We start from the raw sequence: 58,695 nt of genomic DNA, 5'->3' as shown, positions 1-58,695 counted from the left end.
TTTTAAAAAAAGATATTAGAATTTATACTAAAATTCTATTAAATTTTTTTTTGAAAAATTCTATTTTTAGCTATCGAGAACTGGTGTGCATTTTTAAAAAAATATTATTAGAAGGAAAATGAATAACATATAGATAGATAGAAGCAATGTTGATACTCTTAGTTTTAAAACTAATAATGATTCATGTGTGATGCCTGTTTTTAAGAACTTTATGGTTTATACTTTTAGTTTTTACGTTTCCAAGGTTTAGTTTTGTGTGAAGTTTTCAAAATTCAATTTTATATATTTATTATTGAAAATCATGCTAATGAAGTATACTAAAATAAATTCTACCACTCTATCCTTTAATATATGATATAGTGAAATCTCTTTCTAAGAAAAAAGAACTTCAAAATTAGTAATATACTTCAAATGTAACACCAACTACACCAGTATTTTGTTGACATAAAATTGACTTATTCGACTTTAAAGTTCTCAAGTTGATCTCTTCCACGTATAGTAGATTTATTTTGCAAAAGTAAAGATATGAAGAAAAATCTTTATTTTTCTAACTTCTTGCATGAATAAACACTTTCACTCTATATTGTGTTACACCAAAGTAATCAAAAGACACTAAATTTGAAAAGATGTGTCCCATGAATTGAAGAACGTAACCTAATAACTACTTGGACTCAAAAATATCTATCAAAATGACCTAATAATAATAGATATGTTTACTCATTTGAAAATAATAAAATATTTATTTAATAATTTAAGTTTATTTTTTATTTTTGTTATAACTTTTTTAAAAATATCTAACAAAATGAAAATTTATGTAAAATTAAGATTTTGATGTATCTATCGATATCGATATTTTAAACTTTGGTTAAAACATAAAATTCCACAAAATCTAAAAGATTTCAAAAATAAAAATTTATTCTTAAAACATACTAAAACAATAATTAGTCAAACAAACAAAATCTTGATAGATCTATCAAATTATCGTGGTGTGTTAATATTCAAATACATTTTTTATTTGACAATTAATTGTATGTTAATTACAACAATAACAATAGAGATTGGTTGTGTTCATAATAACATTAAATAAATTTAAGACTATGATTTTAACTTAAAATTTACGTTTTTTTATTTTGGTTGATAAGAAAATTTGTAAAAATATATTGTTCAATAAAAGTATTTTTAACTCTTGTTAAGTTCAAGGATAGTTACGAAACTTTTTTCATTTATTGATGTATATTTTTTAATAATTTTAAACCATTCTTAGAAGCTTTTAAAAGTTAAGTGAAAGTTTTGAAATGGATATTTTTTATCCCAGATACTTTTTTTTTTTTTGTAATATAACCTTGAAAATGATTTTCTCTCAAAATATTGTTTTTGGTTTAGGAATCTTATTCTATTTTATTCTATTTATTTTTAATGTTTAAATTTATTTTTCTTAAAATAATTTCAATAAAAGTAAAAGTCAATTACATAGTTTACTATGATATGTATCTTTACTAATATAGCAAAAAAAATTACTTTCTTTTTGTGTCTATTTGCTTCTAATATCTATCACAAATTAAAATTAGAGTAAAATTTGTTATATTTATAAAATAAGTGGGCAATTTGCTATATTATTTTAAAACTAACTTTTATTATTTAATTATTATTTATTTTGTGATTGTGTATAATATTATATTATGAACTATGGTAGCCAATTGTGTTTGTGTTACTAATTTTGCAATATCGTGTTTCACGTGATCTTGTTATTACAAATTATGTAATGGAGAGATCATGGAGATGCACAAATTAATTATTAGCTTGTCATATTCAACTTATTATAAAATTAGGAAAGAGAAATTTATAAATCAACAGCTCTTCATTATGAAATAAAAATAAAAATAAAAATAAAAATAAAATAATGAATTAAAATAAAGAAAGCTTTATTATCCTTTTCAAAATAATCATAAAAAGACACAAAAATTATAGATGCATTATAAAACTAGGAAAGAGATTTTAAAACTGTGGGCTGGCTGGTGATCTTTATTTGAAATATAAAGTATAAGAAACACCATGTGGATGCTGTTCCTATTACGGCTTCCCTCATCCATCCACCTCGTGAACTACAAATCACAAAGCCTATTTTAGATTTTATACACATTTTCATTTGTTACTTATCACTAATTTGCAATCAATTTTAGTGTAGTTATTATGGAGTTCCATTCATGTATCAAATAAATACGTTTGTTTAAGAGTAATTGTGACGAGTAGCCTTTTTACAAGAATTAATTAATGATACACCAAACTTTAAAACAAAATAGCAAATAAAGTAAATTTTCTTCAATATTCTGATTATTTTTTCTTTATTCCAAAAATAGCCTTCATTTCAAATGAAAAAAATCAACTAACATCATATGTTCTAGAGTCCCTTTTCTATTAGCAATGGGAATTTTGAAATCAGAGATAATAGGTGAGGTATTTTGAACATTCGAAATGTTGGGAATAAAAGCAGAATTAAGAATGATTACCTAAAACTTCATCATTGAGAATTGAGGAAAGGACTTACAACATCATTTATCAGGGTTTCAAATTTGTTTGGTGTAGGATAAACTCTCTTGTCTTGGTTCCTTTGATTATCTGCTCTTCTAGTATAAAACTTTAACTCAAGAATTTGATCTGTAGGGCTAGTTTGCAGTACTATTTCTCCCCTCTGAATGAGAAATCTCTATACTAGACTTTGAAAGACTTTGGATGGACATGTCAAGATGACTATCAGAAGAAAGTATTTCAGACATTTTCCAAATATTATCTTCTACATTTAACTTCTCCCCCTCAAGAGAATTTGCTGTTTTTCTAAAAAAGACACGTCCATACTCACATGAATTTTTTTTTCTGCAGGATCAGAACATTTGTATGCTTTTTTTTCAAAATTTTAACCCAAAAAAATGCAGTTCATAGCTCTATATGATCAAGTCTTGATAGGGAAAAAAAATAGGTATATATGTGAACATATGCAGTACAACGCCAAAAAAAACCTTTAAGGGTAAATCAGAGTATATGCGACAAGTTGGAAAACTAGTTTTAAGACAATGAAGAGAGGGGTTCTAGAATTTAAGATTTTGGTAGGCACATCCTCTTTTATCAAATAGGTAGCCGTGAGAAAAGCTACCCCCATAAAAATACTTAGGAACATGCAAAGAAAATATTATGGCATGTGAAACCACAAGTAAGTTAAATGTCTATTTTTCTGTTCAATAATTCTTTTTTGTTGGGGGTATCATGACAAGTAGAGTGACGTAAAATGCCCTTTTCTTATAAGAAAATCATTCAAATAGGGCATTGAAATATTGTCATAGTGTAAAATGTTGAGTTTGGTTAGAAATTGAGTTCCAATCATATCATAACATTTTGTAAAAAGATCTTTAAAAAGATTTAGTTGTCACTAATTAATACTAAGATAGATGTAGCGATCATCAATAAAAGTAACAAAATGATACGCTTGTACAAATACAAGTTGTTATGGTCTTTTAATTTAGGTAGAACAATGGAGTCAAAACACAAGATAATGTGTTAAAACACATAGCTTCTATTGCAAATTCGTAAATATAAGAGAATACAATTTGCATAAGTTTCACGCCTGTGTTTGTCCTGGTTTTCAGTGTTTTATCGTAGGATTATAGAGAAAAGGAGAGACAACGAATACCAGAGGAGCACGTTCAAAAGCTAGCTATGCGATAGGAACCCTGTCTGGCGATTAAAATCTCTTAAGTGAGAAACCACATCATCATGAGATAAGGGTTCACTAGCAGACAAGAATAGTAGTTGGAGTTGATGTGACTTGACAAGTTTGCAATCAGCACGTCATAAAAAACTTTTTTTTTTATGGTATTGGTCATCAAGAAATGAGACTTTGATGTATTTTGTCCATAAGAAAACTAGTTTACTTGATGGCCAAAACAAGTCATAAAAAACCTATTCTTTTTTTCTATATTACTTCTCCTTCTCCTTTTTATTTTCCTCACACCCACCTTAGCTATGTGCTAATTAGCATCTTCCCTCTTCAATGGTTCTTGTACTAAAAGAATTGTAATGTTGAAATCCAAATTTATAAACAATGCATGGGTGAAGATTTGAACCTGAGACCTCTTGTCCACGTGTACATAGATAAGTTAAGCTCATGTTTTTCAGTTTCTACAACTTCTACAAATTTTAAAAACCCTAAATTACAAACTTTCAATCCAACCCATTAAAGTTGAACACAATAACTAATTTGATTTTCATAAAGTCACTTATTTCAATCTAATTATAATTACAACCGTTATCTTTTAAAAAAGTAATGTTGTATTATTGATAAATAGAAAGTAATAATTAAAAGAAAATAGTAGAGATTTAAGAATATTTTGGATGAATATTGTGTTTTCTGAGCGCATTATGAGGGTCCGAATTTCGTGCTTCGTGCAAAATAGTTTTTCTGGATGGACAATGCTCATCAAGATATCATTTTTTTTATGGGTCTTGCTCATGATCTTATAATGAATCCAAAACTATAAATTTTTTTCTTGATGGACAATGCCCATCAAGATATCATTTTTCTTGATGGACCTTGTCGATGATATTTTTTTTGTCTTTGTCCATTAAGAAACCCTAGACCTATCAAGAAACCCAAAACAAATATATTAATTTTTTTTATGATGGTCATTGCAAATCAAGAAAATTCATCACTTGATGGGCCTCGTCCATCAAGAAAACCAAACTAACTTGATGGCTATTGTCAGTCAACTAATATATTATCATTGATGTTTATTGTCTATCGAGAAATAATTTTCCTGACGTTTATAGATCATCAACAAAACTAAGAAAACTTTGTCCATCAAGGAAATCAAGAATCTACATTTTTTTTTACGTTTTTTCGTATTTCTTCAATAAAAGAAGGAGATTTTTCTTGACGTACATGACCGTCAAGATAAACGTTGTATTAAAAAAATATATTTTTCTGGATGGTTTTTTGTCATGACCATCAAGAAATCAAAATTTGTATGCGTCAAGAAAGACCAAATTTAGTACGGACTTGGAACCGTAACTTAACTGTTTTAGTAAGTCTGAAAAGAATCCAAAGCTTCAAACAAAATCTTCAAATATTAGAAACAATTACAAAGCAATTAAAATTAGTCATAACTCCAACAGAAACCTGTCCAGTGTGTGTTTTCAAAGATCAAATGATCAGTTAAGACTTATTGAACCACTGGGATACAATCTATTTTGACTTGAGATACATAAACATAAATTGAAAAAGTTATACGAATGGTATAATATAGAAAAATATACAAGAAAAAAATATTTAGTTAGTGTTTGTAGCTCTCAAAAGATGAATCATGAACGCCCAAAAAAAAACATCAAAGTGTGAAACTCATAAACTTATCAATCCACATTAGACCAAAGTCATAAACATAAAGAGAGCAAACATGAACAAAAATAACTCTAACAGAAATTATATAACAAATAAATAGAAAGCAGTAACAACACAATGGAAACCATAAACAATAACTAAGTTATTAAAATGAAGTGCATATATATGTTCAGAAATATTATAAGATTCATACAATTGCAATTGGACAAAATTACACCAAAATCATTCGTCCATTGAAGTGTTTGAACTTCACACATGTATGAGGAAGTTGCTCTTAACGAGTAAGAAGCAGTCCTCCCATATATTAGATAAACCTCTCTCTCATGCTACTCTTTGGTCCATATATTGACCAGATAACTCTAGTGTTTGAGGAATGCTTTACTCTTTGGTCCATATATTGACCAGATAACTCTAGTGTTTGAGGAATTTCTTGAACCAATGAGCTGAGCTTTTAGGGTATCTTTTAAATCCATCTTTGTAATCAACAAAGTTGATGCCAAATCTTACTGTATAGCCACTTGACCATTCAAAGTTGTCCAACAATGACCATGCAAAATACCCCTTTACTCTCACACCATCCCTATAAGAATTTGTAAAGATATATTCCATTGTTAGAGAAGAAAGTAAAGATAATAGAAGCTATGACAGAAAAAAAAAAAAGGAAATAAAGAAAGAAAGAAAGAAAGATCGAGGGTTGTATTGAAAGGCTCACTCAATTGCTTTTTTTAGGAAAGAGAGATGAGCTTTATAGTAATCAATTCTGAAGTTGTCCACAAGTGCTTCCTTTAAAGGGAGAGAGGCATTGTTAAACTCATCAACACCTACAAACATAACGAAACATAGACAAGGTAAGATCAACGATCAATCTAAAAGGTTAAACTATAGGTTATGGTAATTTAATTATAACATTACATTAACATTTTTTCTCATTTTTTATGAATTGTGAGTTTGAAAATTCATAGAAGGTTAAAAAATTTGCAAATTTAGTTTTTGTACTCCGAACAAAGTTATAATTTAATCTCTATAGTTTATAATTAGCATTAAACCCCTATGATATGATATCACAATCTTCGTAAGTAAATTTTTTATCAAATAATACGATCAATTTATGCTGTTTTATCAAATCACGAAAGAACATTTTAACTGTTAAAACCCTAGCTAAGAAACTAAATTTTAAGTTTCTTCGAACAGCAGAACCAAAGTTGTAATTTAAGCTTTATAGATTGTTTAAAAAGTGGAAATTCAGTCTTAACTAAAACAAGAAATGACATCACACACTACCTATTCTGATACCAATACTATTCAACTAGAGTAAGTGCAAGCAGTTTACTTTTGGAAGGAAAAGGTAGATGAGTAGTTGAAACAATAAAGTAATGCTAGAATAAACAAAATCAAATCATCGTAGTATGAACTCATAAATAACATACCATTTTCTGTAATATAGATGAGGGGATCATTGTACTTTCCTTTGATATACAAAAGTACATCACGAATGCCCCTAGGGTAAACTGCAAGCCATGGGGAAGCTGCCTTCGGACCGATGGGAACGCCATTACGCTCGGTTGAGAGAGCAGCACGAGCATCAGAGAAGTAGGTCATGTGGTTGGCGTTGGGAGGTGGCGTATATGATGCGTAATTGGCAGTGTAGTAGTTGAATCCAAGAAAATCAAAGGACCCTTTCACTAACTCAGATTGCTCTTTTGTGAAGGTTGGAAGTCTCTTTCTAACAAGGGATTGCATGCTCTTTGGATATTCTCCAAATGTTAATGGATCCATGAACCTACGTTTTCCAGAGCAATTTTTTTCATAATCTATATAATATGTATGTACATAAGTTAGAACAATGTGTTTTTCCATGTGTGGACTTATTTTCTCTCCCTATTCTTACATAATGGTTTTGTATTCCAAAATTAAACATCTGAATTCATAAAAATATTTTAATTAATTTACAAAAACTTGTTTTATTTTTAAAATTATCATCCATAAAAATATATAATAAATTTAGGGAGTAAAACAAAGTAGTCCTTATACATTCTCCAAAACTTAAAACCAAATACAACTTAATTAATTACATTACGGTCAACGATTATGAGCCACTTGAGTTTTGAAAATAAATCAATTAGTTTTATGATTGAATGATAGAAGAAGATAAACTATTATCTATATTTAAACTATATAAATTATAATAAACTGTATCTAAATTTTGAAATAATCAAATTTAAAAATGATTATGTTAGTGCTTTATTCCACCAACCTTTTAAGAGAAAGTAAAGAAAAGTAATCATAAAAAAAAAAAAGCAAATAGTTGAAAGATAAATCAAATTCACATACAAAAAAAAGTGAAAGTCAAAATGATTATATTTCCATGTATTGGTGCCATATGATAACATCCCAAATGCCAAACCAAATTATGGCAACACAATCATGTCATTTTTAATGTCATAAATTGAACAATATATGCAGATTGTAGTCTAGGTAGGTTTAATGATTTAATTTATAGATCAATTATTTTAAATGATAAAATTTTTAAAAATATCTATAAATATAGCAAAATATCATCATCTATATGTGATAGACATAGATATATCATGATAGACTATTATATGTATCTATCATGATACATATAATATACAGATAATAGTCTACCTTGATCTATCACATAGTTGATCATAGATAATATGTGGTATATTTTGCTTTCAATATTTTGGTTCATTTAATTACTAGATTTTAAAATAGCCATAATTTATATTTAGTAATTAGTTTTAAGGTTATCAACAAAATAAACTAAAATTTTTACGAAATATAGATAATGGCATACTTCCATCATAATCTATTAATGTCGTTCATATAATAGACACTGATAGAAGTCTATCATTGTCTGCCGATGTCTATCATTGACCGTTTTTTAATTTATAATAACTTTCATTTTTATCCTTAAAAAGACTTTAAATAATAATTAATTAAAAAATATTTAAGAGCATTTTTAAAAATAGCAAAATAAATTAAAATATTTACAAACAATAGCAAAATTTTAGATTTTATCACTATAACATATCAATGACTATCGGGGATAGAATTTGCTATAAGATGTAAATATTATATAAAATTTTCTATTTTTAAAAATTCCTCCCATATTTACAAGTGATTGAACATTTAAATTTAACAATGCATGACTATATCACATTCTCCTACATTTGATTAAATATTTCTAAATACTTTTTTAAGAATTTTTTCATTCATGATCAATATCATTAATTTTAATGAAAAAAACAACAAAAATATTAACTAATTAAAAAATAGAATTTTTTTCACATATAAAAAAAATTAACAAACTACTAGCACTCTACCAAACAAAATCCACCAAATTCATTACATTTTATTTTTTTATACAATTCTACTTTTTTTCTTTTTGACAATTTTTCAAAAAATATTTATTTATTAATATTTTAAGTGATTAAATAATTAAATTTAGACTATATTACTTGTTCATTTACCTTTCACTAAAAAGCTACGTAGATTTAGTTTCTATATACAAAATTGGTTTCAAATCAAATACATCTAATTACATATATTAATTATCTCAAACATTTATAACTTACACATTTGATCCATACTATTCTAATTGTATTTTAAATAGGTTTATTTTTCTACTAAAATCATTTTTGTTTTTGGGGTCATTGTATATGGAAGGTAACAATTTTAACGATGATAGTTGTGTATATAACAATATTTTAAAATAATTGTAAATATAGCCAAACTTATTAGTGATATACTCGGCTTCGGCTACAGTTAATAAAGCTCCTATATAGTGATAATATTTTTGGTATATCTAAGAGAAGAAGAAAGAAATTAAGAACTTACCAACCAAACATGAAATCAAGAGCTCTATATGCAGCATTCCGCTCTCTTCTTCCATTTGAAACAGGAACAAACCAATGAGATACCAATGTTATTCCTATCAAACCCTTTTGAGATTTCTGCAAATAATAATTTCAAACCTCATCTCAATTTCATAGTTACATAATTTTGATTTATAAATAAATATGACTACAAACAATAATAATTTTGGAATGATTACAAACAAAATCTATTTTATGGTTTAATTTTACACTTTATTAACTGCATCTTCTTTCATATTATAAAATTTGATTTTAACAGTTTTGGAATCACTGTCACGCATGTTGTTTTATTTATTACGAAGATACAAACCTGATATTTATCTCTATAGAGTTTGACTGCAGCAGCATGAGCAAGAATCTGATAATGAGAAGCAATATATGGCTCAGTAGCAGCGTTGCCACCACTACAGTTGAGGTTCTGCCAGTCAGAGCATCTATTTGGAGCAAAAGAGCCTTGTGCATAACCTCCCATGCTATATGTCCATGGTTCGTTCAATGTGATCCAATGCTTTACTCTATCTCCAAAAGTTTTGAAGCAAAGTTCGGCGTAGTCTTGAAAATCATTTCTTCATGAATTCAACCAATTAATTTTTCATTAGAGTTTATTTTTAACATTCTCTCCATCTAAACAAAATAAAATATGCTTTTAATATAATTGGTTTCTACCATTGTAATAATATCAAATAAATATTAATATAATCCACTCCAAGTCATTCACATGTGGGAATAAGCGTAAAGAAAATTTAAAAAAAAAATGCTTTACTTACACAATATGAGGACTCAAGAAACCACCATATTTATCTTCTAAGGCTTGGGGAAGATCCCAATGGAAGAGTGTAATAAATGGCTTTATTCCTACATTTCAATGTATGGATACAATAAATAAAATAACAAAACTTATATGTTCTTGGCAAAATGAAATAATCATAAAAGAGTTATGTGAGCATTAAAACTACCTTAAAAAAATTAATCCTCAATCGATTTTGTTTAAACAGAAAAGAAATATTTTGAACAAAGAAAAAGAAGAAGAATTTCTTTAGCTTAACTAGTTTTTATACGAAGCTAAATAGCATATATATATTTATAAGTGTTGTGGATGTTAAATTACAAAAGGTTGAAAAATATCTCACCATCTTTTTAAAGATATAAAAAGAGTTAATAAGATAGAATAATAATAGTAATTGCAAACCATTTTAATCACAATTTGTAAAGATATGTAATAAAACAAATAAATGATATGATGTATATATAATTGGCTATGTTAATATACAATAAATAAAGAAATGAATAAGTTATTTATGTATTCATGTACTAATTTACCTTTAGCTACTAACTCATTGATAAGGTTGTTGTAGTATTCAATTCCATTTTGGTTCACTCCTCCACTGAGTTCTCCATCTGCCAAAACAAAGGAGTTTGGGAGTGAGATTGAGCTCTTTGGATTGGACATTAAATATAAAACGAACCAACATATTTTTTATAGATTAATTATCATCGTTCACTGATATATGTGTTGATAGAAACTAATAAATGTCTATTAATGTCTATCATTGTGTTTCACTGATAGACTACAAAAGTTTGCCATATTTGTAAGTATTTTTCAGTAATTTAAAAGTTTAAAACAATTTTTCTAATAAATGTCGAAATTGTTTTTTACTTAAATACCTTAGATCAAATTTGAAAGTATTTGTATTTAGTTGCTAAATTGACCTAAAAGCAGAAAAGATAGACGAAGGTAAATGTATTAAAGTATTCATTTGAGAGGTTGAGAGGCTTTTACGGAAAAATAATTTTTTTCTCTCGTGGAATGTTGAATTTGATTGTGTGAATTTCAAAATATTATACTTTTATTTTAAGTTTTGAATTTGATTTTAATTTTGTTGTTATTTTAAATGTTAGGTTTTTGTTTCAAGTTTTGAGTTTAGTTTCAATATTATTATGAGATTTTAAAATGTTACAAATCTTTTGATAAAAGTTGTAAATTCACTTTAAAAACTATCAAAAGTTAAGTTGTCAAATACTTTAATTCTTTTTAAATGAATTATTTTTAAATTAAACACTTGAGAATATATACCAAACACATCTTTAAATTTTGAAATTGACTTTTCACCAAATTCATATCACTTCCTATATTCATTAGTGTTAATAACCACTAATGAACTAGCAACCGTTACCGTTAATTAAGTTTCACTAGTTTTTGTCACTGCTAAAACTAATTTTATATTTTTAGTTCATAATTATTCTAAATTAATTAACGGACATCAACCCTAAAAACATAAGTAAATAATGATATTTTAGAGAAATTTTAAATTTTAAAAATGAAAATTGTAAAAGAAAAGTCAAATAAAATTATAACATTTTCAAGTTTAGAAACTAAATTAATTACTCACTCAAACTCTAACAGGGTTAGGGTTAGTTGTGGGTATTTTTTCAATAAATTAGTACTATGGTTTTTACAATACCTTTTCAGCTTGGTAAACTATTCAAAATATTTTGTAATTTAAGAGAACCAAATACTAACTTTATACATATTTCAGACATTACAGGTTACTTTGGCAATATTTTATTTTATGCTACTATTAATTAAAATTATTGAAGTTAAAGTTTCAAAATTTTGACTAAAAAATATTTAAAAAGAAAAGAAAAGAAAAATAGAAACTTACTTGGCAGAATTCTTGACCAAGAAATTGAAAATCTATAAGCATCAAAATTCATATCTTTCATAATCCCAACATCTTCCTGTTTCATCACATCAAGATATAGTTAATAGAAAAGTCAAATTATTCTGCCTTAATTGTATAAATAGCAAAAAGAAGCAAAAAAAAAACCTATTTAAAATGTATAGAAAAGAAAACAAAGAACTCAATTAGGCTATGAACTAAAAGATTTCCAATAAATGAAAAAATCAAACTATAAATAATGAGTAAATTAAATTAACAAATTAATTATTTGAGATTTATTGTATGAATTATTAATAATATCACACCCACTCCAATTACCTTATAGCGATGGTAAGCATCATTAGCTTTATCTCCATTGCTCCCATCTTGAATCTTGCCTGCCATTCATCCCAATATTATTATATTTATTCTTACAAAGTTTTATCCCATAATGATTTAATTTATAGAAATATTTTTAAACTATAGTCAATTTTTTAAAAAATATATTATAAACAATTTTATCATTTACCATCATTCATCTAATTTTATATCATTTTTATTTTGGAATAAAATCTTAGTATATTCTTCATAGTTGATAATAATTTTGGTTAATTATATAGATTAAAAATAAATAAAATATTGTAGGTTAATTATTTTTTATGGTTAAATATTATTGAAAGTATTTACATAGATATTTAAAGATTATTATCCTTCATTATTAAGTATAAATATTTATGACAAATAAAATAATTATTTTAAATCCATAAAATCCTTTTTTTATTAAACAATGATTATAAATTTCAATCTACTAAGCTATTTAGAAAAGAAAAATAGTGGTAAACAGCCAACAAGAAAAGCATAATGATTTATTTAAAAAGACAGTAAAGGAAATCCATTAATATCTTTTCAATAACTACTTTTTTTTTTTACCTTTTCCTTTTTGAAACTTATTAACAATGGGTTAGAGTTATATTGAATATAAAATTCATTTAAGAAATAGATTTATAAATTGGAAAAAATAAAATGGTTATTCTCATTTTACAACAAAACTTGTATACAAGTTTAGTAAAAAAGATTCCGTTCACACTATATTAAATATAACAAATTATTCATGGATTGTGTAACGAATCCGAAACCTCTTGTCTACATAAATAGATAGCGTCAGTTTAGTTATTAATTTCTTTTTTACTATATATAAAAGCAAATTCTAATTATTTTATAATTTAAAATAGTACTATTTGTTAGAAAAGAAAATAAACAAACATGAAAGTTTAAGAAGACAAGATAGGATTCAAATCAATCATAATCAGAAACTAAAAAAAAAAGAAATAATAATTAATGAAATAAGATTATGTAAACAATCATTTCATGATCCAAATGTGCTTTTTTAAATTAGCTTAAAATGGTCAACTTTAACAATTTACTATTATTACATTTTACACCTTTTTTTTTTTTTTGTCTTTAGAACAATGTTTCAAATTTGTATATATTTATATTAAGAAAATTAAATAAGAATATTATAGAATAATACATTTTCAGACTTTGTCTTATCTTATGTGGACACCCTGTTTTCAAACTAATTTTAAATTTTGAACCTTTTTAAAAATATATTATTATATAATATAAACCTCTTAAAAATTATTAATCTCTTTAATAAAGACATATCAAGATACCATTAATAAATAAATAAATATGCTCAGACATTTCAAGATATTTGAATAATTTCTTAACCACTAACTTTTTAGGGAAAATATTATATTATTATCAATAAGCTAGAAACTAATTCTTTTTTTAAAACTTTTACTCTATATTTAGCTACAATCATCAATTTTGTAAAAGTCATTTGCATAGCACCTTGAAAAAACAAAGTGTATATATATAAACATAGAATCTTCTGGGAAAAAAAAAATCAAACTTTAATGGTTTATCATATTACTTTTCTAAAAAAAGAAAAAGTTTAACCATCAATCCCGTGATGGCTACAAAAGTAGTTCTACGAGATGATATACCTATTTATCTCTTAATAAACGATTGAAATATCAACGTTTGAGTAAGAAATCGACAAATTACAATCGTTATACTTATCATAAAAAAAATAAAAAAAAGAAGCTTAAGAGAGAATGATTACGAATAATGTTCATAAATACTACTGAATTTGTTCTACATTGACAAGATAAGAGGACGATGACCCGGTCGATCCTTATCCCAAACATATATATATAGAAAGTATGTAAAAATTAGGAAGAGTGGAGAAAGGTTAAACCTGGATATTTGTGTGTGAAGGTATCCCAAATACTAGGTCGTCGACCATCTTTATTTGCAGCTCCTTCGTACTAAATAACAAACCAAAAACAGCAAATTAAAGAACTGATAATTCCAAACAAATGGTTAGAAATTAAAAAAAAAAAAAAAAATTTATAAAGTTCAAACGTACTTGGTAAGATGATGAAGCAGACCCAAAAACAAAGCCTTGTGGGAAACTATTTCTATTCAAATTGGAGTCGACACCATAGCTATTGTTTCCACTTACAACACCAACAAGAATAAAAGCAAGCTTTACCACAAGATATCCTTTCAAATCCATGACTTTTCTTCCTCTTCTACACATAAAACCCACCACAATAAGTGCTTTATTTATAACAATTATTGGTGAAAGAAAACGAATTACCAAAAAGCCACCAAAAAGGGCGAAGAAAATAACAAAAAAACAAACAAAAGAAAACAATAAACTAGTTGTATTGTGAAGAAAACTAGTTTATTGTGCAAAGTAGGAAAGAAATTGAAAGGATGGAATTACTTGTGAATGCAAACAAGAAAAATGTGAAGTTTTTTTGGAATTATTTGCTGTTGGTTGATCATTAGGATAATTTTTTTTTTTTTTTTTTGTAAAATATTGTTAGTAATTCTACTTTCTTAATTTTGGGTGGATAGTTGAAGGTATATATTAGGGATGGAGTTACAAATATATGAATTAGATTAAAGATATTTATATGCATATCCTAATGTTAAAAAAATTATAAATATATAGCAACATTTGTCGTAATTTATCAATGATAGAAGTTTGATAAATCATTAAAGTCTTTCAGCAATAGAAGTCTATCACTAACATATATTTTACCATATTTATAATTTTATTAGAATGTTGTTATACATTTAATATAATTATTATCCCTAAAATTGCTACACGTTATAATTATTTTATAATTATTAAATTTATCAAGTCCATAAATGAGTGAAACTGTTGTATGATATTTAAAATTTTCTTTACTCATTAGCTTTAGTTTTTGAGTTAATTGGTGTTATAAAATTGTACTCAAAGTTTATAACAAAGGGACATTGATCTAATAAAATAAAACTAAAATCTGATCGAGAATTGTAAACTCAGAAAAGGAAACATCTCAAGAAAGTATGTTGAAAATTAAAGATGTTCGACTGTTAAAGATGTTCGACTGTTGTTCTACAGGGATGAGCTCCTTGGGGATTTCCTGATTAGGTGGGAAATTGGACTCGAGAAATTTATCGGTGAGCCAAGTGGGGAGCATTCCCGATTAGCCTTTATTCATTTAATTAGTGTAATTCTTTTAGTAAAATTGCATCAAATGACAAAATTATTTAGAAAAAAATAGCTTATGATTCCTATTTTTTATATATTCTGAATATAAAAAAATAATTAGTAATATCAAACAACTGTCAGATAGTAATCATAGAGTTATCGTCTTTTAAATTTGTTACTTATGTAATTTAAAAATATAGTGACATGAATCATATTATTAAATTATTTTTTTTTTGCTATTTTTGCAAGAGTCATATTATTTAATGTTATGTTATTATTTTTATTATATAAATAATACATATATTAAAAATTCTAAGTTTGATTATTTATTGGTCAAGATAATGAATATATTGAAATTAAAATTTTAAATTTAGATTATATACGTGAATAATTTGATTTATATTTATTTCTTTCTACTAAAAAGTTTAGTCTTCCTTGGCCAAACAATTAGTAATTTATCTTTAAATACAAACTATAATGTAAATGGGTCTTTTAAAAAATAAAACAAACTCACAAAATATTTACACGTCATAAAACAATTTCAAAAACAAAAAATACTCATAGACCCACAATGAGAAATACCAAAAATGTCTCGTGATTAATTGACATCAACACGTGTAATATGTTTGAGAAACTATCGTTTAGACTTGGCTATACACGTTTGTTTAGATTTGATTAATTTTTTTTTAAAGAATTTTTGATACACGATCGTTTAGATTTAATTATTCTTTTAGTACACGATTGTTTAAATTTAATCGTTTAAATTTGGCTGGAAAGATTTTTTTACGATCATTTAGATTTGGCACAAAATCGTTCAGATTTGACACAAAATCGTTTAGATTTGACACAAAATCGTTTAGATTTGACACACAATTAGATTTGATCGTTTAAATTTGAGTAGTCAAATCTAAATCATTTTTTCAAGATTTTTTTGTACACGATATTTATATATTTATATTTAGAAAATATTGATTAAATTCATTTTTTTCTTGGATCAAATCTCGGACTCCCAAAGATATTGATCTCTTAGCTCAAGAAATCTATACAATCGAACTCCCAAATTTTCTAAAATTTTCTAGATTCTGTTGTAGGATTTTATTTAAAGAAAACGATTAAGTTACCAAAAAAGATTGATTTAGGAAACATTACGAAACGATAGATAAAATTTGGAAAGTTTTGAAAATCATAACAAAATTTAAAACATTATAGACAAATTTGTTAAATGATTAAAAAATATTTTTATTTTAAGACAAAAAAAAATTTAAATTGAAAAGATTTTAAAACATTAAAAATTTTAAATACAAACAGTTAGCTTTGATTGTTATGATAGTAACGTGAATAAATAAAAGAAAGGAAACATGATAACAAATAAATAAAATAAGGAAGGAATAAATAAATAAATAAGAAATGGTAGAGGTGTGATGGCAGCATAAAAGAAATAAAAATAATAATCATAATACAAATAATAATAATGTTAATAATAATAAGAACAACAACAAGTAAAAAGAAAAAAAGAACCACAACAGTAATAAAATAAAATATGATGATAATAAAAAAATGATGATAATAATAATAGTATAACGACAATAATGATGAAATTTTCTCTATCCTCATTATTTCCCTCCGTATTTTAAAGAAAAGAAAATAAAAGTTAAGAGTTGGGATTTAGAAAAAAAAATACCGATAAATAAAAATACCAATATTTTTCTTATTTCGTTTTCTTTCTCCCTATTTGTTTAGAGAGAAGAAAAAAGACTAAAGGAATTTTTTTAAAATGATGATAAAAGAAAAAGAATACTAAAATATTCCATACACTTTCTTTTCTTTCTTTTTATCTTTTAAAATGAGAAGAAAAGAAAAATAAGGATTCGAATTCGAAAGAAGTTATGAGGTGCAGATCATTGGGGATTAAATCTCTATCAAATGCAACCTCCAACTAAATTTTTTTCAACCGTGGAATTTGATTTGCTTAAGATAAAGTAAACAAAAAAAAAGTAGAAACGATAAAGTAACGAAAAGAAATAAGAAAAAAACTCACATTTTGCTGAATTTTTTCGCAGAATAATAAAAGTTTTGCTAAGCACTCTCTCTAAAATGTCTTTTTTTACCTAAGGAATTTTCTTCTCCCAAAGTATTCTTTGCTTAACAAACTCTCATCATTTTCCAAATGACAAATGTCCCTATTTATAAACCGACAAATTAAAAAAAATAATAAGAATAAAATCAAAATTTGATATTACGCTAATAAAACAAATTTTCATTTTTCTAAAATAAATTAAGTGAGATATTTTGAGATTACGTGAAAAATAAAATTTTTAAATTATATGAATATTAAAAGATTTTTTTGTTTAAATTTGATTTTCTTTTTTTCTCAAAGATTTTATTGATTTGATTTTTTTCGAGTAGAAATAAGTTTTTAAAAAATATTTATTTACAGAGAAATAATTTCTTTCATATTAAAAGATTTTATTTAAAATAAATAGATTTATTTTTATTTTTTAAAACAATAAAAATTAGACACCATGTCATATACTAAAATTTTACATTTTTAAAATAAATAAATAAAAAGTTTAACCATAATTACTAATATTAGTATTTTAAAAAAGATTTATGTAAAGGTAGATGGCTACCCTCCAAATTTAAATTTGATACATTAATGATGCGATAAAAAAGCAAGTATTTTGAATTTTTGGCCTAAATTTTATTTAAAATTAAGACATGCATTTTCCTAGTTTTATTCCAAATTCAATTCTATGTTCTAGTTCTCAAATTAAATTAAATTAAGGATAAGATTTCAAGTTAAAACTTGGTCATCTTTCAAAATAAATTAAATTGAGAATAAATCACAAATTTATCTCAAATTTAAAATTTGGTCACATTCCATTTTCTATTTCCAAATGAAATTAAATTGTGATAAAAACCTCAAATTCATCTTACTTTTAAATTTTTGCCACATTCCAAATTTTAAATTTGCCTTCAATCCAAAATCATCTTCCAATCTTGTTCCAAATTCACGTCAAACGTCAATTTACCAAATTGTTGAATGAGATATTTTGGATCAGCAACAAATTGTCACACCATTTATCAAATTGATGACGAAATTACAAATAGTTGAATTTGGGACCAATTAAAAGTTAACATCATGTATCACAAATGAAATTGAAGACATAAGTTAGCAAATCTGGATAGCGCCACATGTTTTCATCATGACCATTGGATTCAATGAATTAATTTAGTCCAATTGGACATTATATTTTCGAGCTAAGGTCCATTTGAGCCCAAAATTTGACTCAATTTAGTCCAAATATTAAATAAGGCCTAAGTCCAATTTATTGGGTCCAATAGCCAGACTGAAGCCTACAAAGCCGATCAGATAACTATAAAAGTAAAGAAACTCAATTCATTCATACGAGTTTTTAGAAAATTTCAGACTCCACAAAGCTAAGAGCGTATTCTCTCAACCATTAAAAGACTTCCTAGATTATGAAGCAAAACCACATTAAGCATATGCATTCAACCAAGAAAGAATTAGAAGAGCAACTTCTAGAGATCGAATCACACTCATATCAAACATACATGTGCACAAGTTGAAAACCACCAGACACGCCTTTTCAAAAACCTTTCCAAACTATCAAACATCTATAAATTGTGACTAAAGTTAATCATGAACAAACTAATAATAAATGGAAATGCTTATTAGCTTGATATATAACATAACGATCAATACATTTTCAGTGTAAATGCATAATAAAAAATTTATTGAAATTTTGAGTATAAGTACGTAGTTCCATCTATATATTGGAAATCTTTGCATAATTAAGATATTATATAGTTGATTTTGCAGAACAAATTTAATTTTCCTCTTTATGTTTAGAGACAAATAGAGTTTAAAATATGAATTTGGATCATCCTCCACGACATCGAAGGATTGGAGAGCAGCCTCTATCATATGGGATCGGAGAATCCGCACGTTCATCTTTATAACAACTTTTAGGTGGAGAAGGTTGTAGGCAAAGATCAGAAAAGTTAAGAAACTTTCCCTCTGCTGCAACTTCATGGCTCATCACCAACATGCTAAGTAAAGCAAAACATATCAACCATGACTTCATCTTCCTTGTCTCTTTATTTCTCAAGCTCTTCTTCGTTGCTTTTGATTGTGTCTTATTGATTTCTCTTTTAGCTTTTTCCTTCTCATTTATAAGTTTCATAATGATTGAGTTACTTTGAATGAAGCTAGCAAGAAATTACCTATATTAGATAGATGGTTAAGTTGGTATTTGTTATTTGTTGTAGTTTACAAGTCAAGTTGTTTTTCAATAATAGCAACTAAACAATCATAATTTGATTTTCTACCGTGAATATAAATCTAGGAAAGATATATTTTAATTAGGTTTAACTTTAGACTATACATTGAATCTATTTGATTGGATTTATTTTCGATAATGCCTAATGTGCTACTTAATTTCACTCTAAATCAATGGATGTTGTGTTTAGTTTCAAGTTCTAGAATTTCGTATTTGTGAATGTTAAATTAATTCTATCATGCAATAAAATTGTTATTGGGACATTGTTCAATAATTTATTGTTGAATGCATGTATTGTTCATTATAAATTATAATTAAGTCCAATAAACTAAGGTTACTTGACTATAGTATAAATTCTAATCGATTAGGGTCGATTTAATAAATAATGTTTAAATCGACCCAAACCATTAATGAGTAATTGGCCATTGGTCGGTCAGTTTTTTCGGTTTGTCGGTTCGGTCAGTCACTTTAACTATGACACCGTGACTACATTCAATCTTACGCGATAAGATGTCATGCAACAAAAGTAGCTTATGTGACGAGACATCTATGCAAAAGGAGGAACTACTATGCTTTGTTAGCTTACTTCACAAGAAAGTAATGACGTCGCTCTTTTGGAAGGAAGTCAATGATTGGTTTGACTTTGCCGCACAATAAAAAAAAATAAGTTTATCGTAGTGATATGTGACATTTTGACGTTGGACCATTTTCATGGTCGGACAGATGTAATCATTTCGACAAGAGAATTAAGTATCAGTGGAGAGACCTATAAATAGGTGAAGTTCAGTCATTTTAAAGGCGTTGGGAGAAACGACCTTTGTACGAATCAATAATCCAACTGATGTGGAGAAATGGTTGAGCCTAAAGAGAAGTGCCTTGGAGTGATTGATTTCCCGAAAGAAAGAAAGTTAAAACTAGAAACGTGTTTGTTGCAATATTGTGCTGAAGATTAGTGGGTCCTTCACATGGCGGGAACGGATGAAGAATGTGTTGTCGCATGGGAAAAGTTCTTTAAGACCTTTAAGGGAAAGTTTTACCCCCGCTCCTTTTGTGACAAGAAATGAAAAGAACTCCTGAACCTAGTTGACCTGACTATAACGGAATACGAAAAACAGTTTACTGAGTTGGGTAAGTATTGCTTTGTAACTTATGAGGCAGACAAGTGCAAGCGGTTTGAGGAGGGCTTGTGAATTGAGATTAGAGCACCCGTGAAAACCAACATGCACTGGTTTGACTTTTCTACTTTAGTTGAGCTACCATGAGAGCTGATGGATGCACGACAGATGATAAAAAAAAAAAAAAAAAAGATTTGTAAGGGAGGGCCCCTACAATTAGAGTCCCAATGGCACGTGAGGAGACGTGAGACGCAGAGAGAATAGGTGTCACACGCCAAGTGTTTAGCAGCGAGGGAATTTCAGAACATGCTCTTATGCTTCATCGGAGACTAGATCGAACTACATGGGAAATTTTTTAAAACAAAATAAAAGTCAAGGGAGAGGCAACGTCCCAATATGGTCAAAAGGTGTCCCTCGTGGCAAGCAAACCGCTGGGATAAATTTTAACATCAAAGGAAGAATTGACTTCCAAAAAGATTTGCTTTAAGTATGGCCAACCAAGACATTTTTCAAAAAAATTGTCATAATTTAGGGATTTAGAACACCTAATTAGTGGTGTCCTAAACTGTTAATTAATCTTAATGCCTGAGTGGAGCTAGAGCAGGTCCGAGTGGAGCTAAAGGACCCGAGAAACCCACGTCCCTTACATCATGCATGAAAAAACTAGAGGACCAGTTAGAGGAATTGATGGGGAGGTGTTATATTCGGCCTAGTACCTAAACGTGGAGAGCTCATGTCCTGTTTGTGAAGAAGGAGGATGGGTTAATAAGACTATGCATTGACTACCGACAATTGAACAAGGTAACGATTAAGAATAAATACCATTTGCCATGAATAGATGATGTATTTGATCATTTGAGGGGGGCCCTCCGTGTTTTTCAAGATAGATTTGTGTTCAGGCTACAACCAACTATGAATTAACGAGTCAGACGTGCCTAAGACAGTTTTCAAAAGGCGTTATGGCCATTATGAGTTCTTAGTAATGGCTTTTGGGTTGATCATTGCCCAGTACGTCGCTTTCACGATTTAATGAACAAAGTGTTTCGACAATATTTGGATTTGTTTGTTATTGTCCTTATCGACGACATTTTAGTTTACTCCCCCAATGCAGCAAGACATGTCACACCCCACCCAGAGCACCTCCTCACTAGTCCGATGTTGGAATTTATATCTTAAAACTCTTAGTTTGCAATCACATTTCATTTAATAAAGTCGTTATTGAGACATTGAATACTATAATTTTAAATAAAATAAACTAAGGTCCCAAGGATATTATGAGTAAACTTGAACTTTATGTAGAGACATAAACATGGATGAAGTTCAAGTTTATAGTCTAAATAGTCTATAGTATATGAAGAAAAGTTGAGTGCCTTATTTAGAGAAACTATGGATGCGACCAGCTTTGTAGTTAGTACAAACGTGGTGATTCTGAATTATTTATGTAGAAACATGAAAGTGAGAGCATCATATATAAAGAGTTTACATAAGATTGAACCATGAAATAGTCATTTTTACATTATAACGTCGTTTACTGTTTAAAATGGACTATTTCAATTTAGCCTAACTATTACCCCAAATAATAAGAGATATAACAACGTTTTTAGGGGTCATTTTGAAAAATGGCAAAACCACATTTTCTTTTGAATTTAGCAAATAACATTTTTTGCACGTACATGGTATTTTATAAAATACCAAAATACTCACATTTCCCAACTATAATGATTTTGTTTCTACATTGTAATTAATACATTTAGCAACCCATATCATAACTTTTTTATTAATATCTGAGGATCAAATAACACTCATTGGTTGAATCATAAAAATAAACAAATTATTATTTTGAATTAAAATTTTCGTATGCTCTTTTTGTTTAAAATCATATTTCTTTTTAAATTATGAAATTATAAATGTGAAATCACAATTTTTTTTAATGATTTTGTAGGTAAAAAAATTAGAGAGGCTTTAATTTTCCTTGCTTTACACATTTTATTACTTCTATGTATACTTAACAAATTTCAACAATATTTACATTGTTTTAACAAATTCAGAGTATAAAAAAATTCAATGAAGAAAATAAGCATGAGCAAGATTCCCATGATTACATTAAGAAAAAAAACACTTAATATTACATGATTTAAACATAAAGAGCATAGATGTATATGTACATGTCAACCACGAAGTTGGTGATTCAAGTTTCCTCCAACTTATGTTATGTGTACTAAAAAAAAATCTATAAATGAAGAAATATACACAAGCATACTTCTACATAAAAAAAATAAACAACAAAATTAAAAAAAAAAAAAAAAAAAGAAGAAGAAGAAGAACAAAATTAGAAGAGAACAGAAAATTAGTATAACTTGATTTCGTTTTCACCTTTGGACATTTTGTTGTGACTTGTGAACATGAATGAAAAAAATTATATACTTATAACCAAAGATTTGTAAAGTAAGAATTTGAAAGCTTGAAATAGATAGAAAATGTAAATGGTTGAGAGATAGATGATTAAAGGAGAGTGAAAAGTGAATGAATTTGGATAAATTTAAATGCATAGTTAATTGGAGTGAAAATTTTCAAATTTTGAAAAAAGTTACAATAAAAATATGAAAAGTTAAAAAAAAAAATATTTCCACTAAAGCAATCATTAAAAATTAAATATATGTGAATCACAAAATTGCCACTAAAGCAAAACTAAAAAAGTTAAAAAATTTCTCGACTTCCATTCTTTTATATATACTATAGATTAGGATAAGTAGTTTGTATATACATGTCGAGATCTAATAGATCTAATAGAGTATTTGAAATATAAAAGGAATCAATTATTGGTTTGGTTTATATCATTATTTAAAACTTGCTTAAACTTGCATGCATTTGCATGTACTTGAAGGTCACACAATATCTTATTAAATTCATATCATTCAGCTTTGACTATGACCAAGAAAATATCAATAAATTAAACTAAAAGAGAAGTGTGAAAGTTGATAGAAGAAAACGAACTTATAATATAAAAGTCTTTTTTTGTAATTGAAAATTAGAAATTAAAAATAAAATCTCTTGGAAAAAGTTAAAAGGAAGAAAACGAGAATTAAAGACTACCAAACAATCGGCCGACTTATACGTTTTGTTAAATACAAACATCAGGAAAGAAGGGTCTTATTTTTAATTGTAGAAAACATTAATTTAATTTCATCTTTTCAATTTTAGAAGTTTCATATTGTTTAATTTTAGTAAATTTTAAAACTTTACCTTCCAAACAAGTTGATTAACTACTACTAGTGGTATCAATCGAGATGATCCAATAGGTTAATATATTTTCAAAGCTTATAGTAGAGATCGTAAGAATAACAAAAAGTTCTTTTTAGAAAATGAATAATAGCTAGACTTTTGACTAAATTTAAAATTTATTAAAAGTATAGAGACTAGACATGGACGAATGAAAGTATATAGTTTTAATCTTTTATTTTATTGTTGTTTATAGTACGATAAATTGGTTAGGAGTGGTCATTCAACCTCCAAAAATCGACCCATTTCTTTAAACTGAAAACTCAATGAAACTGAAAAAGATGCCATCGTTTAAAGAATTTGAAACCGAACCCCAAACCGTTTTTAACTTATATACATTTATTTATATTATTTATATATTTAAAAAAGAGTTTAAAACCTAACCGTTTTTAATTTAAACTACAAAACTGAATTTAAAACCAAATCAAACGTGATTATTTTTTTTAAAATATCAAAATAGAATTTGAAATCGAACTAAACCCTTTTCACCCTTAACTTCTACCCTTAGTAAAGGTTGTTGTCAAGGGAAAAAAATTAATAGATAATCAACGTAGAGATTTATGCCAACATAAATAAAATAAATATGGAAAATACATATTTAACTCAGATTTGAAGCTCGAGATAACATATTCAAGGCATTTCAATAGTTGTCGAATTCAAACTACCAGTCGCTAACACATAAAATTGTTAGTTGGCCTGTTTTTTTTTCTAATCCAACAAACATGTAGAGAATTTGAACGAATGATCTTAAAGAAGTATTAAATTATGCGTGTGTTAGCTATTAGCTAACTACTTTAGAATATAAAGTATTACATGATGAAGGGTGTAGAGATATGGTTTGACTACTTTACTGATTGATAATGGGTGAGTTCATTGATCATTGTCATGGGTCATCTTGGATTTAAAGAACAAGTCCAAATAAGGGAAGTGCAAAAGTAAAGATGAAATTGAGGAACAATGGACCAAATATGAGCCCATCTTAAGGGACCCTTCTTGGCACATTTTTTTCCTTCATTCAAGACATTAAATTTGAGAAGTAAACTTTAGGTCAATTTTCTTATAAATTTCTACCAAGCACTAAAAATATTTAAACTAACTTATGTAATGTGAGCCATGCATGTTTTGAACAAACACCACACCAATTTGTAATTTTCATTTTTTACATGTCACTAATATACTTAGTATTAAAGTAATTAGTTGAGCCAAATATGTACTTCAACCGTGATTAATACTATTGATTCAAATTGAATGATGATATCTCATGTTAATTAATAATTAGTCCACCAGTTTGGGTATTTCATTGATGCTAATTAACTTTACAACAACCAAATAAAGAATTATTAAGAGATGCGTGATATATACGGTCGGAGACTAAATATATCATTTAGGTAACGTTCGATCCAACATTTTGTATTAAATATATGAAATTTTAAAACGTCTTTGTTTGATTTTTTTTTTTTTTTTTTTTTTTTTTTTTGATTTTATGAAGTTTTTCTATATACAAACCAAAAATTAATTTAACAACCCAAGGCTTGAAACTCTTTAAAGGTTGTTAAAGATGAATCATACATATACAAAAGTGTCATCCAAGTTTTCGTCCACGAACCTATATTATGACGTTTTTCTTTCCTAACTAACTTCTTTTCTTTAAGCTCTTATGTGTACTTCTTGATATAAATATACTACGTTATAGTATAGTAAAATAGTCAAGAGGTCGAGTATTATCTTCTAAAGATGATCAAATGCCCAAAATATGCATAGCTTTATATACTATAATCAAGTTGATTTTTTTAATATGAGGAATGGAGTACTTGTGATGAATGACTAATTTTATGATTAAATGAAAACAAAATAAATTAATAGAAAAAGAAATTTAAGAAAAAATTGAGGAGCATGATCAAACAAAAATCCAACGTTGATGCACCAAGTCAGTCAAAAAACCACCATATATCTTAGTTGCACTCTTACACACTCAAAAACCAAGTTGCATCCATAGAAGTCATTACAAAGACAACGATCATTTATACATTGTTTGTAAATACAGTCGGGTCAATTGTTCGTTTCACCCTCTATAATTAAATTAGTATTGGTTGATTCTCTAATGAATATTTTGTTTATGGTTCAACCATAAAAACTAAATCCTTCTAAGGCAAACAGCGGGGCCTCTTGTTCAAGTTCTGGAATAAGCACTTAAGGAACTACTAGCTAATCGGAAGTATTCAATTCAATTCTCTGAAGTTATGTTTCTAACTCTCTTATTCACAAGTCTCCAAATTGGTAGATATATTGAGTCAAAGACTTGGACCTCTCTCACTCATGTATATTCAAAAAACAAACCTCATGGACAAGAGTTCATAACTCACTCACGATTAAGATCGAGTCAGGTGTAAAATAATAATTTCTTCAAGTAAGAGAATAAAATGTTTTATTGTCTAGCTTAGAAAACTCTTTGTACAGGATACTCTACTCCCAAACTCTTTATAAATTCCGACCCCACGATTTTTTTGTTTCTTTTTTGTTCAACGAAACTGTGCAATTATTCTTGAATAGATAAATATGTTTTTATGATTTAGATAGGTAGGTATACAGTAGATAGAATTGATAAAGTCCAATAGCTTTGAGAATTCAACATGTAGCTTATCCAATTTAATAAAGATGGTCATATTGTAAAATTCTCAACTATGTATAGTTGTCACATTAAAATCTTATTATACAAAGTGAAGTTGTTGGATTATATATATATATCTATCTATATCTATCCACTTTTGAAGCTGAAAAAGTATCATTGTTATTACCCAACAAAAAAGGCATTATTCTCACTATCCTACAAGAAATTATGCAAGTTCATATCACACAAGGAAAGAAGTTTCAAGTCTCTTACCAACCCAAATTGTTTCCCTTTGCCAACCAATTTCTTTAATTTTGTTTAAAGAAAGAAAAACTTTGGACCTTTTTTAGGTTTCCCAATCCATTATAATCCAAATTCCAATTGTTGTTTATGTAAAAGGGGGCCATGGCATTGGAGAAGTAGACAAAAACAAATGTGGATTAGCCTAATATAGAATTACTAAAAAGTGATTTCTACACAATCATTTGTAAACCATATATATATTTCATCAATATCTTAGATTTTTAATTATTTCCTTAAGCATTTTTAGCTTTAAATTTTTAACTTTAATTTCATCGTTATTTTCAAATTTTTGAAATATTTAAGTCCTTCATTTTAACATCATTTTCGAATTTTAACTTTATTTTTGTTATTTATTACTTTGAGTTGATATTCATTACCATTGGAATCATTGAACATACAAAAGATTGATATAACAAAATCATTTATCAAATGTTTGTGTTAATTGATCGATTATTAGAGTTAAAGCTTTCTAGATTTAGATGGGATCATGTTAGAAGATCAAGAGAAGCCTAATAGAGTTTAGAGAATAACTTCATGAAGGAGAGGATGTAAAGGGGTGTTTAGAGTTAGGAGTTGAATAGTGAGAATTAGGAATCATCAAGTTTAGGATGTGAACTCCTAATGCTAAAAGGTTGTTAGTGTATAAACAAAAAAAAGGTTAAAAATTCTATTTTGGTCTCTAAAATTTGTATATTATTCTATTTTGGTCCTTAAACTTTTAAAAATATCTATTTTGGTTCCCAAATTTTGAAAAAAGACTTACTTTATTTGATCATTGCCGTTATAATTTTATTAACTCTTTAATGGAATAATGACGATGTGACTACTATATTTGGATGATTAGGATCTAAATTATTCGTCAAACTAATTCAATTAATAAATAACTAAAAAAATTTGCTAATTTTTTCTATAAATCTTTTATGTCAAAAGAGAAACATAATCAACACTTTTGAATCCAATAAACTCAAATTTAAAACTAATTTTGTTATTTTTTTTTTCAAAACTCAAATTTCTTACCTCCTCTCGTGGCTCCTCAACTTTTAATTACTTTTTTTTCAAATTTAAATCTTAAAGAAGAAGAACGACATTGAGTAGAAAAAAAATAAAACTTACATATTGATGTTAACATCTATGGCAAGGTAAGATAAACTAGAAAAATAAAATAACTACAACACATGTATAAAATAAATTTTACGAAATTGCTAATAAATATTTCCACAATGGATCACACCTCCGGCCCCCAAAAAAAATCACAAAATATCTTAAACTTGATACACTAAATTTTTTGTACGTGGATGATTTGCATCTAGCATATGAATTGAAAAAGTGGAGTCGAATGACAGTGCACCAAAATGATGATAATCAAAATCTTGAAGACAGATACTCTTTTAGTTCTCTAATAAAATATCAATTTATCATCTAGTCTTTAATTAAGAATTAAAACCCTAAATTATTATGAATAATTATTTTATTTGACAGTCTAGTCATTCAAATACGAAAGCAACCTGCCGTCTTTAAAAGTTCAAGGACTAAAATAGATGTTTTTAAAAGTTTTCGACAAACAACCAAAATAGGATTTAAACTTTATTTTTTTAGTGGTGGGACTCACCAACTTGCTTAATTAAAAGAGCTTGAAGTACCCCGGAGAGAGACTAGAAAAGTTCAATGTGAAGCTTAATAGAGCTCATAGAATCCATGAAAAGCTTAGTGGAGCTTAGAGAGCCCATAACCATCGTACGAAAAACCTAAAAGAGCTCAAAAGACAATGACCTACCGAAGATCTCGAAGCGATCCAAATTGACAGTGGACATGCCTTCACGAAAACATTAAAAATTTGAGTGAAGGGTGCACTAAACTAAGCATACATTAGAGTAATGGTGTACTCGCCCAAAGAATATAACTCAGGGAAGGTATTAATCTTGAGGACAGACCTTATCAAAAAAATAACATTAAAAAATTAATCTTGAGGCAATAAATAAATTAAGTTTAAGAATTTCTTTTTTTCTCGGGAAGGTATTAAATTAACGTGTGGATTGGAAGTGCGAATTTAACCTCTGACTTTGTAATTAATAATAATAAATACTAAATAAGTTGAATTGGGTTCATTTTGGAGTTAAAAAGCTTAAAGATCACAAAAAGAAAACCATATGGTAAAGCTTAAATATTAGGCCTATCTTATTATATTGAAGGACGTCACACGATGAGAAGGACTCTACAAAACTCATTGATGACAAGAAGGTATTGTTGAGATTTCAAAAGATTCTTAACTTTAAGATGGTGTTGAAGAAACGATGAGATGACAGGAAATTCTCATCTTTTTTCTATGTGTATGCTCGTGTTCTCGTATATGTAGAATCAAACTAATTGTCAACATAAGCCTAGTTCAATTATAATAACATCTACTTTTTCGAACAAAGTTTGAGGACATTTTTTTTCTTTTTTAAAAAATTGAAGATATAGATTTAAATTCTCACAATCTTTTTTTTCTTTGGTACTAAAAAGAAAAGAAAAAAAAAGCTATATTGAAGTTGACTTACACATCAAATTTGATCTACCATAACTCACATCAAATTTACTTTTTCCTAAGCTCATCCATCGTGTCTCAACCCCTTTAATCGTCTCAGAATACTTCATAAAAGTATTTCATATGTTCTAATTTCACTTTTATTTTTTAAGAAAAAGGAATATCAAACATGTACTCAATGTACACTTTCATAAAAAAAAAGCATCACATTGAGGAGCCAATAAGCTAATGCAAAAATAGCAAACTTTATTTCACTAAGCAATCTCTTGAATTTGAACCCTAATGTTTCTTTATCTCAATGGTTATACCATTTTTTATTCATACATTATACCAATGGTTATACATTCAAATCTCATATTTAACTCTCCAAACTTGTAGATATTTAATATGTAGTTAATAAACACATCTGAAGCTTTCTATATCTGCCAATTTCTTTTTTAGTTTAGATATACAAAATAAAATGAGTATATGGAATAATCTAAAAGAAATCAACACAACCAAAATAGGATTTAAACATTTTTTTTATATTACATCACCACCTACAAAAAGCAACGTAGACTATTGTATCTCACACGTTTGAGTTTTCAAGGGCTATTGCACTCATTACGGACATAATGAGCTATACAATCTACTTTCCACTATGAGGACATTTACTTTTAGAAATATATATATATAAATGTTTATATTCTAAAACATAATAACATCTCAAAAAGAAAAGCCGAACCACATCTTTTCAGCAACAAGACTCACTTTATTCAACTACCTCATTCATGATCATCCTTCATTTCTAGAACCCTTCTCAAGAACCCCTTTTGCAAAGAATTGAAGCTTTGTCCTTACATGTGATACAAAATCAAATGTAGAAGTGGAAAGATTACAATGAATAATAACTCAATTTGCCAACAGATGTGAAGTTTGGTTTCAAAACAAGAAGAAATGAAGAGATTGTTTATAAGCAGAAATTGTAAAGAATGTTGATCCACTTTGATTCTTAGTTAGATTCTGTTGTAATAGAACAGAGATATAAATGTTTATCGAGAGCAGCATGTTGTTGAAGAGGGAAAAAGAAATCCAAAAATGGTAGCCAAAAAGAATATTAAAACCAGCAGAGTGAATCCTGAATTCAACAATTTTTTTTTAGGAATAACCAAAAGGAATGGTGATGGAAAATAGTTATGGAGATGAGATTGAGAAACAGAAAATATGGTAATCTATGACTAGAAGATCACTATGCCTCATTTTCTACCTTGAAAATTTTATCTGGCTCCCCCCTTCAGTAAGAAAACCATATTCTTTTACTTGTTTCACTTGCAGCTAACGCCTGCTTCAGCAGCTCGACGGGGCTTGCTTTTTCTCCTGCTTCCATTGTGACGAAATCCATTTGATCTCGTTGATTCATCAGTGCTTGATCTTGTTCCATCCCCATTTTCGTCCTTCACTGGATCGAGCTTTTCTTTCACTTGTGAGTTTCTTCTCCTCCTTTTCCCATTTTCTGCTGCAGGTGGGTTTTTCATCTCCTTGCTCACAATGTCACTCCCTTTCAGATTCTCGCTATCCTCGTCTTCGATCTTTTCAGCTTCTTCCTCATCTATCTCATCCTTCAACGGCTTCTGTGGCCTTCCCCTTCGCTTTTGCGCAGGAATCTTCTCTTCCTCACCACTTCCAGCATCGTCATGATTTGTGACGGTTAACTTTCTCCCCTTTCCTCTACCTCTACCCATCCTCTTTTAAGAACTCCAAGAACAAAAAATTCAAGCAACAGATGACCACTGCCAGGGACAAAACAAGTATAAAGTAATTACATATGAAACAATTCCAATTCTCTTAGAAATAAGAAACTCATGAAGTAAATAAATGCAAGATGCTCGAATACAGTAACCAGCTGATGATTATATATGAAGCATGAAGCATCTGATGCTTTTACAACTTCCTCAAACTTATATGTATGGAGAACCTAAACAGTAGAATACAAACCCTTGAATTCTTTAGGAATGAGATGAAAAGAAGTTTGAACAAAATTGAATGACAACAAGCAAATTACAGGTCACGCAGCCGAGGAAAAAGGGTAAATTTATCAAGCTCCATCATAAGTTCATCTATCCCAACTCATTCAATGTAAAAACATAAAAACCATATAGATATAAAAGTTTCAATATGCTGTGAACAGAGTTTAAATCAGAAAGGTCGGCCTATTTGGTCAGCTAGGGCGTGTGCTATTTAGTGGGATATTTTGGGGGAAAGGAATAGAAGAGCGTTCAGGGGTGTGGAGAAGGACCTTAATAATTGCTGGTCTTTGGTGACCTTCCGTGTCTCTTTGAACTTCAGTCTTGAAAACTTTTTGAAGTTATCGTCCAGATTGCATAGTACTTGATTGAAACCCTTTCTAGTTTTGAGGGCTGGTTTTTTCAAAATGAAAGGAGTTGCTTCTATCAAATATATATACAAATAAATAAATGTATGAGTTTCTAAGTTCCAATTCTTTTCAATATCATGTTATCCTCCATTACTATCAATAGTTCTCATACTCGGCTTCGAGAATCAAATTAATACAAGTCTATACACTGAGGGAGCATCAAGAGTGTTATAAAAAAGATTAAAGATACTCTAACCTATCAACTTAAGATTATGCGTTCACTGTTATTAATTCGAAGTTCAAATCCCCATTGATATTTAAAGTTTGGAAGTGTTAAACAAGAATATATATATATATATATATAAGGATAAATATACTCTAACCTATAAACTTAAGAATAGAGGTTCACTAGTATAGATTCTAAGTCCAGACCCCTACAGCATCGTTTCCTCTAATTGATATTTAAAGTTCACATGTGAGGGGAGCATTAAACAAGTATATATAAAAAAACACTAACCTAGCAACTTACAGTTTTTGAGTTCAATGGTAGTTTAACCTAAACCGAACTCGAAGTTCCTATAGAATGTTTTTCTTGAACAAAGTTTCTCAAACTTAAAGTTGACTTCCCGTCATTTGGTAAGCTAACAGAGCACACAATTCATTTCCCAAGATTTGAAAACAAAACCAAATGCAAAACAAAATACAAAACAGCACATTCAAAAGAACTACAAAGGGAAGATAAAAAATTTGATAAAAAATTATTCCATGCATTCTTGAACCCAGCCCTCAACAAAAAATTTAAGCAAAGAAAAGAATTAAAGAGAACCAAGAAGATAAACAAATCTCAATCGCAAATAACCGAATTGGAAGCAACAAGATTGTCAGAAGTAGAGAGTAAAAGAAACAAAGAAACACCAGAATCAAGAAGAAGATTGAAAAATACCCCCAGAACAGAGACAAACAAGATCCACAAAAAAGCAAGAGAATCGGATTGGTAGAAAGCAAGATTAGAACAAGAAAAACAGTTAATCGACAAACAAATTCAATTCCATAAACAAGAAAAGAACAAAAGAAAGAAATAAAAGGAGAGAAATGAAGAAACCTGATAAGAAACGAAGGCCATATGAATCATTGGAAAGGACCCATTAGAGTAAAAGCACTGAAAATGAAGAAGAAGCAAAGAAAGTTGACAAAAACACAGAAAAACTAAATGGGTATCGGTGGAATCAAGAGAAGAGAGTGAAAAAGAAGTGAAGAAATTGAGAAGCATAAGCAAATGATGTGAAGAAGGGATTGAAATTGAGGATTTAAGAAGGATTGGGATATGGGAAACAGTGGGGAAGGCCACTTAAAGACCTGCCCATATGAATCAGAGAAAGAGAGAGAAAGGGAGAAAGAGAGAAAGAGAGAAAGAGAGGAAAGAGGCGTAAAACGAAGAGATATTTGTTGTTGATAGAATGTGAAGAATTTGGAGCAAAAGTCGATTGTATTCTGAGGCGTGTCCGTGTTAAGAAAGGCTTCAAATTGCAAGGTCGTTTACGTAATTTCCCTGTTAAAAACCGTGTAAGGTTGATTTCATGAAAACATCCATCAAATCTTCCCTTTCTCAAACTACAAATTTAAACACTAAACATTTTCTTCCATTAACTCACAAAATGAATTCATCTTTATTTTCCAAACACTGCTCTTCATCGGAATCTTGGGCCAAAAATTTACATCACTTCCCCTTTCTTTATTCATCTGTCAATTTATTTCATTTCTCTCTTTCTCTTTCTCTTTCTCTAATTCAATCAAACAAACTACTTTTCACTTTGTTTTTACTTCAACTCATTCATTTTATCAAATAACTTCTTTTTCTTTTTTATTTTATCATCTCAAACTTTGTTTACTAAAATACAATCTCCCAACAACATATGCAATCATACCCTAAACCATTTACTAATCATGTATTCAAAAGTATATTAAATTATTCATTACTTAAAAAAATTTAAAAATTTTGTTATACCTTCTAAATATTTTAATTTATTTCTTGTTTTAGTTCAGTTATACAAAATACACCTCTTTTAACTTTTAAAAATGTCTTAAAAATCATCCTAAGTAATAAAAAGTTGAAACTATTTAGTTATAAAAACTTATTAAAAAAATTTGATTGTTGAGTAACAAAAATCCAACGTGAGAAATTTGTTTAATAATATGACACAAAGTAGCAAAAGTGAAATATGCTAAAGCTTCTAGTTGGAGTGCAAACCAAGGATTTGGGTTTTTGATTCTTCATCAATCTTAGGCTAAAGGTCAAATTTTGATTCTCCAAACGACTATTTCGTTTTTTGTTTTATGATTAGAAAAAATTAACACATTTTCTTGCAATTTCTTATATCTTTCTTAAATAGAAGAGTTCAAATTTCGATTAAAATGAAGTTTTTAAAATTTATTTTTCTACTTTTCAAAATCTCGGCCTGGATTTTGTAAACAACAATAGAATTAATTAGATTACAAAATAAGAAATTTAGAGTGGAAAGGAATGCTTACACATTTAATTTTAAAAAATAAATAATAAGAAGAGAAATTATTTTAAAGGTAAAAAGTTAAAAATAAGAAAAAAAACAAAACGACAAATTAAAAACGTTTTGACATCATGCTATATTTATAAATGAGTTAGTTATTTTGCTATATATGCATGAAAAAAATTAAATGATTACCTAATAATATCTCATAATTAATTTTTCTATTATCTTCGTTTCTACATACTACACATCTCCAGATACATAGGCAACGTAAACCACTCAAGTTAAGAGAGTCTCGATCGAAAATGGTAGATACTCAATTTTTCAAAAATTATGCGCGACAAAATGAAACAACATATACTTCTAACATGCGATAAATATAGTAAAAATAATAATAACTCTTAGATCATCTTCTCATTCATTAGCCTTCGTAATAAGAAAAAAGACTTTGGAATAAATAGCAATGGAAAATTTTGTCAAAAACTTTATACTTATAACTATATATTACACTTGAAATGGAAAGTTTTAGAATTTATTACATGTTTCCTAAAAGTTCGAAAAACCCCCCTTTAAAACATAAATTTCGAAGTTCTAACGCTTATTCTCGTTTAAAATTTTAGACTAAACTTGTAATTTACATCTATATATTCTTCAAATGATTAAAAAAAACTAATTTTGTAAACGACATTAACATCTAAATTTACACTATACATACACTACACATACACTAATATATCGTGATCTATTTGAAGAATTAAATTTATATTTGAATGAAAATTATTTTAGATATTTTTGTTAGTGTATTTCATTCTAAAAAATATTTGTATAAAAAGGTTGAATTTATTTTAAGACTCACGAAATTTGATGTAGTACACATATCCTATGTAGCTTTTTGTCAAATTGTTCATATAGGTAATTACTCATCATGTAAATATGAACAAGAGATATGTTTTAGAGCATTTCTGTTGAAATAGTTATAAAATAAATTAAATGACCAACATGTCATTAATTATTTCAAAATATTTAATAACTAAAATAGAATATTCTTTTTTTAAAATATCAAATGAATAAACCATTATAAATATTTATAAAATATAATAAAGTTTTAGATTTTAAAACACCAATTTTAAAAATAAAAAAGTAAATTAAAGTGGTTATAAGTCATAGCAAACTTTTGGATTCTATCGATATAGAATCATACATGTGTCTATCAGTGTTTATTGTTGATAGAATATGAAAATTTTACTATATATTGTAAATATTTTGTCAGATTTGCTATTTTTTACAATTCTCCTGGATTGTATCAGTGTAGAATCTTAAATATGTTTTGCTATAATTTATAAATATTTTTGTTAAATTAAAAGAAAAAACTAAAATATGAAGAATTATTATGAGTAGAAAAAAAACGAAACTATTTAAGAAAAATATAACAAAAAAAATAGCAAAGTAAACTAAAATATTTACAAGTTATAGTAAAATTTTAGATTCTGTCACGATAGTCTTCTATCACTATAGTATATCAATGATTATTTGTGATAAAATTTGGTATAAATTGTAAATATGTTGTAAAATTTGTTATTTTTGAAATTTGATGTTTAGTATTTTGAAATTATTTGGGCAAGTAAAGATAGTTTGTTTGCTTCATTTAATTATTCTCTGACAAAATTAAATTCAAAGCAAATTATAATATGCGGTTGCAGAACATTATTTCTTGGATATTATTGCTATCTAAAGTCTACATTAACCTATGTGTTATATAAAAGTGTGACATTATATATGATGCATTCATAAATATGAAACTAAAAAGAAAAGGACTACATAATTCTAACAAAAATGTTTTAAAAGTTTTATTTTCATCTATAATAACATTTTTTTAATAAAAATATCTAAATGTATATTATGTTAATGTGACCAAATTTCCACGTCAATTAGATAAGAATATGATATTGAGTGAGAACAATAGATAAAATGTTTTTTAGAATGATACCAAAAGCAAAGTTATAAGAACTTATATTCAAAATAGATAATATCATACAATTGTGGAGATATTTGAGACATAGAGAATGACTAATAAGTCTAAGATCTCTAAAGTCATTCTCTAATTATTGTAATATATTATTCGTAACGAGTGAAAATTGATATTTCTCTTTTTTATTACGTTCGTCTCCCATTCTTCCCAAAGTAAAGAATGGACTTTAAAATGAATTACATAAAATAAGTCTCAAATCCAAAGGATTATGTATGTAATGTCTTAATCCTTTGAATTTTTATACAATTTTACACCAATTATATATTTTCAATTATTGTAAAAGCAGTAAAAAAAATGATGAAGTTAAAAGATATATTGTTAGCAATATATAACTTTTAAAGCCATGTATCAATTACCTATTAAATTATACTTCACCGAAAATTAGGGTTTTTCTTATGCATTAAAACGTCGGTAAAGTTTCAAAGTGTATCGGTCAAAGTAATATGATGTCAAATCCTACTTCGACAAGTACGTTAGAGAAAAGGCGTTGGAAAAACTTTGGTCAACGTGCAAAATGGACAACGTCGGTGTATATACTTACCCTGACATATGTGAATGACGTCATGATAAATATTTTTTTTATTTTGTTATTTATTTAATTGTTATTAGTACATTTGATCTTTTGTGTGATGGATTTGAAAGGTATGTTGCAGATCGATGTAGGAATTGTTCGAAGATTCAAAGCTGGAGCTTGAATTGAATCGATTTGGGACATTTCAATTAGGTTTTTTCTTAGCGTGCTATTTGGATGTGGTAATATTGAGAATTTTTAGCATTGATTTTTCGGAATCATTGAAACGAGTTTCTGTGGTTTTGATTATTGGTTTTTTGTTTCCTTTGAGGGCGAGGAATTTGTGAAAATTTCTGATGCAGTTGAGGTTACTGATGTTGAAACATTATTGAGGGATCCACGCTTCTTTATCAAGAGTTTAAGCCTCTCCTCAGCTTTGTTTCTTAGCTTTCTAATCTGATTCTCCATGCAACTTTAACTTCACAACAACATAAAAACTTTGAGAAAATTACACGATTGGAAAAATGCAAAAACAAGTATACGATGTGAAGTGTGTGTTGAAGAAAATGCCAATTTTTATGAGATTTAGACATTACCTTTTTCCCCATAACCTGTACCTCTTCCCCCATAACATTACCAATCGAACTTTCCCCGATGTCGTAAGTGACGCGTCTATCTTTGTCCAAACCAAGGTCGACGTTTCACTAATGGGTTGAAGAAAATTAATTAGTAAAATTTGTTCCAAAGATTTACCAACGTCGTCAACGTGTACGTCAGCCTTGGTTTGTACAAAGGTTGGCGTTTGTATAGTAATTAACATCGGGAAAACTTTAACATTTAAATAATTATTTAACCATTCTCCGACGTTATCCTCCACTGTGTCGGGAAAAGCTCAATGGTTAAATATTTATTTCAACCTTCTTCGACATTTTTGTCCTCATCGTCGAAGAAAGATTAACAATAAAATTAATATTTTACATTTCTCCGACGTTTTTTTCTGTGCATTAAGTAAACGTGGATGATAAATTTAAGAAAATGAAAATGATGGATCAAGCATTACCTGCATCGACAATGGTTATTTGTGCCGACGTTTGGTTTTCCAACGTCCTTCTCGACGTCGAAAATTTCTTGTAGTGATAATGAATTATTACGAGATATTAAGAAAGAATTCAATCATTTTAACGTAGAATTTTGAAAAACAAACTCATTATAACTTTATAAGATGCAAAGATCAGTTATTTTCCCTTCTAAACATATATTATTAAATACTTTGCCAAAAATCTCAATTATGGATACAAAATAGAAACCCAAAAGTTATTACTGAATGAACAAAATGAACAACAGTTTGTTTGAATTATCTAAATTAGAAAGAAAAAAAAGTTAGAGTGTTTGGTAACTTTTCAAAACATATTTTAAAAAAAAAGATGAGATTGAAAAATATTAATTTCAAAACTCATAATCAAATTTTGAAAAAATCAATTTTTAAATAAATTTGTATATAAACATTCGTAAAAAGATTTAACCAAACAGATAAAAATGTTTAAATTTTAAATTCATTTTAAAGAAATGTATTCATGAAAAATATTTTTTTCCGTAGATAATCCAAACACACTCTAAAAAGAGAACTAGATTATCTGACATAGCCAAAATATCAAAGATTTAAGGAAAAAAAAACTTTTTCAAAAATAAAATAATCGACAAAATATTTACACTTCATATAACAAAACCATTCAAAACAAATTTCATTACCATTGATTTCTAAGTAATAAATATTTCGTCAAATGTTTAATTTCGAAAATTTTTCAATAAAAATATCTTAATTTAATTGAAAAAGAAAATAATCTTATTAAAAAAATTTATTTTCATAAATAAAAACCAATCAAATTTTGAAGAAAATAATATATCTAAAATTCAAAATAAAAGATTTGTTGATTTATTTCAAAATGAAAAATGAAATTTTAAACTCTTCAAACAAATTTTAAACAATGTTATTATTTCTTTCATCCATATTTCATATATTCATAAATTTTTCCAATCATCTTTATATATCTCTAACCTCCCGTTATATTTCTTTCATTCTCAACAAACTCTCTCATTTTCAATATGAATTCAAAATAAAAGTGGTAAAGAAGTAAAAAAAGAAAAACACAAGGATTTATCAACTCTCTTTCTTTCTTTGCTCGTCGATGAGAATTTAAAATAGATGCAGTAAAAATGTCGAATAAAAAGTCGAGCAATGGAAAGAAGATTGGAAAATGAAAAATAGAGAAAGAGTGGTACTATGAAAGCATAGACAATGGAGTTCGGCGAATGAATTATTGAATTACTAACCGTCGGAGAATGAAGCATAATAAAAAGAGAAATCAAAAGGTGAAGAACTGCGTAATAACATAGTGTGATTGATTTGGCTTCATATTCATAATCCTAAACCGAGAGTGAAAAGGAAAAGTGAATAACTGATAGCATAGTGTGAATTATTTGGTTTTAGAATCCTAAATTGAGAGTTGTATTTGCATGCATGTGTTAGAAAAAAGCAAAATAGAGACGTAGGAGAGACACACCTTACCTAAAGAAAAGGTAGATACATATTAAAGGGTAAATAAGTCACACGATAACTCATACTAAAGAAGTAGTTACATGTTAAAGGGGTAAATAGGTCAATATCAAAGAAGGGTAAATAAATCATTATAAGAAAAGAAACAAATGGAAGGGCAAAGATTCGTAAGCCCGGGTTCCATTCTTCTTTTATTTATATACTAGTTGGTAACACGTGCTAATGCACGCTAATTTTTTATTTTATTTGACTAAATAAAAATAGAGTAATTCACAAATAGTATAAAACTGTATTTATTTACTTCAAATGACTAGTTCTTATCACGTTTCGGTGTTAGATTGAAGAATAGTAGTATAGTTTAGGATAAAGTTTTTGCCAAGATTTTGGTGATTAGTAAAAGTGAGAATTACTAAGATGTGAAATAGAGTTTTGGGTAAGGACTTGCTTGAGTTAGTTGTATGTTTTGAATAGTTTCAACTCCCCCATTAAGTTTTGACTGTGATTTCACATTTATTTTGATGCTAGATTTGAGTTCTTGGAAGGGTTTAGCTACGGTAGAGAATAAGTAAATTTTGGGAAGTTCGACACAAATTTGGATAAGATTTCAAGCTTTATGGTTTGGGTCTTGAATGCCTATTTAATTCTAGTGCTAATATTGAATAGGCCATGATGTTGAAAGCTAGAGTTCGAAGTTAGAAAGTCATTAGGATGATGTCCATTATGATCAAGGCTACTTTGATAAGTGTGTGGTAAGATTTTGGATAATTTTAGTAAGTTTTGTGAATACCCATTTAGTTTCATTTTAGCAAGTTTCGTGAATACACATTTAGTTTCGACATGAAATTTCTGTTATCATATCGTTTGAATGGAAGATTGGAGACTTTAGAGAACTATGAAGCATGGTTCACCGCTCTTAAAATCATATAGAACAAGTGTGAGTAAGCTATTAAGTTATTGACTCGTTAGTTTGACGTTGTGTTTGTTAAATGATCTAAATCTCTCAAATTATTGATATTGCAAATAATAGCATATTAATATAAAAGGTCCATTGAAGTTTGCACTAATTTTGGATGGTCATGAGTTGAATGTGAAGTTTAAGAGTCCAAAAGTGAAACTTTTAGCCTAGATTAAAACAGGTAGGGAAAAATTCAAATTAAGTCTTGGAAGAGATAAATTATAGCCTGCGAAACATTAAATAGTTTGAGTTGACCTTATGACGTGTTTTGGAAATAGTTGTGACATGTGAAGATAAATGAAAGACCTTAATCGTTGTTTGAAGCCAAATTGAAGTGGGGAATGTGTATAATTCTAGGAGATCGAGTCATTGACTGTGAGCAACTTATTTTCAAGTATTTTCATTATAAATATATATATATATATATATATATATATATATATATATATATATATATATATTATTATAGTACACCATGATTGTGAATAATATGATTGTTTTATGAACTATGTGTTAGAAATGTTTTCAAATATGAATTTCGGTTTACATGAACTCTTATATGACAACAGATTTCTAAAATACATTGAACCCAAACTGTTTTCTAGTAAGTTTACATTGAACCCAAACTTACTAGACAAGTTTTAGATGACAATAGGTTTTTAAAATACTCATGGATTTATTATTAGACTTGAAGGGGTTAAAGTAATGTGTTGATGACTAAAGATTGAAAATGATTTGAAAATGTGTTTCTAACCATGTTTGATTTGAAACTTTAAATAATGGATGTTTATGAAATAATGTTAGTGATTACTCTAAATGCTACATGAATGTGTTTCCATAGTGCCACCTATGGTTGTCTAGGGATTTTAGGGCTGAAAGAGGTCGTGATCGAAGATTCAAAAGCTTGAGCCCAGATGAGGACATGAACGAAGGATTGTGATTTGACTTTAGACCTAGCTTAACCCATGATGGATATGCACATAGGATCATGAATATGGAGGTTGCTACTGTGGTAGTGTTAAATGTGTGTGAGCTCAGTCTAGTTGCGTGTTTCCTTGTGGATATTGATCATGCGTGAGCTATTCTCGACTATGTATTTAGTATTCTTCTATGGTTGGTTAGACGAAGGTTGCGATTGTGGATATGGAACACGTGTGAGCTATTCTTGATTGTGTATTTAGTATTTTTTATCGTGGCAAGTACTAAAGGTGTGTGAGCTTAGTTTGGCTGTATGATTCCTTGATCATGTGCGAGCTATTCTCAACACTCTACTATGGTTGACCTTCGTATAGTACATGCTTATTGGCAAATACTGATGATTTAGAGTAATATGTGATTATTTAATTATTATTTGATTATCGATGTTATGTTTAAACTTTTTTGAGAGCATGTTTTATGAACTTTTACTTCTAAAAACTTGTCATCCATTGAGTTTTAGCTCACGTTTTCAATGTTTTTCTCCTAAGGTAGCGGTCAAGGTCAAAGTCAAAGCATTCACTGAGTACCCCATCACCATCTGTAGATTCTCATATATTTTATATGTATATACTTAAGTTTTGTATTGCATCATTAGGTGGTTAGAAGTAACGAGAGTCATGCTATTATATGTGTTTTTAGGGATTCTTATTGAGCTGTAATTATTTTGCAACAAATTCCTAGTTTGCATATGAACTTTGATTGAGACTCTGGACTAGTTTGGATGAGTGTGTGGTGAGACTCTGGACCAGATTACATATATAAAAGTGAAAATTTCCTCTCTTTCCAAGTTTGGCTAACTCATATTTTAGAGGAGATGTCAAAATTCTATAGAACTTTATAAAACTTGTTCAAATGTTGAAAAATATTGTTTTCAAAGAGTGCTTTCTGCAACGATCTAGGTTAAGTATATAGCAATTAGAACAGGTGTGACAAGATTCTTCATCTTTACTTCTTTTAATAGAGAAGTAAAAATATATAAAAATATATAATGATTAGATTTAAAATAATGAAGTATATAGCAAATTTTTATAAAAATTATAAATATATTTAAGTAATTGGAATGTTGAGAATAAGTGGATATATATTCAAAATAATTAGGGCTATCACACCAAAAAGAGGAAAATGGTGTGGAGAGGAAAGCCGTAATACACATATCGATAGGAAGTTGAGAGAGAGGGACGAAGCCACTCCCATCAAGACGTTCAAGCAACGTTTTCCCGGTTTCTACTGATGAGGGGAAGGCACTCAAGGAAGAATTGATGCTTGAGTCAAGTGATTCTTTGACTTTTTATTTCTCTAATTTTGTTTATGAAAAACCGGCGGCTTTGAGACATTGCCCACGGCGGATTGCAGCGGCGGTGCCGGAGAGCAGCACCGGTCCCTATCCGCATTGACGCCTAAATACACCAACACAGCTAAGCTCGCTACCAAGGGTGAAAGAGAGCATAGTATTTGTATGCATTGTGTTTATTTCAATCGGGGTTCTTTCTTTTGTTTCTTTATGTTCAAATGAGATAATTGGAGAGGGAAATGGAGATTGGAAGGCATAGTAGTATGAATCAAACTGGTGATTGAAAATAGCTAATGAAATTCAGAACCACGAATCAAGGAGAAACTCTCATTTCCGCCTGGGTATCGTTGAAATTTTGAGTTTCTCCCCTTTATTTTCGTTATCCATGATCTTTTGACCCAATTTGGTTTTATCCACTTGGAGCTACCTACAATACTCAGCTTTACATGTTCTGGGTCTATAGTTGTTTTTTTTCCATTTTTGTTGAATGATCTTGTTGGTTACGCTGCTGTCATGAAGAAACAAAATCATTTTAGTGACTTGTATATTCGCTACCAGGTTTGATGGTTTTGTTAAAGCATCTCATCATAATTTATACATTTGTTGTACTCTTAATAGAGAGTTTAAAGTTCTCAACCATTTCTTCAATTCTTTTTTTTATTATTATTAATGTTATATTGTTTTTCTTCCTGCAGATTATTTGTAGAAAGAATAAACACATGTTGGGATGGTTGTGGTTCGATGCTGATAACTTAGCCATGTGTGAATGAGGCCTTGGGATTACAAGTTGTCAGTTGCTTGTTTTCAGGTGTGGATTTACACCAATCCTTTAAGCAATACATTTTGCTCTCCCTTCTTTTTCATTTCTTGTTATGCAAATCAAGCACTCTCTAGAATCAATCTCAACAATTAAAGCATCATAGAGAGGAGATAAATTTTGATATTACTTCACAGAGAATCGAATCTGAATCCCCGAAATCCCCCCTTTGTGTCTATTTATTCTTCGATTCCATTTAGATTCCAAACCATAGATATTAAGGATGTGTTTGTTGGATCGTAATGGAATAGGAATGTAATCTAATGGAATCAAAATCCATGTTTTCGTTTGGGTCTAAATTACAATACTAAACCTATTTTGTTCCCACAATTTTCAATCCAACCTCGTTTTCAACAGTTTTCACACTTTACAATTCCATTTTTGTTCCTCCTTCCATCTTCATGCATGCCAACATCTTTCTGATTCCAAGTAATCTTAATTACAGCTCTCCAAACAGCTCCTAAGAACACACTTAAAAGAGAGAATGGCATTCCCACGAACTCTGAAGATATGGAAAATGGGGATTGTAAATTACAAAGAAGCACTTCATCTCCAAGAAAAACTCGTCTCTGCTAGAAAATCCAGTAAAATCCCAGACATGCTCTTATCTCTGCAACATCCACCAACATACACACTTGGAAAAAGGCGAACTGATCACAATCTATTAATCCCCGAGTCCGATCTAGCAAAGCTAGGAGCTGAACTTCACTACAGTGAGAGAGGGGGAGACATTACATTTCATGGTCCAAATCAATCCATTTTGTACCCAATAATTTCCCTTAGAGATGTCGGATTTGGGGCTAGAAAGTATGTGGAGAAGCTGGAACAGACCATGATTGAAATGGCATGTTTGTATGGAGTGAAAGCTAAAGCTGGGGAGAAAGGGGAAACAGGAGTTTGGGTTGGAGATAGGAAAATTGGAGCCATTGGAGTTAGAATTTCAAATGGGATTACTTCTCATGGTTTAGCTTTTAATGTGGATCCTGATTTGATGTATTTTAAGCATATTGTGCCTTGTGGGATAGTTGATAAAGATGTGACATCTTTGAGAAAAGAGACTAAGGAAGTGCTTCCTAGTGAAGAAGTTTTGGAAGAACAGTTGATTTCTTGTTTTGTTAAGTTATTTGGTTATTGTAAAACTCAGGTGGAGAAGATTCCTTTAACTGAATTAGATTTTGGGGATGAGATTGAGAATTTGAAATAACTTTTAGTTGTGTAATGTAACTTTATTTTTTGTTAAGAATATTTTAAATTAGTTTTTTAGCATAGCTTTCATCATATGAGCATAGCATAACTTTTATTGCTAACAATATAAATGAAATTGATGTAAATTATATTATTGATTTCAAGTTATGCTATCATAAATTCAAAATTCAAGTTATTAGTGAAATTAACATTTTAAACAAATTTACCATACAACTTGATAAAAAATTATTACTTATTTCCTTGTGGTAAAGATTATTTTTATTTTCTATATTGGGGGATTGGGTCCAACTTTCCTTTTAAAAAAATATAACGATAAATTCATGAAGAATTAAGAAACATAAACTTTAAATAAAACAAACTTCAAATAATAATTAAAAAAAGGAATCAACCAAAATCATATTTAAGCAATTATATAACACAAATGAGGTGAACTAAAAAGCCTTAAACTGTTCTAAGAAAAAGAAAAAAGGAAAAATCAAACTTTAATTTAATAAGTTTTATAAAAAAATTAAAAGAAAAGAGTACCCAAAAGTTGACAGAGTCGCACTTTCCATTAACTTCCATTTGAAGTTTGAGGCTTTGGTAGAAAAGAAAAATGGTAAAAACCAAAACGGGTTTTTCAAAAGTATAATATAATAAGAAGAAATGAAAACAGAGTTGAAGAGTTCAATAATACACCTAATGTATGCATTTAACATAATGCAAAAGGTTGAGAGAATGGGTCTTAGGTTTCATTTCTTTATACGAAATTTCAAACTCAAAAGTCTTTTTGGAAACCATTTTTTAATCAAACTAAAGTCCTTCACTTGTTCATTTGTTCAGTTCTTCAGTTCTTCAGTTTCTTCTTCTTCTTCATCTTCCTTTGTTCTTTCAAAATCAAAGCAGCTCCATGATTCCACCAACTGTTTCTCTTCTTCTCTTCCTAACTTCCCTCCTTCTATATGCTCAAAGCAACGCAACTCAAATCCCCACTGGCAGCTCTTTAATTGCCGGCACCTCTTCCCTTCACCCATGGCTTTCTCCTTCAAACCATTTCGCGTTTGGATTCCAAAACCTCGATAACGATAACCGTTATCTTCTCGCAATTTGGTTTTACAAAGTACCTGAAAACAACATCGTTTGGTTTGCAAAATCAGACGACGACGACAACAACAACAACCCTGTTTTCGCTCCAAAAGGGTCCAAGATTCAGCTCACTGCTTCAACCGGATTGGTTCTTCGAAACCCTAACGGTGAAGAAATTTGGAAATCGAAGCCTATTACATCCTCTATTTCATTCGCTACTTTGAACGATACGGGTAATTTCATGCTTGTGGATTCAATCAATGGATCAGTTTGGGAGAGCTTCTCATATCCAACAGATACATTGCTTCCTTCGCAGAAATTGGAAGTAGGAGGTGTTCTTTCTTCTCGTAAATCGCTAGGTAAAATTTCTCACTTTGAAAATCCAGTTCGCTAGGTGTAGAGTTGCATCCCTTTCAGTTTAGCATTGTTTCAACCATAGATATGTTTTGGCCCTGTGGTCTTAGCAACTTGTGCTATTAGTCTCTCACTTTTCAAGCATAGGTTTAAGAAGTCTCTCTTCTAATCAAATATTTTTTCTTATTCAAGCCATCTTCCCACATTTAGTATATTAAATTAACGATGTTACATTTTTTTTTCATTGATAATAGCTATAGGTAAATTTTACATTTGCTGACAAATAATCTATCATTGATAAACAGTAACATTTTGCTCTATATCAATTATTAGTAATGGACAGAATTTCGTGAATGAAGTGATTTTTATGTGCTGAGAAGAAATGGATTTTTTGTATTTGCTAGGTAATTTCTCCCTTGGAAAATTTCAGTTCCGTTTGCTTGAAGATGGAAATGCTGTTCTAAACACCATAAATTTACCCTATGGTTATCATTATGATGCATATTATATTAGCAATACTTTCGATCCTGCTAGTACACAGAATTCTGGTAGTGAAGTGATTTTTGATGAAGTTGGATTTTTGTATGTGCTGAAAAGAAATGGAGTACAAGTTAACATTACACAGTTTAGTGTTGGTAATCCTGTTGAGGCTTTTTATTACAAAGCCACCATGAATTTTGATGGAGTTTTGACTGTAAGTTCTTATCCTAAGAACACTAATGGAGTAGTTGCTAATGGAAGTTGGAAAGATTTGTTTAGAATACCTGATAATATCTGTCTTTCTAATGAGAATCCCATTACAAGACTTGGTTCTGGAATCTGTGGATTTAATAGTATTTGCTCATTGAAATCTAATGGAAGGCCGAGTTGTAATTGTGCACAAGGATATTCTTTCGTTGATCCGAACAATGAATTCAGTAACTGTAAACCATTTATTGCACAGGGTTGTGAAGACGAAGATGACAAATTCAACCAGAATCTGTATGAAATGGTGGATCTTCAATACACTAATTGGCCAATGTATGATTATGAGCGGTTTCCCACCATGAATGAACAAACTTGCAAAAGTTCTTGCTTGGAAGATTGCTTTTGTGTATTAGCAGTGTTTGGAGGTAGAGATTGTTGGAAGAAAAGGTTACCACTCTCTAATGGAAGACAAGATGCAAGTATTACATCTATTTCTTTCCTTAAATTAAGAAAAGATAATGTCTCTCTTGAGAGTTTCCCAAATGGTGGTGGAGCACAAAAGAAACAAACCACAATAATCCTTGTCATCACTGTACTCCTTGGTAGCTCTGTTCTTATGATCATATTATTGTGTTTCTTTGTCTTGAAAAGAGAGATATTAGGTAAAACTTGCACAAAGAATTTCTCTTTGGAATGCAATCCGATCCGTTTTGCATATATGGATATTTACAAAGCAACAAATGGTTTCAAGGAAGAACTAGGCAGGGGATCTTGTGGGATTGTTTACAAAGGAACAACAGAATTAGGTGATATTGCTGTCAAGAAATTGGACAGAATGTTTGAAGCAGAAAGAGAGAAGGAGTTCAGAACTGAAGTGAATGCAATTGGCCAAACACACCACAAAAATTTGGTTCGTCTACTCGGATACTGCGATGAGGGTAACAACCGAATGCTCGTTTACCAATTCATGAGCAATGGCTCATTATCTACTTTCCTCTTCAATAATGATCCCAAACCAAGTTGGAAGCTTAGAACTCAAATAGCCTACGAAATCGCCAGAGGACTCTTGTATCTGCACGAAGAATGTGGCACACACATCATTCACTGCGATATAAAGCCTCAAAACATACTTCTCGACGACAATTACAACGCCAAGATCTCTGATTTCGGGTTGGCAAAATTGTTAAAGATGGATCAAAGTAGAACCCAAACTGGCATAAGAGGAACAAAAGGGTATGTGGCTCCAGATTGGTTCAGATCTTCGCCGATAAATGCCAAGGTCGACGTGTACAGCTATGGAGTGTTGTTGCTAGAGATCATATGTTGTAGAAGGAATGTGGAGATGGAAGTTGGTGATGGTGCTCAAGGAGAGAGAGGGGTTTTGAGTGATTGGGCTTATGATTGCTATGAACAAGGGAGGTTGGATATTTTAATTGAAGGAGATACGGAGGCCATAGATGACATTGTTAGAGTTGAAAGATTTGTAAAAGTAGCAATTTGGTGCATTCAAGAAGAGCCATCCAGAAGACCAACCATGGAGAATGTTATGTTAATGCTTGCCGGGAATTTAGAAGTTTCTCTTCCTCCATGTCCTTACCACTCATTTAGCTCCATTGTTTAAAAGGCTTATGTGATTAATACAAATATTTTGTCTTAATTCCTTGATTTAATGATGAACAACAATAAATTCCCACCACCCAATCAAAAAGCATTGTTATAAAGTTTTTAGTAGTGAGAAAATTTATAGTACTTGTTAAGAAATTGAAGGAAAAAAAAAAGAATATGAAAATGTAAAAGTATAGAAAATTCACATGCAAACTTGTGTGATTGTGTGATTCACTAACAACATATTGGTTATGTTATATGGTTAGAGAGAACATTTTTCTTAGTGAGGATGTTACGTAATACAAGATTGTGGTGTCTCTAAGGTTAGAAAGAGTTATATAGTGTAATTCTCTAACCGGATCTTGAGATCGTAATCGTAAATGCAAGTTCAAGGCATTCCAACCGTACTATTGGAGTATCATACTTTTTCTTTTCGTTTACTCTAGAAATTTGTTTTCATGAATATTAGTGAACTCCAACTTTTAAAGCATGTCAAACCATGTCAAAGTGAGTGACAATAATTAGAAGTAGTACTCAAACTTTTCAAATAACTAGAAAATTCTAGGACTACCCATTTCATCGTAATATAGATTTTTAAGACTAAATAAATTTTCTCACCGTGACTTTTAGTTTTTAGTTTGTAAAAATGCAATTCATATAGATCATAATAATTCGATTTTGATTCCCCGTATATTGTAAAAATAAAAAAATAATAAATAAGAATGAAAAAGGAAAAGAAAAAAAAAAGAAGAAAGGTTTGAACTCCAAATTGAAAAGTTAACCATCTAAAACCCTTTGTTGTTGCCAAAGGTAGGGATAAGCTTCTCAAGAATTAACTTCTTCGTATTATTAAAACAAACAACCATAATATTTTAGTGACGTAGAAAAGGTGGCCCCTCTTCCTAATCTCTATTAAACGTACATGAATCACATATTCTTCTACATCTACGTATCCTTATGATTAAATTCATGTAATGGATTCATGAGACGACATGATATTTTCTTAATGTGATATAATTTCTGTTGATCGCATGATAATTGAGTGAAGCAATAGGTTAGATTAGCTCGTAAGCAAAGTTGTGTTCACATTGTTAGATTGAAGCATCAAATAATTAGCTAGATGCATGGAAGTTAATTATTCACCCTAATGGCCCTTGAACTTAACACAATTAGTATTGATTTGAATTTCATAAGTGTCATCGGTTCGATTAATATCAATTAGTTGTCATTTGCGTTTCTAATTGAATTGGTTATTAGGTGTAGTCAATCTATAAATTTGGTGATGATAAAAGTATGATCAAATGCATAGAATAGTAAAAATCCATCAACCCCGAGCTAAACTAAACTCTGTTGACATAGAATTTTTTTAGTGTACTCTTTCTTTGTCATTTACTTTCTTGCGATTAAATTCAACTCTATCTTCTATTATCTACGATTGGAAATCAATTTGTTTGAGGAATCGATGTGCTCCCTAAGTTTGACCCAAACTTATCACTAAGACTAGTGCTTGGTGTATGATTCAGTAAAATATTTGGTACGGATTTAGGCAACGAAATTCATTTGCCAATCTCTCTCCCTTATCCTTTCTTGCTCTTCCGCGTTTGATCCAACTCTCCAACACTCGAGTCTCGTTCTACAACAAAAGATCTGATCTCGTTTGGTTGCTCGTCGGATCTAGTCTGTCCACTCATCAATGAAGAAAAGGAAGAAGAAAGTGAAAGTGAAACAAGAGGTGTCGGAGAAGAAGAGAAGAAAAAAGACATGAAAATTGGCAAAGGGAGAAAAGGAATTAAAGTGATGGTAATTTTATAAAAATGTTGAAGGATGATATAAGCAAGAGGTCGAGAAACTTGTGTTTTAACAAGTATGGTAAAAATCATTTTGGACTTACAAAAGAAATCCTTTAATCAATTTTCTCAAAGAAAAGAAAGAAAGAATTCCCACAAACCCCAACCTGCACGAAATTTTGATGAGGAAAACTAAACCAAGGACTTACACAAAGCCGAGGAAGCCTTCAACCATCTCTGCCCCACACCCATCAACATCCTAGTAGAGTAACAAGACAATATATATGAAATACTTGCATTTTCCAACTTGTTGGGTCCATCACAATGAAGAAAAAAGTAGCCAACAGTCTCAAAAATTGTTGAAAAAGTCTTTGGAAAGAAACCATTCAATCAAAACAACCTTGTGGAAAAACAAAATTGCACAAGGCACAAAACTCTTCCTTCCTAGTGAGTTACCTCTATCAACATTTCCATGGCTTGTATAATTCCTCATATTTTTCTCTTTCTGCCTTCAATAATCTATGCTCAAAGTGATAGCATGTTATACATTGGCAGCTTTCTCATAGCTGGTGATCCTTCTTCTTCTCCATGGAGATCTCCTGCTGATGAATTTGCATTTGGATTTAAACAAGTTGAAGGTGATCTCTTCTTGCTTTCTATTTGGTACAACAAACTAGATGAAAAATCCATTGTTTGGTATGCTATACATGATCAAAATCCAGCCCCAAGAGGTTCAAAATTGGAAGTAACTGCTTCAAATGGCTTATTGCTTCAAAGTTCTCAAGGTGGAGAACCATGGAAACCAAGTCCAATTTCAGGTGTGGTCGCATTTGGTAAGATTAATGACGATGGCAATTTGGTGCTTCTAGATTCAAATTCTAATACCGTATGGGAGAGTTTCAAACAACCTGCAAACATTTTACTTCCTACTCAAACAATCGAGGTAAACGACTTACTTTCTTCACGCAAATCACAAAATAGTTACGCGTTAGGAAAGTTCCAACTTCGGTTGTCTGAAGGTAATCTTGTCCTCAATATCATAAGTTTGCCCAGCACCTATACTTATGAACCTTACCATGTTATACAAGCCTACGAAGGTAACCAAATTGTGTTCGACAAAGGTGGTTTCTTGTATATAATGCAAAAAAATGGAACGAGAGTAAATATTAGTGAACCCGAAAGCGCATACCCAGCTAACACTCATTATTACCAAGTCACTCTCAATTTTGATGGTGTGATCACTGTAAGTCACCATACAAGGAATCCCTCAGCTTTTAATGCAACATGGATGGACTTTAAGAAGATACCACATAACATATGTGTTACTATGCGTGGAAACTATAGTTCGGGAATTTGTGGATACAATAGCATCTGCACATTAAACAATGACCAAAGGCCAAGTTGCAAGTGCCCACCTGGTTATTCACTAATTGATCCGAACAATAAGTACAGCGACTGCAAGCCAAATATCCAGCCAACATGTGAAGGTGATGAGAACAATTTAACCAACAATCTATATAGTCTACGAGTTCTTCCAAATACTAATTGGCCAACACAAGATTACGAGTTATTCTGGCCTTTTACAGTTGAAGAGTGCAAGAATGCTTGCTTGCTTGATTGCTTCTGTGTGGTGGCTGTATATAGAGATAATAGTTGTTGGAAGAAGAAGCTACCACTCTCTAATGGGAGAGAAGATAACAATGAAACATCTGTTTCTTATTTAAAACTCAGTACCAGTTCCATTGGGCAAGGCTTTGATCTTCCAATGCCGAAAGGAAAGAAGAAACCGAACACGTTAGTTCTGGTGCTTTCTACGTTACTTGGTAGCTTTGTATTGATCGTTCTCATATTGGTTAGTTTGATATGTCGGGGTTACACCTTCGACCACAAAAAGCAACTTATGGGTAATTTCCATCCAAGAGAAAGCTTTGGAAGTAGCATGCAGAAGTTTACATTCAAAGAACTTAGTGAAGCTACAAACGAGTTCGAAGAAGAACTAGGAAGAGGATCTTGTGGCATTGTTTACAAAGGAACGATGGAAATCGGCCCTATTGCTGTTAAGAAATTTCATATGTCTGAAGATGGTGAGAAAGAATTCAAAACTGAAATTAATGTGCTTGGTCAAACACATCACAAAAACATTGTTCGTCTATTCGGATACTGTGATGACAATAAAATCTACTTTTTGATTTACGAGTTTATGAGCAATGACAACCTAGCAAGATTTCTTTTCAGTGATACGAAGCCCAGTTGGGACATCAGAACCAAAATAACCTATGGAATTGCAAGAGGACTCTCGTACTTACACGACGAATGCAACACCCAAATCATACATTGCGATATAAAACCTCAAAATGTACTTCTAGATGAATGCTACAATTCCAAAATTTCCGATTTCGGATTGGCAAAGCTACCGAAAATGGATCAAAGTAGAACCCGAATCGAAACCAACATCAAAGGAACGACAGGGTATATCGCCCCAGATTGGTTCAAGTCGACCCTCGTGACAACCAAGGTCGATGTGTATAGTTTTGGTGTCCTGCTGCTAGACATCATATGTTGTAGAAGGAATGGAGAAGATGTGGAAGTTTCTGAAGAAGGAAGGGAAATATTGGCGGATTGGGCCTATGATTGCTTTGAACAAGGAAGATTAAATGTTCTAGTTGAAGGAGATTTGGAGGCCATTGGTGACAAGGAGAGGTTGGAAAGGTTTGTGAAAGTTGCAATTTGGTGTATTCAAGAGGACACATCTCGAAGACCAACAATGAAAGAGGTAATGTATATGCTGGAAGAAGTAGTTCCTGTTTCTACTCCTCCAAGTCCTTGCCCATTCAACTCCATTTGTTGATTAAGTTTCTTCTATGTGATTTGTACACAACTTTCTTAGTTCATAGTTCATGCATGAAAGTATGCTTACAGGATAAGAGTGGGAGTTGGATGAGATTTGTACATCTTTGGAACTATTTTAAATTTGATTAGAACTGCTTCGAAAGCAATCGGTAAGGAAACATTTGACAATTATTTAGATTAACTTCTTGATTGCTTAAAAACACTTCTTTTGCGGTTAAGAAGTATCCTCTTTTTTTTAAGGCTTAGAAAATCATCTCTTGTTCAAGAGTATTTTCTTTGCATAGCTAGATGTTAGCAATCCAAATATATATGTATTGTGTGTAGATATTGTAATTAGAAAACCTTTATTTGTCTTAAATCTGCCTCTTTTCGTTTAAAATAAAGAGGGATGAATTTTTTAGATTTTAGAGGTTAATTGACTTCACTTTCATGGAAACAATTTGTTTTCATTAAGAAAAGAAATAAAAGAATACACGAACAACAAAAAAAAAAAAAAAAACAAGCCTATAAACCCTTTTAAAGAAAGGTTTACAACTAATGATTTCTAATAAAAAAGAAACAAGAACCTCTCAAAGCACCAAACATCACCACAATCCCTCTACACATTTCTGTTTGGGACAAAGAGTTGAATAGTGAAGAGTACGGAATTATGAAGTCTAGAAAGTTGTGAACTTTTGAAGCCCACGATATAAGGATTTGATAAAATATAAAATTGTTGTTTATTAGTGGTGGAACCCACAAAATCCTAGAATCAAACAAGAAGTGGAGTTCATAACACCCTACTTCCTCGCTCCTACTTTCAAACGCTCTGGCCAAACATACCTAATGATATTCCTCTCCTCCCAAATAGTTCAAAAAATATCACACTATAAATAACTATAAAAACAATCATTTCTTTGAAGAAGAGATGGAGAACAAATTCCTAACATCAACAACATTATTGGCAAATCCACAATAGAATGAAAAATATAAGGAAGAATGAAGGAAGGCAGAGGTTTAAGAGAGTCCACAATATTTCAGTTGTATGAGCCAATCTCGTTGGATAATATTTCCTATTGTATCTAAAAACAAAGCAAATAAGAAAGGAAGAGAACAAAGCACCCATTTTTTTTCTTGAAAATAAAACAAAGCTCTTCATTGAATAAATGAAAAGAAACTTGTCACTGAAAGTCCGATGAAAGCAAAGAAAAAATAGAGCTTAAAAACTAGTGATAAAACTATCTTCTATCGATAAATGCACTTTGAGAACAAGAAAATAATTTTTACAAGTTTTCTTGACACCTAAATATTGGAATTCTCAAAGAAAATAACTATCAAAGAGATTATGGGTTCAATCCATATTAGTTGTTTTCTTAATACTTACTATTTTAGGGTCAGGGGAGTTAACAAGTCTGATTAAATGAGGCGCACGTAAACTGACTCGAACACTTACGAAAATTAAAGAAAATAAAAAACAAAAAATAAAGAAATCATACTTGGAAAAACATTTTGAGATTCTGAGCAAGACTTCTACTACAATTTGTAGAATGATGTAGCAAGGCAAGTTGGCCGAAAGTCTTTTAACAAAAACTGCAGCTTCCTGCTTGTCTTCAAGATTAAATAAATAAAAAGATGAAATCAAATTTCTTACTTCTTGTAGTTCCCATTCAATAATTTTACCTTTAATCGAAATGGTATATCGAACTGAAGATAAGAATCTCTGCTTTAGTATTTGCATCAAAAGATTCAAGCTCAGGAAGAACACTGTTTTCTAACCTTTTCCCTTTTTCTTCATAAACAAAAAGAATGTGAAATTTTCACTCCATAAGAAATTGGAGAGAATGGAAAGTTGAGAGAGAAACGTAATCTAGGAGAAAATGGGGAATTTTCTACATGTTTATAGGAACAGAACTTTTAAGCTCGGAGAAAAATGAGAACTTCCTTTGCATTCACGGATCAGATTTGTAATTCAAGTCAATGGAAAACTTTCCTCTCGAATGCAAGTTCACAGACTAATGATTTTTTTAAAAAAAAAAAAAGGAAACAATCACTTTTCATTTATAGAATAAAATAGACAAACGCTAAGAAATACAAGAAACCCAGAAGGGATACAAAAACTTAATAGAATTGAAATAACCAACGAAACATAATGGAATTAAACATAAGTGTTCCAATTGAGAAAAGTATCTTGAATAGTATATCCTGCAAAGCTTTTAGAAAGAGACCATCAAACGAGAATCAAACCGATCATCCCATGAAAGATGTTATGGAAAAAAAAACCTTTGATTTCGTTCAAACCACTAACTCAAACAACAAAGACTTCAATGTCATAAAACTTTTGATTTTGATGCTACAGCTCAACCAATAAGTAGACTAATGATTTGAAAATGCGAAATATCGCTTGCATTAGGATAAACAATTCTTAGTAGGTGGCTGGGACCCAACAAAATTAGTCTAAAACTATTGAAATGTCCACTTTCAGAAGCAATGAATTCAAAATTGCACTAACACCTGGAAAGATATCATTCGGTCAAAGTTCAAACCAAATGTTAGGAGGAATTGCAACAAATCCCCACTTTTTCTTCCTATGGATGATATCTTTTAGCTTTCCTATTCTATTTGACAAAGAGTAAAACTTCCATGGCTTGTATGATTTCTCATATTTTTCTCTTGCTGCCTTCAGTGGTTTATGCTCAAAGTAATAGCATGCTGAATGTTGGTGGCTCTCTTATTGCTGGTGATGCTTCTGCTTCTCCATGGATTTCTCCAGCCGATCACTTTGCATTTGGGTTTCGGGAAGTCGATGACGGGCTATTCTTACTTTGTATATGGTACAACAAAATAGATGAAAAAAATATAGTTTGGTTTGCTCAACATGATCAAAATCCAGTCCCAAAGGGTTCAAAGGTGGAAGTAACTGCTTCAAATGGTTTATTGCTTAAAAGCTCTCAAGGTGGAGAACTTTGGAAATCAGGCCCTATTTCAAGTGTGGTAGCCTTTGGTACAATATATGATACAGGAAATTTGGTGCTTCTAGATTCAAATACTACTCCCTTATGGGAGAGTTTCAACCAACCTGTGGACACTTTGCTTCCTACTCAAAAAATGGAGGTAAAGGACTTTCTTTCTTCGCGCAAATCACAAAATACTTACTCATTAGGAAAGTTCCAACTTCGTTTCTCTGAAGGTAATCTTGTGCTCAATATGAGAAGTTTGCCCACCACGTATGCCTATGAACCTTACCATGTCATACAAGCTTTTGAGGGTAATCAAGTGGTCTTTGATGAAGATGGTTTCTTGTATATAATCCAAAGAAATGGAAAGAGAGTAAACATTAGTGAACCCGAAAGTGCTTACCCGGCTAACACTCATTATTACCAAGTCACTCTCAATTTTGATGGTGTGGTCACTGTAAGTCACCATACAAGGAATCCCTCAGCTTTTAATGCAACATGGATTCACTTTAAGACTATACCGAATAATATATGTGTTGCTATGCGAGGAAACTTGAGCTCTGGAGCTTGTGGATACAATAGCATCTGCACATTAAACAATGATCAAAGGCCAAGTTGCAACTGCGCACCTGGTTATTCATTAATTGATCTGAATGATAAGTACAGCGACTGCAAACCAATTATCCAGCCAATATGTGAAGATGGTGAGAACAATTCTACCACTGATTTATATAGACTACAAGATCTTCCAAATACTGATTGGCCAACTCAAGATTATGAGTTATTCAAGCCTTTTACAATTGAAGAGTGCAAGAATGCTTGCTTGCTTGATTGCTTCTGTGTGGCAGTTGTATATAGAGATAATAGTTGTTGGAAGAAGAAACTGCCCCTCGCTAATGGGAGGAAGGATAGCGGTGAAAAATCAATTTCTTTCCTAAAACTAAGAAGAAACATTAGCTCTATCGGACAAGACTCCAATCTTCCAAGATCTAAAGGAAAGAAGAACCACGACACATTAGTTCTTGCACTTTCTATATTGCTCAGTAGCTCACTGTTGATCATTCTAGTATTGGCTAGTTTTATATCTCGAGGTTTCATCTCCCACCACAGAAAGAAGCATACAAGTGATTTCCTACCAAGAGGAAATTTTGGTAGTATGCAGAAATTTACATTTAAAGAACTTAGAGAAGCTACAAATGGGTTTAAAGAAGAACTAGGACGAGGATCTTGTGGCGTTGTTTACAAAGGGGTAACTGAAGTTGGCTCTGTTGCTGTTAAGATATTCAATGATATGTTTGAAGATAGTGAGAAAGAATTCAAAACTGAAGTGATTGTGGTTGGTGAAGCACATCACAAAAATATCGCTCGACTACACGGATATTGTGATGATGGTAAAAGGTGCATGTTAGTTTATGAGTTTCTGAGCAATGGCAGCCTAGCAAGCTTTCTTTTTGGTGATTCAAAGCTCAGTTGGGATCTCAGAACCAAAATAACCTATGGAATAGCAAGAGGCCTCTTGTACTTACACGAAGAATGCAACACTGAAATCATCCATTGCGATATAAAACCCCAAAATGTACTTCTTGATGAACACTACAATCCCAAAATTTCTGATTTTGGATTGGCTAAGCTATTGAAAATGGATCAGAGTAGAAATAGAGTTGAAACTAATATCAAAGGAACGACAGGGTATATCGCTCCAGATTGGTTCAAGTCAACCCCGGTGACTACTAAGGTTGATGTGTATAGTTTTGGTGTCCTGATGCTAGAAATTATATGTTGTAGAAGGAATGGAGATATGGAAGTTTATGAACAAGGAAGAGAAATATTGGTAGATTGGGCCTATGACTGCTATCAGCAAGGAAGATTAGATGTTTTAGTTGAAGGAGATTTTGAGGCCATTGATGACATGGGGAGGTTAGAAAGGTTTGTGGTGGTTGCAATTTGGTGTATTCAAGAGGACCCATATCAAAGACCCACAATGAGACAGGTCATTCCTATGCTTGAAGGCATAGTTCCTGTTTCTACTCCTCCAAGTCCCTGCTCATTCAGCTCCACCTCCTGAGAAGTTTCTTCACTCCAATTTGTACTATAACTTCCTTAGTTCAATATACACCAGCATGTTTACAGAACAAAAAGTATATTATGTTTTGAGACAGAAATGTCTTTGACTAATTAATTAAGTTCTCATGGTGTTGGGTTGCATTATTTGCTTATAAATCCTAAGACATTTCAAATGCTTTTATAGGAAGCAGTTAATTAGTGTTTTTTCCAAAAAAATTTCTAACGGAAAGACGCACCACCATAAAACATTACTCCAAAAACTCATTCTCAATTCGCTCTTCGTGGTTTATGAAAGTAGCCATGAGGTCATAAAACAAGGAGGTTTCCTCAATTTAGAAAGCATCTCTATCATAAAATCAATCAAACTTCGCTTCGAAAGCTTCAACTTCTACCCGCATTAACTCACCTCTCTAATTGTTAACTCACCTCTCTGATCCTTATTTCATTCTTTATATCATTTATCCTCTCTCAAAATTCATTTGGTTGCTTCAAACCTCAACCAGACAGATTTGTCTGTCTAC

General features: G+C 29.9%; 5 protein-coding genes across 13 annotated transcripts; 3 read left to right on the top strand and 2 right to left on the bottom strand.

Moving 5' to 3' along the window:
• Positions 1–5,506: 5,506 nt before the first annotated feature.
• Positions 5,507–14,819, bottom strand: LOC101208027 (beta-glucosidase 12). Its single transcript, XM_011661808.2, has 12 exons — positions 14,743–14,819; positions 14,380–14,545; positions 14,209–14,278; positions 12,285–12,343; positions 11,949–12,024; positions 10,606–10,683; positions 10,053–10,140; positions 9,596–9,851; positions 9,248–9,363; positions 6,814–7,166; positions 6,099–6,207; positions 5,507–5,966 (listed from the first exon to the last, which is right to left on the bottom strand). Exons 1-12 carry the CDS (start codon positions 14,802–14,804, stop codon positions 5,798–5,800), a joined length of 1,602 nt encoding a protein of 533 aa, XP_011660110.2. The 5' UTR covers positions 14,805–14,819; the 3' UTR covers positions 5,507–5,797.
• Positions 14,820–30,593: 15,774 nt separating this feature from the next.
• Positions 30,594–33,477, bottom strand: LOC101218566 (hypothetical protein). Of its 3 annotated transcripts, none has more exons than XM_004148982.3 (3): positions 33,087–33,477; positions 31,907–32,027; positions 30,594–31,400 (listed from the first exon to the last, which is right to left on the bottom strand). In XM_004148982.3, exon 3 carries the CDS (start codon positions 31,350–31,352, stop codon positions 30,936–30,938), a length of 417 nt encoding a protein of 138 aa, XP_004149030.1. In that variant the 5' UTR covers positions 31,353–31,400; positions 31,907–32,027; positions 33,087–33,477; the 3' UTR covers positions 30,594–30,935. The 3 variants fall into 3 exon arrangements, with proteins under 3 accessions (XP_004149030.1, XP_031745743.1, XP_004149029.1); XM_031889883.1 differs by having other exon boundaries at positions 31,907–32,057; positions 33,087–33,453; XM_004148981.3 differs by lacking the exon at positions 31,907–32,027 and having other exon boundaries at positions 33,087–33,461.
• Positions 33,478–42,602: 9,125 nt separating this feature from the next.
• Positions 42,603–48,713, top strand: LOC101220857 (G-type lectin S-receptor-like serine/threonine-protein kinase LECRK2). 7 transcript variants are annotated; one of them, XM_031887111.1, is made up of 3 exons: positions 42,605–43,364; positions 43,502–43,614; positions 47,192–48,713. In XM_031887111.1, exons 2-3 carry the CDS (start codon positions 43,573–43,575, stop codon positions 48,554–48,556), a joined length of 1,407 nt encoding a protein of 468 aa, XP_031742971.1. In that variant the 5' UTR covers positions 42,605–43,364; positions 43,502–43,572; the 3' UTR covers positions 48,557–48,713. The 7 variants fall into 7 exon arrangements, 6 of the variants coding, with proteins under 6 accessions (XP_031742971.1, XP_031742989.1, XP_031742985.1 ...); XM_031887129.1 differs by having other exon boundaries at positions 42,606–42,929; XM_031887125.1 differs by having other exon boundaries at positions 42,606–42,948.
• A 2,086-nt stretch (positions 48,714–50,799) lies between these two features.
• LOC101220620 (G-type lectin S-receptor-like serine/threonine-protein kinase LECRK1) lies at positions 50,800–53,631 on the top strand. Its single transcript, XM_031886781.1, has one exon. The coding sequence runs from the start codon at positions 50,800–50,802 to the stop codon at positions 53,173–53,175; it is 2,376 nt and encodes a 791-aa protein (XP_031742641.1). The 3' UTR covers positions 53,176–53,631.
• A 2,096-nt stretch (positions 53,632–55,727) lies between these two features.
• LOC101220389 (G-type lectin S-receptor-like serine/threonine-protein kinase LECRK3) lies at positions 55,728–58,369 on the top strand. Its single transcript, XM_004148988.3, has one exon. It carries the CDS (start codon positions 55,797–55,799, stop codon positions 58,173–58,175), a length of 2,379 nt encoding a protein of 792 aa, XP_004149036.2. The 5' UTR covers positions 55,728–55,796; the 3' UTR covers positions 58,176–58,369.
• Positions 58,370–58,695: the final 326 nt, after the last annotated feature.

The sequence above is a fragment of the Cucumis sativus genome, chromosome 1, assembly GCF_000004075.3.
Source record: "Cucumis sativus cultivar 9930 chromosome 1, Cucumber_9930_V3, whole genome shotgun sequence".
In the NCBI taxonomy this organism is placed as follows: Eukaryota; Viridiplantae; Streptophyta; class Magnoliopsida; order Cucurbitales; family Cucurbitaceae; genus Cucumis; species Cucumis sativus.
Note: the sequence above shows the minus strand (reverse complement) of the source record. Positions and strands in the feature narration are given on the sequence as shown.

Excerpts from the sequence above, each read along its gene's own strand:
- LOC101208027 (XM_011661808.2), bottom strand. The coding sequence starts at position 14,804 with ATGATCAACCAACAGCAAATAATTCCAAAAAAACTTCACATTTTTCTT. Across the intron at positions 12,025-12,284 it reads ATGCTTACCATCGCTATAAG|GAAGATGTTGGGATTATGAA; the intron begins GTAATTGGAGTG and ends GTGATGAAACAG. Across the intron at positions 7,167-9,247 it reads CTTGATTTCATGTTTGGTTG|GTTCATGGATCCATTAACAT; the intron begins GTAAGTTCTTAA and ends TGGAAAACGTAG.
- LOC101218566 (XM_004148982.3), bottom strand. The coding sequence starts at position 31,352 with ATGGGTAGAGGTAGAGGAAAGGGGAGAAAGTTAACCGTCACAAATCAT.
- LOC101220857 (XM_031887111.1), top strand. The coding sequence starts at position 43,573 with ATGAGGCCTTGGGATTACAAGTTGTCAGTTGCTTGTTTTCAG. Across the intron at positions 43,615-47,191 it reads TGTCAGTTGCTTGTTTTCAG|GGTTGTGAAGACGAAGATGA; the intron begins GTGTGGATTTAC and ends TTTATTGCACAG.
- LOC101220620 (XM_031886781.1), top strand. The coding sequence starts at position 50,800 with ATGGCTTGTATAATTCCTCATATTTTTCTCTTTCTGCCTTCAATAATC.
- LOC101220389 (XM_004148988.3), top strand. The coding sequence starts at position 55,797 with ATGGCTTGTATGATTTCTCATATTTTTCTCTTGCTGCCTTCAGTGGTT.